The sequence below is a fragment of the Ixodes scapularis genome, unplaced genomic scaffold (assembly GCF_016920785.2).
Source record: "Ixodes scapularis isolate PalLabHiFi unplaced genomic scaffold, ASM1692078v2 ptg000712l_1__unscaffolded, whole genome shotgun sequence".
In the NCBI taxonomy this organism is placed as follows: Eukaryota; Metazoa; Arthropoda; class Arachnida; order Ixodida; family Ixodidae; genus Ixodes; species Ixodes scapularis.
The window spans coordinates 769,254-834,724 of NW_024610026.1; the positions used below are offsets into that span (position 1 = coordinate 769,254).

General features: G+C 45.6%; 1 protein-coding gene and 1 long non-coding RNA gene across 2 annotated transcripts in view; both read right to left on the minus strand.

Moving 5' to 3' along the window:
* LOC115310332 overlaps positions 1-421 on the minus strand; it is a 2,206-nt gene extending 1,785 nt beyond the window's left edge. The window contains exon 1 of the long non-coding RNA XR_003916842.2: positions 400-421. This is a non-coding gene — a long non-coding RNA (uncharacterized LOC115310332). The remainder of the gene's footprint in view (positions 1-399) is intronic.
* Positions 422-30,480: 30,059 nt separating this feature from the next.
* On the minus strand, positions 30,481-45,549 carry LOC120839935 (antimicrobial peptide ISAMP-like). Its single transcript, XM_040210333.1, has 4 exons — positions 45,504-45,549; positions 44,842-44,965; positions 32,735-32,813; positions 30,481-30,600 (listed from the first exon to the last, which is right to left on the minus strand). The coding sequence occupies exons 1-4, from the start codon at positions 45,547-45,549 to the stop codon at positions 30,481-30,483; spliced, it is 369 nt and encodes a 122-aa protein (XP_040066267.1).
* Positions 45,550-65,471: the final 19,922 nt, after the last annotated feature.

A 65,471-nucleotide genomic window follows, 5' to 3' on the forward strand; every position in this document is an offset into this window, starting at 1 on the left:
TAAAGCAATATTTATAGCGCGAGACTCATTTTAGTTTGCGGCTATTTCGTCCGTTTTAAATCACGCGCCACAAAGTTTGTATTCTACGTCACGGAAAGGCTGCTATACGTCAGGGGTAACGTATTCCAGGCACTCCGCACGCGCGTCGAAAGAGCGGGAGTTTTAAATGTGGAAAAGTTGTAACTTCAACTAAATTACGTCATGCGGCGTAAATATTGTTAGAAAAAATTTGTTTTTTCGCGGAATATTTGTTTTGTAACATGCATGTCCTAAATAGGCTGTTTAAAAAAAACTTTTTTTCTTTAATGTGGGGTGTCATTTCACGAGTCAAGAGGAGCCATAGTGTTGCACATATAAAGATGCATGGCAAAACGCATTTCAGTGTGAAGGCATGCTTACTCATCTGAGTCCGAGCCATCAGCGTCATCTATTGGAGCCTCTGCCGAAACTGGATTTTGTGCGGCTGAGTTTGTTTGTTCAGTAGTCTCAGTCTGCACTTCCTTGCTGAGTTGAGCAAATGCTGTCTGGGTACCTGCAACGGTGAACAATCTTCAGGCATTAGAACAAGCTCAAATTTTGCAAGGGTAGCATTCAAAGAGCAATAAATTACACATGCTGTGCGACCTCTTTTGTCATGCGTATGTGGGTAAGGCATTCTCACCAAAATATTTTTTGATCACTCATAAACAGGTTAGACCTTTTCCTTGGTCGATAGTGCCTGCCTAGCCAACAAGTGGCTGAGACGGCTCTCAAGCCTGGTTCACACATTAACGTTTGACTGCATTCGAGAGCAGAATGGCACGCTTGCGGTCAGTTGCAGAAGCGTGTCGCCTAGTAACGGGACAATGCTTGCCCTATCGCACAGCACTGCAAGGAAGTTGCACTCGGTTTAACTTTGAGTGCAGAAACACTCGAGGTGTGTTGCGGTGGGCCAATCAGAGGCCCGCAGCAACGCGGGAACAGTACACCATGTTTGTTTATCCCCATTCGCCGGCGTCGTTGAGTTGTCGCTGAAATGTGCTTCTATGAAGTATTTCTGCGTTTGACAGCAAGGATTACCGCGGGATTATGTTCACTGGTGACAGTGGTTGGAAATATTCACGCCAGAGGTACTTTTCGCTCCTTACTTTATTAGAATATAGACTAACTCATGTTTACAAGCAAACTGGAGCACCCCTAGCAGACGCCACCGGCACTGTGCATGCGCGATGGAAAGTGGACAAGAAGCTCGCCGTTGCCCATAAACAAACTATTAAAATGCGATGTTGTCGGCGTCAATGTGAGTCCTCGTGCTCTTTTTCGTATTGGAATTGTTGATTCTTCGTCTTCCTGGCAATGTCTGACTACTTGAGCGGCCTCAGCGACATCACCAAGGCTCGCTACACCGCAAAACTTTGCATGAATAATGTGACATGTGACGATACATTCCATGTAGACGCTGCAGAATGGACGCTAAAGCCTGATTTGTATGATAATATTCTGCTCGCAATTTTCAGTTGCAACGTCGCTCGGGCTTCAAAAGCGTGAACCGTAGCTGAGATGGTCGCTGTCGATAATGAAAATCGCAAGCATAAGCGGACCAAGTGAATCAGGCATAACAAGTCGGTAATGGCCACTGGTAACAATAATCACCATCTCTTTGTATCTACTGTTTACACCAGGCTTGCTTACCCCAAACAATCTTTAAACTATTTTGAGGCATACACTTACTTCTTATCGCAATTAGCGGGCCAACATTTGGTCTACAAGCCGGTGTCTTCTGAAAGAGCAGACGACAAGCAGAAATGTTTGAAAGAGCAGACGACAGTTTGAACGATCAGGCGTCTGTTTGAACTTGAAGATGCACTGAACGTAGTCCGCAAGGGGTCCGTCCAACTTAACGGTTTTCCTGCGTTCATGTTGGAACAAAACAAATATATCTAATGACCACAAGTATCCGTGAATTTAACACAAAGTGCTTCCCGCCCAAGCAATCGTGGTCTGACAGCGTCGGGATTTTTTTTTTTTTTTTTTTTTTTTCACGGCACGTATTTACATTTTCGGACGAACTGAGCACATGAAAACTGACCTTTAAGCCTTTCTCAACTCCTTTGGAACTGCCCCAGTCACGGCGTTTTGACAAGAAGGCAGGTTTTTCTCCGATTTCTTTCAAAACAACGCAGGAATGCACGTCTCGCATTTCAACTTCCGCCCACAGCCCCAGACCGGAAGTGCGCTTGACGCGCCACTACCGCGCTGCGTCATAATAGAGTTGAGTTTGTGTATTCTCTCGCTGGTGGTAGGGGATGTTCGTGTTGTTGTTGGTACTTTCAAAAGTTTCACCGGCGTATCAAAGGAATATCAAAATGATTTCAATTCCCATCGCTATTGTAGAAAGGGCTAATGCAGACTTTGTGTGGCATGACGTTTAGCTGAGCTGGCACTGTTTAGAGATAGCGACTGCCGGTCGTGCCCCCGCTCTCATCAGGATAATAAATATTTTTGAATGCTATTTGCCTTTTCCGAATTTTTTTTGTTGTTGTCACATTCGTCAAACCCTCATCAGAATTTGAGATGTTCTCAGATCACGGTCGCGAGGTCGTTTCTTCAAACCCTTTCATAAAAATTTCTAGTGGTAGCCGATGAACATGCGTTTTTGTCACCGCCGTCTTCAATGTGACAATGGACAAGATCTGTCTTGTTCCGGAGCACATGAGGACTCGGAAGCAGGTCTTTCTAAGGTTGGGACAGTATGAGTAGCCCGAGTCACGTGGATATCGCTTGCTATTGGTGAGCCGAAAGCGTCAATAACGTTCTACACTACTGTGTGTGCATGCCTTCCACAGACGACTTCTGCAATGTTCTGCATCCGCATTTCTGACACTGACCACACCATACTCGAACGCAAATGTGTGACCCAGGCTTTACTTTCAGCGAAGACAAAAATCAGACTGCAGGACTGTAACTGAGCAGATGAAACAAGCCCTTGCCTGCAGACCGTACACTGCTGCTCGGCACTGTCTCTATGCAGAAAAGATTCAGAGCCATTCTCAGATTCAAATTAGATCTCTGGTTCTATACCTGCTACAATGATACTGCACAGGGCAGATTTTCCACTTTGAAATCTCAACAACCTGTTTCTGCATATGCATGTGGTATCTGCACCTTAGATATGAACAAAGCACAAAGTATATCCTGATTTAAAAAAAAGACGATCACAAGGAAGTGCTTGTTTTTTGTCCACTTGCATCACGAACCAACTAGCCCAAGTATTGATACATCTTCACCTATGCACCTGACTTTGATCTTGGTCTGGTTCTTTCGCGTGCATGTTTGCAGAGGCTCCGTTTGTGCGCCGACACAGACATTTCGTGGAGTCGGTTCAGTCTCCGGTTCAGAAACATCCATGGAAAGCTGCTCACAGCCTGGAACAAGGGCTCCATTTCCATCTGGGCAGGGGTTTGGGTCCGGGACCGAATCGGCGGCACCCGTCGCAGCGCGTTCGGCGATGGCTTCGTCGACAGCCTGCGTTTATAAACAACGTCGCACATCGCATCATTCGTCTGCTATTCGCACACTTCAACAAGCAAAACCCGAAGTCGGCCAATATATAATTACTAAAACTTGTCAAAAGTACTTGTGAACCAGTAATGAGAGCAGAGAAAGCGCTCGCGCGCATATGGATCAGCTCTTTGTGGCCTCAATAGCGAGCAAAACGGCAGGAGTCGGAGGTAGTGTGTGTCATAGAAAACACGTCGTGACTTTTTAACTAAAAGAATTCAACGCTTTTAGAAACCAATATTTGACTTACGTCCTTGCGTCTCCTCTTCGCAAACGCGCCACGGAGAGGGGTTGGTGGTGCAACGACGTAGTTGAAGATGGTCGGTACGGCGTCCGGCTTCAGTCTCGGAGCCCTCTGCGCTAGACCGAATTCTTTTGAAAGCCGCGAGCTGAGCTCGTAGCTATCGTCTGTGAAGTGCACGCTGCACAAGCGAGACGCTTTTGTAGGAACCCAGTGCGCCCGACGCACTGCGGCAATCCATCTTGCTCGCCGCGGCAGGTCTCGCGGGAACACATGAAACGTCACGTCTTTTTTCGCACCCCGATCTTTGTGGCACCCCACCGCACAACAAAAGTCACCACCCATTCATAAAAATGAAATCTATAGCAAAGCCACGCTATAAAGAACGGATCAGGAACAACTCCGCAGTGCTTGATAGCACACGAGGACGGCCGCGATCACTGATGTGACGTCAGAGCGTCTGCTCTTGACAATGTTGCCAACGCAAACGCCGTATATTTGCAGGCAAAATTTGAGCAGTTTGGACTTGAATGAAAATTCAATTACCCATGCAAGGAAGCATAAGAAATTCAGGATATTGTGCGGAAGGTATATCTGGACGTAATGACAATACATTTCAATTGTTTTATTGAAGGCAAAATTTCACCGGACACTCCCTTTAACCTATCGCGCTACGACTTTGTACAGCGCTGCACCTAGATGGTGCATTTTTTTTTTATTTTTGTAAAATTTGCGGAGAGCGAACTTACCTGAGGAAAACGTAAACAAAGAAAAAGGCTTAGCTCCTATGGAAACGAAGTGACGCCACCGGTCTGCAAACAACACGGCGCCGTTTCGCACGGGAGAAAATGATGATGATTTTGGGGGGTTTCATAGCGCAACAGCTACGGAGGCCATACTGCGCCAAACAAAATTTAAGAAACAAGCTGTTGTTGTTAACGAGCTACAGAATAATAATTACCGATGTAGGGTTATATCCTATTAATAAAACCCGCGCTTGTGATAAAAGACAACATACGGTCGAATGGGATGAGGGGGTATTCTCCCAGCAAAAGAGCAGGATGGAATGGGATTTGGAAGTTAAACAATTCAGGAAAGTGAATACGACGTTCCTTGTCCAAAGCTGAACACAGCGGCAAGATATGCATGATGGTAAGCGTATCCCCACAATGTTCATACACCGGTGGGTCCTCTCCACTAAGAAGATATCTGTGCGTTACGTAAGAATGACCGATTCGAAGACGGCACAATAGTACTTCATGGAATCGGTTCCTCTGAGAAGTGCTCTCCCAGAGCCCAAGAACCGGCTTTGGAATATGAAGTTTATTATTGCACTCCGTGTTCCATTCAGACTGCCAATAACGAAGAAGGGATGACTTTGTTATAGGTTTAATGTTTTGGTGTGGCAAACAGGCGTGAGACGGGGGAAGATTACCTGAGGATGTAGCGAGTCTGTCTGCTTCTTCATTACCTTTTATTCCCATATGATTCGGCACCCAACAAAATTTTATATCAAGGCCTCCATGTACCGTTTTATTAAGCTTATTTTGAAGTTGCTGCACCAGCGCATTCTTATTAACTGTAAAGGAGCATATTGCGGCAACCGCACTCCGAGAGTCTACGAATAGGACAGCCTGTTTTATTTTAGCCCGGAGAATATAACCTATGGCCATAGATATTGCATAAACTTCACCTGTAAAATGCCGGAGAAAGCATTTAGGCGTTTCACTTTAATAAAACAATCAGAATGCACGGCGCTGCCAACAAATGACGACGCCTTGGCGCCATCGGTGTAAAAATGAGTGTAACCTTCATACTTCTCAAGCTCAGAAAATTCCTGTTGCATGATAACGGCGGGGACGCTACGTTTATTAAACCTTGCGAGAGCCCAGTCACAAGCAACTGGCACTATGTCCCAGGGGGCAACACAGTCTACATTCTGCAAAAGATTAACTTCGTTCAAACACAGATCAAGTGAGGAACATAACTGCTCTACTCGGAAACTCAAGGGCCTCACAATGCTTGGCCTATTCTCAAAAAGGCGGCAAAATCTAGATGTTTGTAGGGAGTGGTAGGTTGGATGATTACGGTTAGCAAGCACCTTGTAGTAATAAGTTAAGCTTAGATGATGGCGTCTTTTCTCGAGTGACATCTCATTTGATTCAGCATACAGGCTGAGGACGGGCGACGTCCGAAAAGCACCTGTTGCGAGTCGCAGTCCAAGGTGATGGACTGGATCCAACATCTTGAGCGCGGACGGTCGTGCAGAACCGTAAACTGGAGCCCCATAGTCGAGACGGGATCAAACAAGAGGGTTGTACAGCCGTAGAAGGCATTTTCTGTGAGATCCCCAAGTTTTATGGGATAAGACTTTCAGAATATTCACAGTTTTGAGACATTTTTCTTTCAGTGACTTGAGGTGAGCAATATAATTGAGCTTTTTGTCAAAGGTAACACCTAAGAACTTGTGCTCTTTCCTGACAGGGATGCAGGTTCTTTGCCGTTTTAGGGATGGATCCAGTGATAGACCACGGCGTAAAGAAAATGGCACACAAACGCTTTTCCCGGGAGAAAACGTAAAATCATTTTCGTCCGCCCACTTAGCAAGCTTATTTATGGCAAGCTGTAGCTGGCGCTCGCAGCTCGAGAGACTGCACGACGATGTTGAGATTTGGATATCTTCAACATAAAGTGAGTTTGTAATGGACGGTGGCAAAACCTGAGCGAGAGATTTCATTTTGATTACAAAAAGTGTAACACTCAGGATACCTCCCTGGGGAACCCCATTTTCTTGAACGAAAGGATCTGACAAAACAGTTCCTAATCTGACCTGAAACGTCCTGTCTGTCAAAAAATCTTTTATGTACTGCAGCATATGCCCACGAATTCCGTAGCCATAAAGGTCTTGGAGGATGCCGTATCGCCATGCTGTATCATAGGCCTTTCCTAAGTCAAAAAAGACTGATACACAGTTCTGCCTATTCACGAATGCTTCACGTATGGCCGTTTCTAGGCGCACGAAATGATCCAAGGTGGATCGTCCTCGGCGGAACCCTCACTGATTGTTATCCAAAATGCTTTCCTTTTCTAGAATGTACACCAGCCGCCTGCTAATCAATCTTTCATATGTTTTCCCAAGGCAGCTGGTTAAAGCGATCGGACGGTAACTAGAGGGCAGAGATGGATCCTTACCCGTCTTCAGGAGAGGGATAATGTGTGCCCGTTTCCAAGCTGCTGGAAAGCTAGCCCTTTTCCACAATGAATTGAAAAAATTAAAAAGGGATTTGAGAGATTCTGGAGAGAGATTACGCAGCATTTCGTAATGTAGTCCATCGGGTCCAGGAGCAGAGAGTTTTTTTATATCAAGGGCACTCTTTAGCTCGTACTGTGTGAAGGGCTGATTATAAGATGCAGCGTTTGATCCCGTTGTAACTATATTATGCTGCTCTGCACGTCGTTTAAACAACTTGAAGGAATCAGAATAATTAGAGGAGCTGGACACAGAATAAAAGTACTCCCCAAGGACGTTCGCCGTACCTTTCATTGAAGCAGATGGAGGATTGAAAACGGGAATCGTAAACCCCCTGTAGTCCCCTTGGATTTTCTTGAATCTATCCCAGACCTCCTTAGCAGTAACAAAACTGCTCAGAGACGACTCATATTTAATCCAGGTTTTCCGTTTCGATCGCTTACGGGTCCACCGCGCTTTAGCTTTTCGTTTTCTAAACTCAAACAGGTTTCTTGAGGTGGGATACCACCTGAACTTGCCCCATGCCTTATTTTGCTCCGTGAGCGTCATTGCACACTCCTTATTCCACCAAGGTTTGCACTTCCGAGGCAGATTACCGGTAGTTTGGGGGATTGACTGCTGAGCGGCGTTAATTATCTGCTCTGTCACATACAACGTGGCTTCATCCGCAGTCATGGAGGAAAACAAGGATGCATCCAGCGTGGAGCTTAACTTAAAAAGAGACCGATCGGCTTTGTCTAACTTCCACCGAGGCATTCGCTTTAAAAGAGTGGGAAGACAAATGTCGCTCTCTAAAGTAAAAGGGAAGTGGTCACTCCCAAAAGGGTTATTAAGAACCTGCCAAGAAAAACAAGGCAGTAACGAAGGTGATGCAATAGATAAATCAACAGATGTAAATGAACTGTGAGCTGAACTAAGGAATGTAGGCTCCCTCCTATTAAAAAAGACATATTTGAGATGATAGTAAAAACCGCTCAATTACTCTGCCTCGAGAGTCGAGATGAGTACTGCCCACAAAGGATGATGGGCAATAAAATCACCTAAAATTAAAAAGGGTGGAGGAAGTTGTCCCATGAGTCCCTGGAGCTCAGAGAGATGCAGGGAAACATTCGGAATGACAAATAAATAGAGACAACCGTTATAAGGCGGTCTAAAAGAAGACGTACCGCTACGGCTTCCAGTGGGGTGCAGAGTGGTACCTCGGAACAGGCAACCCCACTCTGTACAATCACTGCCACGCCCCCAGAAGTGGAATTAACACGATCTTTACGAAAAACTTAATGACACCTTAAAATCTGTGTATGACGAGCTTGGAGACTAGTTTCTTGTAACGCGAGGGCAATAGGCCGAAGATCATCCACAAAATAGTTAACGTCATCAATATTGGGTAAAAGACCACGACAGTTCCACTGCATAAAATGCAAATTCTTCATTTATCTAATAAGGTGATGTGTAAAATTACAAAGAGAGAGGCAATGAAAAAATTAAGAGTATGAAATTAATGGTTATTTGGGAGAGACCACTGGTTTTTTCCCTTTATACTTCAAAGTCTGCCACTCCATGTCACCCTCGTCGGATGCAGGAGTGGGTGACTCAGCGGTATCATCCATCGCCTCTATTTCTGGAGGCGAGCCTTTACCTGAAGGTTTTGGCTGGCTCGTTGCACGGGGTGGCTTGCCCCGGCCAGGACCAGCCGAAGAGGCACCGGAGGTGCTGGGCAGAGTGTCTTTCAACTCTGACTCCTCCGGCCCCTTGGGTACTGGGGGAGCGGCACGAGGATTGTGCCGCTCTTTCGAAGAGGAGGTCCTTTCTGAGGAGGTCAAGCGGGAGTTTCACTCCCTCTCCCCGGGAGAGGACCGCGATTTGTGGACAGGTGCGGCATTTGCCGGCCTGTCTAGAACCAGCGAAGCAGCTTGTGCACTCCCTCCATGAAGAGGGAAGCACTGCTGCCCAAGCTGGGGGGTTGGGGCCCTGAGGGCTGCTTCCAGAACCTCAGGTGAGACCTGGGTAGCCCTCGATTCCGAGCGTGGCACAAGACCCCTCCGTGCCACGTCGGCGTATGATCCCTTCGACATGAAGGAATACCTTTTCTTTGCTTCGCTATAGCTGATATTTTCTTTGGCTTTAATGGCAATGATTTCCTTCTCTTGCTTCCATATGGGACAGCCACGATAGTAGGTAGGGTGTGGTCCATCACAATTAACGCAGTGGGCCACATTCTCGCAATTGTCAGAGATGTGATCCTGACTGCCACACTTTGCACAAGTCTCCTTCCCTCGACAGCTGCGTGTTCATGAAAAAAAAAAAACGCTGGCAGCGGAAACACCGCTGGGGGTTGGGGACAAAAGGGCGGATGTGGCAGTTCAGGTATCCAGCCTTGATTGTTTGTGGTAGTGTATGCCTCTCAAATGTAAGGATGACGTGTTTTGAAGAGATTTCTTCACCATTTTGTTTTAACATAATCCGTTTTGCGGCGACAACGCCGGCACCTTGGAGTCCCTCGAGGAGTTCTTCCTCACTAGTGTGAAGGAAGTCGTCCTCAGAGAGGACTCCACGGATGGTGTTCAGTGTGCGGTGAGGGCTCACCGACACTTTCACATCAAGTATGGCGTTCAGCTTGAGAAGCGCTTCACTTTGCTTTTTGTTATTTATCTCAACTAGGAGGTCTCCTGAGTGGAGTTCCTTAGCCCAGTAGGAAAACCCTACAAGGTGTTCAAGTACTTTGGCTAGGACAAATGGTGAAAGCTTTGACACAGGTTTCTGTTCATCGAGAGAATTAACAACAAGAAACTTCGTGAAGTTTTCTACCTTTGGTTCTTTTTCAATAATCTTGCGTTCAGGGCAGCGCCTTTTAACGGCTTGCCCCGAACGGGGTTTGTAAGAGAGGGGCGCCATAAGAGGGCAAGGAGTGTTTGGAATCTGTGGCGCGAATAACGAGGGAATAGGTAACACCTCATAACAAATATGGCTTTGCTGGAAGCATTACTCTATTAGCGCTACCCAGAAACTATAACCAAGTGTGTATCTGGACGAGAGTATCTGTCACCACCTAAGGTTAGCCCTTGCCGCCAAAGGAGGTGAAAAAGGAAAGAAGGGAAATGAGAAGAGTGAAAAGAAGAAGAAGACAAGGGTGAAAGAAAGGAGGGGATAGTAGAAGTGGCGACTAGGCTGGATCATCCTGGTCGGGCTAAGCCAGGACTCCCATCTACGGGAAGCGGGGGCCGAAGTAGTGTATTGCCTCGCCCGGGGGCCCCGAGGGGTCCAAACCTACCCCGCGCTCGGCTCAACCAACAGGATGCCCTTTTCCCCGGACACGGGAAAGCCACGCACAGCCAGACGTGGGCGGGCGAACCCGCATGGCTCGGGGTCCGTGGAGACGCTAATCTCCAAACACCTGCTTTCACAGGTGCCCCCTGCGGGGCGCACGGGAGAAAAAAGATGGCGCAACGAACGCCGCCAACGAACGAGCATACGGCGCCGAGAGCAGGCCTTTTTAGCATACGATCTTTTCGACTCAAAAGCGGCGCGCGTACCGCAGGCGGCGACAGTCGCAGAAACAAAAAAGACAGGCGCGGTAACAGCAAGGAACTACAGTTCCTTGTCTGCAAAAGGGCCGGCCCTCGGCGTCGTCTGCTCGTTCGTTGGCGGCAGTTGGCGTCGCGACCGCTGGCGCAATCTCTTGTCTCCCGTGCGAAACGGCGCCGTGTTGTTTGCAGACCGGTGGCGTCGCTGCGTTTCCATACTTCAAAGCGGCGTTCTAGTATGCTTGATTGCAAGCTTTCAGCACAGTTTTAAGCAGCATTTTAACATGTTTTATGCGAGCTTCTTGTACACTTTTAAGCTGACTTGTAGTATGCTTTTATTGAGGCTTTCAGTACATTTTACAGCAGTAATTTAGTATACTTTTAGGCATGCTTTCGGCACGCTTCTAAGGAGGATTTTAATATGCTCTTAAGGAGGCCTCAGGCCTTTAGTATTATAAAGTGTACCCCTGATTAAGTTTGAAAGCAGGCTTCCAAATATAATCCAGGGTACACTTAGTAGAAAGTTTAAAGCATTTCACCAATTTATCCCTCAAAAATTCCAGACCAGGATGTCTATAAAATTATATTGATTTCGCAGTTGCAGTCGAAAGATCGCCAAACACTTCTGTAACGTGACATCATATACCGTCGAAGGTCCGGACGGTTCCTTCCTTCGACGTCAGTGAAACCTTTAAATGTCCGCGAGAAAAGGTTCAGAAAAGGTTGAGGGAACGTTTTAAATGACGTTTGTCACACGTCACATGCTCGTCTCAGTGGGCCGTTGCGTCTTCCCTCGACGTTTCTGATACGTGTGTTTACGACATCCGGGTATAATAACGGGGCTCACAAAACGTCGAGAAACCATTCCACATAACGTTTCCTAGGCTTCGTGGGGAAGGCATTGTGTTGACCCCACCCCCCCTCGCCCCCCCTCCCCCCCCCCCCCAAAAAAAAGAAGAAAATTGTATCCTTCGAGTATCATTGCGAAGGCAAGGTGCTCTCATGCCAGTGCGAAGGAAGTAACGCAAACACAGATTTGGTACGATCTGTTTATTTTAACTATTTTCAGACACGTGATGCACTATGGAGCGCCGCCAAACACGTCCCCGGATGTGCCAGCCTGAAAGATATAAAATAGCAAACATATTCAGGTGAAGAAGTGAACAAGACACCATGTCACTCTGCGTGGAATGTTCCACCGCTTTCCTTGTTCTGCTTCTGATTAAGGCGCTGGCGCGCGTGCATTTGCCATTCCATCGCACATAGCTGGTACTCTTGCTGCGTGCACGGGATAGGTTTCCAAAGTGTTAATTTGTCTGCAATAAAACAACAAAGTTCAGGAATCAACATGGTGGGGGCACAGTGGCAGGGCCGCCAACAGGATGTCACTTAATCCACTTCTTCTGTCTATGCAGCTGTTGCTGCTTCTCGGTATCCCTCCCACGACCGGTCAGCACTACAAGCTCGTCAACGGCAATCTAACCACTTCGTCATGTCTGCAAGATTGGGCCAACACGTGGAATCGGTTTATCTACAAAGAAGCGCCTCCCTTTTCGGAGTTTACCGTCCCTTGCATCGACGCGTCAGGCCTGGCCTTGGCATCATCATCATCATCTACAGTATTTTGGGAGCATATAAAGAAACGACCGTCGGCGGACGTCTTCAGTGGGCACAGTGGCAGGCCGCCAACAGGATGTCACTTAATCCACTTCTTCTGTCTATGCAGCTGTTGCTGCTTCTCGGTATCCCTCCCACGACCGGTCAGCACTACAAGCTCGTCAACGGCAATCTAACCTCTTCGTCATGTCTGCAAGATTGGGCCAACACGTGGAATCGGTTTATCTACAAAGAAGCGCCTCCCTTTTCGGAGTTTACCGTCCCTTGCATCGACGCGTCAGGCCTGGCCTTGGCATCATCATCATCATCTACAGTATTTTGGGAGCATATAAAGAAACGACCGTCGGCGGACGTCTTCAGTGGGCACAGTGGCAGGCCGCCAACAGGATGTCACTTAATCCACTTCTTCTGTCTATGCAGCTGTTGCTGCTTCTCGGTATCCCTCCCACGACCGGTCAGCACTACAAGCTCGTCAACGGCAATCTAACCTCTTCGTCATGTCTGCAAGATTGGGCCAACACGTGGAATCGGTTTATCTACAAAGAAGCGCCTCCCTTTTCGGAGTTTACCGTCCCTTGCATCGACGCGTCAGGCCTGGCCTTGGCATCATCATCATCATCTACAGTATTTTGGGAGCATATAAAGAAACGACCGTCGGCGGACGTCTTCAGTGGGCACAGTGGCAGGCCGCCAACAGGATGTCACTTAATCCACTTCTTCTGTCTATGCAGCTGTTGCCGCTTCTCTGTATCCCTCCCACGACCGGTCAGCACCACAAGCTCGTCAACGGCAATTTAACCTCTTCGTCATGTCTGCAAGATTGGGCCAACACGTGGAATCGGTTTATCTATAAAGAAGCGCCTCCCTTTTCAGAGTTTACCGCCCCTTGCATCGACGCGTCAGGCCTGGCCTTGGCATCATCATCATCATCTACAGCATTTGGGAGCATATAAAGAAACGACCGTCGGCGGACGTCTTCAGTGGGCACAGTGGCAGGGCCGCCAACAGGGTGTCACTTAATCCACTTCTTCTGTCTATGCAGGTTAGTAAATACAACGTCTCTATGTTTCGATCTGATGATAGATTCCTTGTCCTGCTGCTGTGCACAAGCAGTGTGTTTTGTTTTTTGTTTGATTATGCCAAGTTGTTACTATTGCTTGCTGGGGATGTTGAATCTAACCCGGGTCCCCTCACGGAAGCTCAGGAACAGCTTATGTTGCAGAGTCTGGCTATTCTTCGTCAACTACAGGCGGGTCAAACAGAGCTTCTTAATGAGTTAAAGACAATAAAAAATAACCAGAACTCATTAGACGAAAAAATGGGAGAATTAACGAACAGACTTACGGCTGTCGAAGTCAATTTGGCTTCGCTACCACAGTTGCGGATTGATATGGATTACCATTAATATCTCTACGAGCCATATGGCCGCGCAAATTAAGAGTCTATCCTCGTAGTGTGATAACCTCGAAAGTCAATCAAGGAGGTCGAATTTGATTTTTTATAAAATAACTGACTCCCCTGGCGAAACCTGGACCGCCTCGGAGGCTAAAGTTGTCTCCCTTTGCCAGGAAGTTCTAGGAGTTGAAATTAATTCTTCGTGCTTGGAACGTGCGCATAGGCTGGGAGCTTTCAGAGCGAATCGTAACAGGCCTCTCATTGCGAAATTCTCATCATTTAAGCAGAAACAAGATATTTGTCCCTTGAATCGAGGCTAAAGAACACTCCATTCTCACGTAGCGAGGATTTTTCACCTAAAATTCGAAGTGACCGCAATATTCTTCTAGACTTTGCAAAGTCAAAAGATTGCAGATTTCAACTCAAGTATAACCGCTTACATATTGGTGACCAATCCTTTTACGTTGATGCAGTCACTAGGTCCGTAAAAAATACTGCTGCCTAACAATCAAAAAGGCCTCGTCAGAATGTAGTCGCACCTCTTACTAATCTTATCGTTCTAAATGTAAATTGTAGAAGTATTAGAAACAAAACTGACGATCTTGCTGCTCTAATCTTGGTCACTGGTGCTAGCATTGTTATTGGGACGGAATCTTGGCTTGATCAGTCTATATCCGATTCGGAAGTTTTTCCAGCGCATTGTACAGTGTATCGTAAAGACAGGAATGTTTCAGGTGGTGGTGTCTTTTTGCTTATTCATTAAAGTTTAAAAAACTGCAAGATTGATTTCAATGGCTTATCTTGTGAAACGGTTTGGTGACGCGTCTACCTTGAAAATGGCAACTACCTTTCCGTAGGCTGTTTCTATAGGCCGCCAGCAAGTGATAGTAGCCCAGTTTTTTCTTTGTATAATGCTTTGTCAGTGGTCGAAGACGGTTTTGTTGTTATTGGTGGCGACTTTAATTTACCTGAAATCCAATGGATAGATCACCGGCCCTTAACTGCTAGCTCTTCTGGTATACACGCAGCATTTATTAATCTCATTAACGACTACAGTCTTAAACAGTTTGTTAACGAGCCCAGGAGAATTTCTCCCAGCCGCTCGAGTCTTCTAGATCTTCTTTTCAGTAATTACGATTCGGCTATTACAGCTGTAACAGTCATTCCTGGAATTAGTGACCATATAACTGTCGTCGCTAATTTGGCTTGTTCTTTTAAACATGATTCTTCGTTTCGTCCTAAGGAAGTGTACTTATTCGATAGGGGTGATTATACTGGCCTATCGAATAACCTAAGTTCATATTTTCCGGCTTCCGAAGAATTAAGCGTATCGGGTGACGTGCATTTATTCTGGAACATTTTTAAAACGAGATTATCAACCCTTGTTGAAACTTTCGTTCCATCTAGAATTCTTTCGTCCAAGCGACGTCGTGACAAACTATGGTTTAATTCTGAATTGCGCAAATTACCAAATAAAAATAAACGTGCCCTGAAACAATACCGCACATGCCATCTTATTCAGAATTAAACCACGGTTTAATTCTGAATTGCGCAAATTACCAAATAAAAATAAACGTGCCCTGAAACAATACCGCACATGCCATCTTACGGAAAATTAATTGAGATAGGAGCTGCCCTCAAGCATGCGATAACTTCGTCCCGAGCAAATTACTTCGCGACGCTAAATACTAAGCTTAAACAGAACCTGAATGAGTCATGGAAGTTAATTCGATCAAATCGTAAGGATACCATGGGCGTCCCACCTTTCAGTATCAGTGGTGACATTGTCACCGATGACAACTTAAAGGCTGTCACTTTTAATAACTACTTTAGGTCTGTATTTTCGGTTGTCATTACGTGTGATTATGATCATTCCGAAGTAACGGTTAATCCTGTGGTTCGCATGTCTGAAATTTATTTTGACGTGCATGGTATTTTTAAGCTTTTAACCAAAATAAAGCAAGGTTCAGCGTCTGGTCCCGATGATATCCCGAACACTGTTTTAAAGTCATGTGCTGACGTTATCTCCCGTTACTTGACCATTATATTTGCAGTGTCTTTGGAGACTGGTGTATTACCACATGACTGGAAAACTGCAAATGTTGTCCCGATTCACAAGTCTAGCCCCAAAAATCTAGTCGTTAATTACAGGCCAATCTCTCTTACGAGTGAATCTTGTAAAGTCATGGAACACGTGATTTACACCAGTCTCATGAGTCACCTTGCCCAAATTAATTTTTTTACTCCAGCTCAGCATGGCTTCCGTTCTGGTTTATCCTGCACTACTCAGTTAACTGAATTCTATCATGACTTGGCATTGTCATTCGATAGGGCAAAACAGGTCGACTGCATATTTTTAGATTTTAATAAGGCCTTTGATGTGGTTTCACATGCTCTCCTCATGTTTAAACTTCGGAAACTAAACATTGATTCCAAAATTTTTTGTTGCATAGGTGACTACTTAAGCTACAGGAAACAGTCTGTAGTAATTAATGGGATTCGGTCCCCGTCAGTCCAAGTTACATCTGGTGTCCCACAGGGATCGGTACTCGGACCTCTCCTGTTTTTAATTTTCATTAATGATCTGGTCGAAAACGTTTCTTCTAAAATAAGATTATATGCCGATGATTGCGTTTTGTACGCAGATGTTTCATGTAATGCTGACGCCCTTGCTCTTCAAAGTGATTTGGACAGGATTGAAGCTTGGTGTTTTCAATGGCGTATGTCTTTGAATATAACGAAATGTGTCTATATCAGGTTCACAAGAAAAACGAATTTCTTCCCTTCTTCATACACCATTGGTGGATTGCCCCTCATCCTTTTAAATGAAACTAAATATTTAGGAGTTATTTTTTCGTCAAATTTAAGTTGGAATAAACATGTTGACCATATAACCGCCAAGGCTAGTCGATCGCTAGGTTTCATTAAACGTAATTTTAGATTGGCCTCCTCGTCACTGAAAGAAACCTTATATTTTTCACTTGTTAGATCAGTTCTTGATTATGCGTGTACAATCTGGGACCCCTATAGGTTCAAGTTGGAGGAGCAGATTGAAAAAATACAGAACCGTGCTGCAAGGTTTGTTACGGGAAATTATGATTTCAGGACAAGTGTAACTGAACTGAAGTCATCGCTGGACTTGAGGCCACTGAGGCACAGACGTCAGTGCCTTCGTCTAAAACTTCTGCATAACATCTTCCACAATAATACTGGTATATGTAAATCAACGCATCTTCTAGAACCTGCTTATATGTCTTTAAGGGTTGACTATTCAAAAAAGATCCGTCCATATAAGTGCAGAACTGATGTTTTTAAATTCTCTTTTTTGCGACGGTCTGTTGAGGATTGGAATAAGTTTCCTAATGACATTTTAGAAACTTTGATGCCAGAGCTGTTCTTTGAGAAAATTCAATCAATTGTTTAAATTTTCATATGATTTTGTCTTTATAAGTGTAGTAGTGTTTTCTTCTTTTTTTCGTGTATAACGATGTATATTTTGCATGTTATTTTTGTGCCCCCCCTACAGTAATGCTTTCTAGGCGATGTAGGTACTCTGATAAATAAATAAAATAAATAAATAAAGGCTTAACGTTCTCCCGTCGACCCTCCTGTCTTGAAGCAGAGCCAAAAAGCTTCAAGACAGAACAAAGAAATCACAGACGCGCCCAAGCTGTGAGAGGCAAGAGCACAAACACGTAGATTTTGAAACAGTTGCGACTTATAACATCTCATAACGACAGGCAGTTTTCCTCGGCCTGGCAGATATCACCGATCACGTTACAAATGTCGTTTCGTGTACGGGTTGTTTTCGAAGATTTTATCGTCGGGAGGTATCAGCAGCTTAAGCCGTGGTGTGTGGCGTCTTTCCCGGAAGGGACGCAAAGCTTAAAAAGCGGTTATAACGTAGAAGACACGCTTAAGTACAATAAACTACGCTTATGATCATCATGATTGATTCGTGAAAAATGGCACAACATCGAGGTAAATTTCCTCGCTCTAACTGCAGAGCTGTTCGAATGTGAGTCTATAATAGAAATGTTACTACAAACTGCAGCACTTTGTTTTAGCTTTGTTTTGTTGTAGATGTCCCTTCTCAGATGTCTACTCAGGTGAAGGCTACTGTACCCAAAAAGTTTACGTTTTCCTGGTTATCTGTGAACAGAAGACCCCTTTCTTATCACGGCAAAAATTGAACACCGAAACTTAGGAAAGAAAGCAGGTTGACTGACTCCCTTCCTAGACCTGCACTAATGGAAGATAATGCGGCAGGAATGAAAAAAAAAACGTAACCTTGTGAGTGGACACTCTTCGTCACGTGCATCGCCTCGACCTAGTTAAGCCTTACTGGATGCTACAACCCTGACTGTGCCCCCTACGAGAACAAGCGGGGTTGCAAAAATAAACAATTTTAGAGCAGCCGACCCCCTCCCCCCCCCCGCACACACACACACCAAGATGTTCAAGCTCTGTAGAACTGAAAACGTAACATGCAACAGTCGGTACGTTTAAAGGGACCTCACCGAAAGTCGCCGCCACTAGAGGAAGGGAGCCAAAGCTAAAATTTACCTATGCTCCGCACTAACTGTACTCAACTGGCAGCTCGTTTGTAAGCATTGCCCTGAAGAACCGTCACCCAGCTTCTGCTGTCGAGTGTCCACCCATCGTGGAGATCCGCTTGACCTGGACTCAAGGAATAAGAAAACTTCGTCAGGAACAAAACTGCATGGAGTCGAAGGAACCCTGCAATTGCTACGAAGGAAGCTGCCGTAATGTAAGCATAATTCCAGGAGCTGCAAGTTTTTTTTATCGCTTGTGCACTTGCGAGTCCATCAGTCTGCCTTACCAAGTCACTCCGGTGTTCCTCGTCAATCAGTCTCGCTTCGAGCGCGTCCACCTCCTCACGTGAACCGAGAGGGAAGTGGTTCGATGTCCTGTTGGCTACAATGGGTACCGCCTGTTGCTGCCCAATTCGCCGTTGCAAGGCTTCGATGATTTTATGTAGGCAAGGCACCTCAGCCCTTAGCTTGAGGACTTCCCTGAGAATCACGTGAGCAGAGTCTGTAGCAAAAGAAAAGATGTTGAAATAACGTTGATGCAGACGCAAAAAAAAAAAAGAGACGCGAACAAAGGTGGTCGCTCAAGCCTACTGCATATAGCTATTCAAAAGTTCCCAAACCCTCCTCAGAACTGCCGCCGGCTCCTGCAGACGCTTACGCTGTACCGTGCTTCGATCACGCTGTCCACTGGTGGCATCTGAACTTTCAAGCTCTAGGTTTCTACAAACATCTGTTGTTACGATCACCATAAAGCGAAACAAACATATGTTGTGCATGATTAAACGAATATGGTTTCTCTGAGCAAAACTAGAGCACTCGCTCACCGTAGTCACCAGTGTAAGCGACGTGTGGTAGGGGAACTATCATTACCTGATGGAAGGAAACTCCGGGATGTCTGTGCAATCTCGGATGTCATCGTCATCCAATCCGCTGCTGGTGGCATCTTGCTCACTGTCAGTTGTGAGCCTGGTCATTTTGGTGGCCTTGTCACACTTGTAGACAGCCGTCGTATAGTCCGCTGCAGTGGTTAGACCACTCAATGTAATTGATAAACGATCCCGTGCACTTTTTGTTGGTAGAACTTACGGGCAACTAGGAATAATTATTATCGTGCGAGCTGTTCACGATGAAGAGTCTGGCATCGAGGACGAGACGATGGCCCCCTGAAGCGCAGTTCACACGGAAATAATAGAAGTACTGAAAATATACGAGGGGTAGAGACACAATCACAGAAAGAACTTTGTGTCTCTGTCCCTCGTATCATTTAAGTGTTTCTATTCTTTCCGTGTGAACTCTAGTCCATCCAACGCGCTCTGCTACGTGCGCCTGAAGCAGCTTAGACTTTTTTCATGGGGCCACAGACATTTTTTGGTCTTTGCCCCCAAAATAGGCACAACGTCGATAGACTTCAGCTTGTTCTTTCGAGCGTTCACGAACTCCACTACGTTGTACATCCTCTAAAAAATTGGGTATAAAGACATAAAGGAAATCGGTCAATGCTCTCCATATTATTCGAATAAAATACAAGCTGAAGAATGATGTGGTCAAATTATTAGAATGGGCACCAAAGTACCATATGGTCAACTAGCACAATATAAAAATACGAGGAAGTTAAACCTTCGTAGTTTCTTCTACTTTGACATAGAAGACCAACATTATTCGGCGTTAAGACAGGTGCATAAAAATATGAAAGTTAAACCTTCAAACGTGGACAGAAATTTTCCAAATTCGTTTGAACGCGAAGCATTCAAGTTGTTGCTATGGAGCAAACTAACAACTCACGTTCACCGTCGATATTATGAAGCGGGCAGCCGACGTTCCAGGCAAACGTCATCAAGTGGTGACTGGCCGATGGAAGCTTGGCAAGACCAATCTCTCGTCCCTTCCTCCCCAGACCTTGTTTCCTTGGCCTTCAGTCCGAGATATATCCTTCCTTTCATTTTTTGGAGAGAGGGAATCAGGAACGGCCTTGCATTCTTGGTCTTGCAAACGGGGCACTCTCCCGAAGGATGCCCACACACTGTCCTTTCGTGTTGCCACTTCGCACATCCGTTCATGAAGTTCTGGAAGTACTTTTCGCCTCAACCGGAAAACCTGAAAAACTAAAATAGCAGAAAAAAAGCAAAGCGCAGCTACCTCCGGCATTGACATAAAAGTACCGTGTTTTCCGGTACATTGTCCGCTGACTTACTTGTCTGAACCTTGATATTTTACGCTGAGCGGCCTGTTCACGAAATTTTGTTTTAAGATCGTTCATTATTACAAGATTCGTCCGGTCAAAGTGCCATGTTCACGGAATTTTAGGCTGAAATTAAGAATCCAACAAAAGGTGCGTCCTCCTGGATTGCGAGTATCAAAACTCTGCAAATTTTCGTGTGGCTTCTTTTTAAAAACAGCATTTGAGACAGTGGTTTTTCCTGCAAACTATACACAGAGTGCGGACAACCAAATAAACAAAAATTCCAAGCCCAAAACTCACCTTAGCCGTCAATAGTCCAGAAAATGCGGTAGATGTTCAATGAGAACTTTAATGGCCCGTTTCTGGAATACTCGCTCAAATAAAGCACAAAATGAAGGGATACGTACTCTAAGCATGCATCGCAGGTCTTCGGTGTCCGGGAATTTTTTTAGATGAATAAATTGTAGCAGTGCAAATCAGTTCTGCCTAAGCGGAAGCAGCACATACTTCCAGGCAGGCGGCGCTCTCAAGCGGCCACTGCATGGTGTCCGAGAGCCCAGAGATGGCGTAAATGCCTAGCTTTGTTGATGAGCACAGAAATTCATACAAGGTTTTCTTGTTCGCAAATGTTTTGTCCGGTGACCACGTTGCACCTGTCGTTGTCCTTGACTATGTTCTGTACCTGAACCACGCTCCCTGAGATTCTGCAGACGTTGTTATATTTTTGAAGCCGAGGTAAAACCGCTGAATGTAGCTTTTCGAAACTGCGCCGATGGTGGAAGGAAGACTGGTCCATCTGTGTGCTCATTTGTAAGAACGTAGGTTCCGGTGGTTTGAGCTTCACTCATGAAGTCTCCTACTCAGTTGCTGAAGAGGGAGGTTCCCCTAGCTAATGAAGCCTTTCATGTGGTGAACATAAATTTCAAATTGAAAAGCGCTCACGCTGTCAAGGCTTCCGAACGTGTCGGATTCATCAACCAAGTGAAGGAGTTCGTAAAACTTGTATGAGTACTGCTCATCGCCGTAGAGGTCGTCGAAAAATCGGACAAAACGCTTCAAATGAAGTTGAGTGCAATTTTTTTTCCGACGTAAGTCGTCATTTGTTGACGGCTCGTGTAAAACACCACGGAGACTAACACGACCTTTTCCCCTTGAATTTCACATTTCCCACAGCAGGAATAGCTATAGTGTGACTTTTAATACAGAGCAAAAATGCTCTCGAAGGCGCATCACACACGAAAGCCGTAAGCGAGATGCGAAGCTTTTTACCACCTATAATTAAGCCCTTTTTCTGAAGTTCCTCATGTTCAGAAATGAGTTCAGACAAATACACATCGACTGAGTTGGGTTTGGAGTACCGATGATAGCACCTGACGATAAAATGAACGCTGTTAGACACTAAGAAATGCCTGCGCGTCTGCTTAACCGCAAACCACTGGAAGAGCCAATTTCTGCGATCTACGAAATTGGCTCAGCGAATAGTGAGGCGGCACATCTGTTTAGACCTCAAATTTAAGTCTGGGCTGTTTCACTACGCAATGCAAGCATGACGCTTTGCATTGCGTGATGTCACAGCGCAGACTTCATTTTTAGGTCTTAAGCAAAATTCCGCGTCGTCATCCGCTCAGCTGATTTCATAGATCACAGAGATTGGCTCTTTGAGTGTTTTGCGGGTAGGTGGACGCGCAGGCATTTCTTAGACTGTAGAGGTGTCAGCAACACTACACATAACGGGCTATAAACAGCTTTTTTAGCTTGCTGATAGTGGCACACCGTCGACGTTAAACAACAATCTGACGTTTTCTAGTGAACTGACGGAAAAGTATTGTCTCGAAATCTCCTAGAACTTTATTACACACAACATGTTCCGTAGACAAGTACGAACGTGCAAGCGACTTGCAAGATGTAAAGAGGTACTACCAAGCTTTTGTACATATGAGAAGACTGCAAAACAAACAAGAACCGGCGTGATTTTAGGCTATATTGTCTATTCTCCCGGCAGCTGAAAAAATAATTTTCCCCAAAATTCTTCCAGTAGACGCCTCTCATTGGCGCTGGCAATCGGTTTATCAAACGACGTTTCATCGACAGATTATTATACAAACAACTAAAATTAGCTTTTCTTTTTTTGGCAACGCTGACGGTGCGTCTGCGTTTCAGCTAGCGAGCCCGAGAATCAACGTGGCTCGTCGTCGTGAGCATCTGAGTGAGTCGGCAATGGCGTGCTCGGTTCCTTATCAAATACACTCGCCTTCCCGAAGATTTGGCCAAGAGTGTTCGGGAAGATACTAGGGCGAGAACGACTAAACAGGGTCACTCTGCCCTCATTTTTTACAATCGGGGTAAGGGCATCTGATGGAGGTACGTGGGCATTAGTTCTTCCGGCGACGGCAGAGCGGCAAGTCAGCTCGCTCACATTTTCAAGGGTATTCCATCGCGCCGCTGTGCCTCCTAGTCCCACTCTCTGGATCTGCGCCAGCTTTGCGACGCTCCTATTGGTCCAAAGCGCTGACGTCATCAGGCGTCACCTTCTTCCTATCTCCCCGCTTCGATGCACCTATAGTCAGTGACAGGCTAAGAATAGTTTTTGAGGGAAAGGAAGTCTGGAAAGAAGGAAGCAGACGGAATGCCGGATCGAGGAAGAGGTTTCCTCCTCTCCTCGCCAGCTTTTCATTTCCTTCCTTCTCCCGAGCCCTCCTGTCCCTTGAAAACTATTCTTAAACTGGAACTGAGTATAGCAGCTCCAAGGGAAAGCGCGCCGTGCTTAGTCATCCAATATCCAAACACGATATCCACTTTCTCCACACTACGTCATGCCGTAAACGAGCGTTCTAAAGCTCACGCATCCCAAACGCGAATCTTCTAGATGAACGGAAAAACGTCCCCTCTCGATCCATACACGCCGCCTTACTCCCCCGTTAAAAATGGTATCGCCCTGATGCAAACTTATATAAATCAATACAAACCTATACGAATAAACAGCAATCCATAAACTGCGAGGTCGTCTGAACCATAAATAGTATTCAGTTCTATCGAACATACAACGGCTTGAGATGCACGACTTCAGATTGCGGCTGGCGGCGTCCTGGTGGTCGGGATCCGTCGGGGAGCACCTCGTAGTTCTAGCTCCTCCAAGGTGGCGAATATCCATGTAGGACAATATTCCACGGCGTCATCCATTTCCGAAGGCGCCGAAAGTGCTTCCCTCTCAAACAGAAATAGTCTGTTCCGGTCTTGGTGGGTGCTGTCGCGTCGCGGCCGTCGATGTTAACGTCGAGGTTATTCGACACCGTCGCAGAAGCGTCGTCCCTATGCGTCTCGTCGCGAATGATGGGGTTCTCTGACATTTGTGGAGGATGTTCGATTATTCCGTCCATGGCAACACCACCTCCAGTAGTTGACGCCCTCCATTTTCCCCACAAGGAAAAAAAAGCGACTGGCTTACCCGGCGATACCGGCGGCAGGGTGATGAGGGGCGTCGGGGTGAGGACGAACTGCATCCTCGGCGGAAAGACAACCCAGGAGATGTCGAGGGGCGTCAGTACACCTCGATCTCCCTAAATCGCTCCCTAACGCGTGGCCCAGGGTCATTGGGTGCAAACCCCCGCAGCTGGCGGTACGGGCATCGTCAGTAAACGTTGGCGGCATCACCCGCGTGACAGGATAGCGTCACCAGATGCTCTAGACGTCCGTCCTCCTTGGCGCCGACTGTTCTTAGCGGACGTAGTGGGGTCATTCCTTCTGGCGTCGAGCGCACTGGGGTACCAGCGTGTCGCGTCGAGAAGGCGCCAGGTAGTGGCGGGCAATTGGCGGCGGTCGTAGGGTCATGACGGCGTAGGTCAACGTCGGCTACTCCGGCTAGGCCACGTTGACGGGAGCTTCCGGCTGCAAGGACCGCAGGACCACGAAGCGTGTGATCCCGGCGGATGAAAGCGAGGCCGGGCGTTCAGCAGTGGGAAACAGCTGTCGGAGCTCCTCTCGGACGACGTCCCAGATGATCTCGCGGATGTCCGTCGTACTTGAACCAAAGTCGCAGCTTGACTACGACGATACAGCGACGCCAGGTAGTCGCTGGTAGTGCAAGGCTCGTGTCTGAATGGCACAATCGATGTTCGTGGCCTCTGTTACGAATTGTTCGATGATTGAAGTTTGATTGCGCACAAGAAGCCCAAAGATTGTTTACTTAGCGCCGAGAATGAAGATCCTCAATTTTTTCGCTTCATGAGCTCCGGTGTCCGCTCGACTCCTGAGTCGGAGCATATCCTCGATGAAGCTGCCGATGCTCTCGTTGGGACCTTGAACCCTTGTCTGAAGCAGCTCCTCGGATCGATCTCGTCGCTGCTGGGTCACAAATGTTCCACAGAGCCCGTCTTTGCATGCTTGACAGGTAGGAATAGTCACTTCGTGGTTTTCATGCAAGTTACCTGCCGTTCCTTCAAAGGAGAAGCAGATGTATTCATTGTTCTGGCGTTCATCCATTGTGACGGGCAACTCGCTCGTACTGCTGCGACCAGTCGTCGACGTCTTTGTACACTTTGCCGTAAAAGGGCGTCGGCGTCCGATGTTCGACGAGCCGGTATACGACATCGGGTGCAGCAGCAGGGCTCTCGGTCTGCTGTCCCTGGGAAAACACCTTCACGTTCGGCGACTTCTTCCTTGGTTGTCTCACCAAAGGACCACTTTCGGGCAGCTGACGTTGACTACGGCGGCTTGCTCGGGCCCCTTTTCGCTTCATAAAATAAACTTCTCCGGTGTTTGAAATAAATATGGTACGACGGCTACTCTTGGTCGTACGAGGAAGGGACGAATAAAGTTACCCCGCACCTTCAACAGAAATGTCATGGATGAAGGGAAAGACACGATAGATAATGAAGTGAAAATAAATATTTATTCATCGAACCGTTGCTAGGAACAAAAGGAAAGAAAAATGTCGAGAAATCTGCTGCGAACGTAGACAATGGCTGCAGCGCGCGACGGCGCGTCGGCGTTACGGCTGGCTAGCGCCAGAATGAATGTTCATCGTCGTCCGAAGAATCTGAGTCGGTAAAGGCGCAATCGGATCCTCGTCTACTACACTCGCGTTCTCGAATATTCGGCCTGAAATGTTCGGGAGTGAACTAGGGAGAGTTTTACAAGGCAAGGTTATTCTGGCCTCCTTATGCTTTAAATTCGGGTTAGAACATCCGATGGAAATGCGTGAGCATTCGTTTTTCCGGCGGATTTTTTCAAATGCATGACGTTAGTCACCCTGCTATATTTCCTGCGTAGCAAAAATGATGCACATCTCTGTTTGTGTGACCGTGCGCATACATTATGTTTATTTATATGCATACATGGTGCTTCAAATAACGGCCAGGCTCTTTAAATTGACCGCAAAAATCGGTTTCTTAACGTATCGCGCTACAATTTTGTGCAGCATTGCACACAGGTGGTGCATTGTCTTTATAAAAGTTGCAAAGAGCGAACTTACCTAGGGAAGAAGTAAAAAAAAAAAAAGTCTCTAATCCTATGGAAACTCAGTGAAGACACTGGTCTTTAAACAATAGGGCGCCTTTGGCACGAAAGAGAGAAGGAGAAAGCGGTTGCGACGCCAACTGCCGCCAACGCACGAGCCTACGGCGCCGAGAGCCGGCGTCAAATAGCAGACGATATTTTCGACTCGAAAGCGGATCGAGCTTTCCCGATGTCAGTTGTCGATGCATAATTTTATCATCCTTACTAATAAAACATCGAAGAAAGAGTGCGCAGGCAGACGAGCTGGTTGATGTTACACAATTTCGAGAAACCGGAGACGACCGACGAAAAAGTGGACAACACAAAAAAAGTCTCAATTTCGTCCGTAGTCTCGTTCTTTTTTTAATGTGTAATAAAACACTATAAATGGGCACCTAATCAATTAAAAAAAATAGTTTGTGGGGTTATTTTGATTGTTTTATTTTTGGGGTACTTGTGCCGTCTGCTTTGCAGTTCCTTGTTGTTACCGCGAATGTTTTTGGTTCTGCGTCTGTTGCCGCCTGCGGAACGCGCGCCGCTTTTGTTTCTAAATATCATCTGCTAATGGCGCCGGCTCTCGGCGCCGTATGCTCATTCGTGGGCGGCAGTTGGCGTCACGACAGCTTGGACCATCTTTTGTCTCCCGTGCCAAACGGCGGCCTATGGTCTGAATACCGCCGGCTTCGCTTCATTTGCATAGAGTTAAGACTTTTCTTCTTTTTTTTTTTACTTTTTCTCTGACAAGTTCGCTCTTTGTAAATTTTATAGTACGAACGCACTATCTGTGGGCAACGTTACACGAAACCGTAGCGCGATATGTTAAGAAATTGATTTTTGCGGTTGATTTAAAGAGCTAGGCCGCTACCTCAGACACTTTGTACATGATGTTGCTGTACTGCTTGGAGCAAGTCTCATATGAGTTGGGACGCGTCAAGCTGAAAATGATCTGTCTTTTGTCCAAGTTTCTGGTCGCAATTGTGTTTTTGTGCCAAAAAGGAGTCTACCCCCTCTCTCTCACTCTACTTTGCAGCTGCCTGGGTGTGGTGTGCGTCACTTAGGCCTCATTATGCGCGTTTAAATCGTCCTCCTCAGGAAGTGTCTCTTCGCAAGGTCATAAACGTTCGCCTAGCATCTTTCCCCACATGGAAGATTGATTTTGCCAGCAATACTGACATTTAAAAGGCACGGTAGGCTTCATCATTATAAAACTTTTAATTACCTCTCTATTTTTTTAACTAATTCTTTACAAAATCCTTGTACAGGTCAAGCTAGAGTGAAACTAGAAGTCAAGCTTGCAAGTGAAGCAAGATTCAGCTGAACCTGTACGAAGTAATGTCGTAGACGCATGTTTTCTCACAACATTCTAGCAGCCAATGTAGCGGCTTCCGGATGCAGTATATGACTTTTTTATCTCTGAGTTATCGACACGTAAAAAATGCCAAGCATAGATTACGAAACTCAGTACACCAACGGCACGCATCGCGGTAGGCTTAACACACCACTCTTTTTCTTTTACCGAGAGTCTACTACAAGCACAAATACGTTATTTCACATCCCTACACCAACGTATTCCGTCCTCCTCTCACATATCTACAGCATTTGACTGCCAACTTTTCCGCCTACATTGTATCAATCCCAGATCTGTTTTTAAGCGAGGCTAAGATTGCCGCATTTATTTCATTTCCTTACGTACCATAATTTCCGTTTAATCGATGATGTAACTACAATACCTCAGTGATTTTACTCTTTGAGGTTAAGTATAAGTTCATCTGTGTATATTTTTGTTCACCAAAATTACATTTCTTGTTGCCCTATCTGACCCATTTGAGCTAGAACATTCCTACAACGAAGGTTCAAATGTAGAGGTTGAAAGGATAAATAAATATTATCTTCCCCATAGGTGTATGAGCTTGGTTTTGAGTTCTCGGCCTCCAAGAATTTTTTCAGATGTCCTCCAGTGATATTGATATTGTTACGACGAATATAGATATATACAATGATTTAATTTACATTCGGTGAAGACTCAAAATGGCGGTTACAATCATTCAAAGCTCGTTGCCTCTGCCTCTTCTTCTTCTCTTGTCTTTCCACGAAAACCTCCCTTCTTTTTCTTCTTAACATCACTCCCCCTCGGGTGGAAACGGCGTCGCGCCGTTTGAATGGGGGATGTTTGGTTTGAGCCGGAGGACGTGAACTGTTTGTACTTGACGATGGCGGTTATTTTGGGGAGGTTCGACGGGTTCGACTGTATAATTGACATCACTTGTTCGGTTGAGGATCCTGCAAGGACCGCGATATCGAGGTAGTAGCTTCTGAGCAAGGCCGACTTGTCGCTCTGGGGTCCAGATCGGAACCAGGTCACCTGGTGAATAGGCGACGAAAGTGTGGGTGCCGTCATAACGGGCGCATTGCCGTTCCTGAGAATCAAGAGTTCGCAGGCGTGCAAGTTGTCGTGCCTCTTCAGCACGGCCTATGGCGTCCGATGCATAGTCGGAAAGTGAGGCTTCGGGGCGTAGCGGAAGCAGTGAGTCCAACATGAGGAGGGGTTCATGACCGAAAAGAAGATAGAAGGGAGAGTAGCCGGTTGTGTTATGAGGAGAGGAATTATATGCGAAAGTTACGTAAGGGAGTGCAACGTCCCAATTTTTGAGCTCGTGGGTAACGTACAATGCGAGCATGTCGGCAAGGGTCCGATTAAGGCGTTCTACGAGGCCGTTCGTCTGTGGACGGTAGGCTGTCGTTTTTTTGTGAAGAATGGAGCAGAGGTTCAAGATTTCACTTACGACGCGAGATATGAAGGGCCGTCCACGGTCAGACAAAAGTTCACGAGGTGCACCGTGCTTGAGGATGATGTCTTCGAGCAGGAATTGGGCGACGTCAACTGCCGTTCCGGTCAGGAGGGGCCTTGTGATTGCGTAGCGTGTGGTGTGATCGATCGCGATCGCTATCCAGCGATTACCAATTGAGGAAGTGGGGAAGGGACCAAGAAGGTCAACTCCTACGCGGTGAAAGGGCTGTTCAGGAGGATTGAGAGGTTGTAGAAATCCTGGAGGACGGGAGGCGGGTGTTTTTCGGCGCTGGCAGGAGTCACACGAGGTGACGTATCGCTTCACTGTTCTGTACATATTTGTCCAGTAAAATTGTTGCTTCGCTCGGGTGTAGGTTCTGACCACACCCAGGTGACCGGATGATGGTGCGTCATGCAGCTCGGCGAGAATGGACGCTTGTAAGTGCTTGGGTATGACCAGAAGCCAAGAACAACCGTCGGATCGAAAATTTTGTCGATAGAGAACGCCGTTTTGGAGAGAGTAGAGACTTGAAGAAGGTGTGTTGGTGTTACCTCTCAGATCTGAAAGGATAGAGTGCAGCAGTGGATCCAGGTTCTGTTCCTGGGCAATGTCCAGAAGGTTTGAGATAGGAAGAACGGGAATATCGGAGTCTTCATTGAAGTGGCTAGTAGAGTCCACGGGGTAACGGGATAGGCAGTCGGCGTCTTGATGGAGCTTCCCTGATTTATAGGTTATGGTGAAATCGTACTCGGCCATAGGCATTGTTCCAATTGCCAATGGCCGCACCCGCGTATGGATAGCTAACTTTAGTTCCAGTACACAAGTATTGCCAAAAGGTGCTTCCTTAGCAACAAGCTCATCGCTAGACACGGTCACAGTCTCCACTATTGCAGCAGATCTTTCACGCCCTTCTAATTCAACCCGCCCAGCTCCCCTAGACCCTTTCAACATACTCACCATGGTAGACTCCACGTTGGACCCTTCCGAACAACAGCGCCTTCAAGCTCTTCTATGGGAGTTCCATGACATCTTTGATTTTGACAACCGCCCCCTTGGACAAACGACCCTTGCTACACACCGCATCAACACCGGCCACGCAACTCCCGTTCACCACAGACCTTACCGAGTGTCAGCCAGCGAACGTCGAGTCATTCAACAAGAAGTTGACACCATGCTTTCGAAGGACATTGTTCGACCTTCCTCTAGCCCCTGGTCATCGCCCGTTGTATTGATTAAGAAAAAAGATGGATCATGGAGGTTCTGCGTCGACTACCGTCGCTTGAACAAAATCACAAAAAAGGACGCTTACCCCGCACCTCCACCAAAATGTTACGACGAATATAGATATATACAAGATATATACAATGATTTAATTTACATTAGGTGAAGACTCAAAATGGCGGTTACAATCATTTAAAGCTCGTTGCCTCTTCTTCTTCTCTTGTCTTCCCACGAAAAGGTTCCTTCTTTTTCTTAACAATATCAATCACAATAGCTTGAGAAAGTTCAGATATATGTCACATATTTCTTTTGTGAAGGATTAAAAAACCGTAGGCAACAGGGTAAGAGTAAGCAGTAACTTCTCCTCCAGAGATCCGTCACTCTAGGCTACATTTCTCTAAATTTATTTGTAGTAGTTTAGTGATGAATTGTTCATGGGCCAGCTTTGACAGTCGGCAATAGCCGCCCCACATAATATATCAAAATTCGTCCGAGGTACGACCTCTATCTTGCGGTGTCCGGAGGCGTCTCCAGTTGGCCCAAGTGGGCTGTTCATTTTTTTTTTTCAACACGAGATGCCAAGTCCCTTAATTAAGGAATGCCACACGCTCAACAATATATTATCCAACGTTTATTCGTGCACTACAATATAGCGGCACTTTATCTACTGCACTCTTAGCGGCAAGTATTGTCTCCATGAAGGCCGTTATTGCAACGTGAGCATGACCCAAATTTGCATTCATTATTATCCTTGCATACGTGTAACAATATATAAATATTTGTTTTAGACAATGGCTATATAATATATTATATAGAGAATACTTTATTAAATACAAATGTAGCTGAATCGATAAATTTTGGTATATTCAGAATAATTTTCTAGAATTTGTTAACATCAAGAAATCATAGGATTAGAGATGGTTAGTACGTAGAAGCAACTAATCGTCCTAGCCGCGACGTGGTAGGAAATTCCTGTCATGATTAAAAAAAATTATAATTTCGAACTTTTCTTGCTCTCCTATAAAAGTAAAAAAAAAAGTCTCACTTTGTGACATGCGCTTTGTGCGCGCAGAGGGCGCATATAGTTCTGTCCAGTTCATATCGTCACGATGTTTTCTTATTTGTCTGATCATTTTAAGCATTCCGCTATTTTGTGTTGTAATCTACAAGGATTGAGTATGTTGACACAAAATGAAGGGAGTGGATATGTTGGACTCCTATCCAGCTGACTCTCTTGAGGGAAAATCAACAAATATACAAGCACAGCGATTGAGATGCTCGTGTAGAGTCACTTCATCGCTCTCTTAAAGGCCGCCTTTTAGACATTTGGACGTCGTTCTCCTCACAGCATGCTCGAAGAACGACTTTATGGCCGGCGCCGTGGTACATCAAATGCCTAATCAGCAAGCACGAGCCCAACGTTTCAGTTGAGAGTCTTTCTCGTCCGGTCGCAGACATATTGCAGATATACCACACCAAGGTTACAACTTCAGCAAATACCATATAGAAATTTACCAAGAGGCTGACTAGTGAACGCATCGTTGGAAGCTTCCTTCTAGGTGAGAACACAGACAGAGAAATTAAAAAAAAGGATCCTTGAAAAAAAGCACAATTTCACAGCGCTCAAATTGTGGCATGTGACTGGGATCGTAGTTCAACTGAATAAGACTAAGTGCATTTTTGCGCGAATTCAAGTTATACTTCATATAGTGTTTTAATACCAAAATTCTGACACACATAACATTTTCGAACGCCTCGCCATCAAAACAATTTTTGCAGGCGATACAACCGCGTCATTTTATGGTGTTCGACTTCATATTTATATTAACAAACGAGGATTAACTTCACCTTTTAAGGGCGTTTTATTAGAATGCAAGCACTTCAGAGGAATAGCTGCCCCATTAAATGCATCAAGGTAGGAAAAGCAATAATTTTCTCCAGGTATTTCTGCTTGTATTGTTTATGATATATCTTAATACCTCAACGCCAACTATCTAAACAAGACGATTAGTTCACTAAAGGTTCAAACTCACTTTCGTATTATATTTGGCGGTAGGGGCACGCCAAAACATACAAATAAACACAACCGCGTTGTATTTAAGTTTATTATGTTTTTTGTCCCCCTATGTAATGGCTTCAAGTGAGGAAAATAAATAAAACAAAAACTTGTTCTGCCAAGCTAAGTGTAATCATGAGAAATCAACAAAGCACACAATCGCTGCCCTTGAGGCACTCAAGTAGACTCTAACCATCGCTGCCTCACATTCTCAGATGACAAAGTTCAGCGTTTTGTACGCTGTTGTATACACTGTGATATCGATGAAAGTTTCTAATGGCGCCGCAATCCCTTATCCCAATAAGAATTTGAAATTGCTGGGCAAATGTCCCTGTTTACAGACTTACTTATCCAGAAAAAATTTCCCACTAAATTTCGCTTTAAAGTACCGCGAGCTGAAGTTCCATTGCTCAACACAAAGACAGCAATTTAAATCGCTAGAATAAATTTATTATGCTCGTAGCGCGGTACAACCGATTAGACCTGAGTGTATTTTGTTACAACAATCTTACTTGTATTTCTCATTGATTTTACTACGATAATGCAGAGATATTATAGAACATTACGCCATAAAAGAAAAAAAAAATATATATATATATATATATATATATATATATATATATATATATGTGTGTGTATATATCTGGGCAGCATTGTTTTTCTTTAAATATTACTTCCATGAGGAAATCCTTAACATCATTTTTATGAACAGCCTCCCAATAGAATTCAAGTACTCGAAAGAGAGAGCGTCCCTCTGACGTGATAAACATGCACTAAAATAACTTTTTCTTTTCAACTTTCAGAATCTGTAGTTTGAGCACGACAAACTGATCAGAACACCGTCTGGAAACCTAAAATGTTTTGTTTACTCACTTTACTATAACATTTAGGTCTCTTAGCCTTCACCTGCCAAGCAGGTCCTGCTGCGCATTCATACGAGGCAAAGTAGAAGCTGAGAAGTAAACAATGTGCCAAATTAGGGTCATGAAAAGATCACATATTATGACGACGTTGATCACGTTAAAAAAGCAGCGGTTGTGAGAATATCTACAGCTATAAATATACATACCGTAATATACTCCAGAGCGCCACTTCGTTTCAGTGCCCACTATTAACATTAAAAAAAACTTGGGAACTCTGGAAATTTTACGTTAAGCCCCCGATTTGACCGGACAAACGTCCATGTCTAGATTAACCCAGTTTTCAGTAAAAATGGGGTTGGCTCTCCCCCAATTTTTATGGTATCTATTTTAGACACGCGTACAGGGAATGTGGATGTGTTCCTTACCTATGAGGGGGGAGCGCAAGTTGGTCTTTAAATCATTTGCTAAAACTCCGTGGTTGGCTGGCGCCGTGTCTTCTTCTTGGCAGGGGTTTTGGTGACGTCAGAACTTCGAGCTCTTACTAGCTCTGAAGGAAAGAATAGTAGCTAGACCTCAATGCTAGCTGCCTTGAAGTCTAGCCAGCGCCCTTCCAATCTGAGCCCTCCAGAGCTCGGTGTTCTGACGTAACCACAACCTTTGCGCAAGAAAGGATACTGGCGCTCCGCAAATAATGTGACCTCTGAAATCGACTGAAGATATGTACCCACAATTTCTTCGGAAAAAGTCCAGACAAACTATTTCCTAGGAAGGCGATAGAATTATATCTGCAAATGCATTTTCGGAGAAGGTGCATTCGCAGAAACGTACAAGCGCCTTGTCGGTACTCCCGAATGAGAGCTGTTTATGCCTGACGTTTTACCACGACCAGAGTTTTATAACCCTAGTTTCTATATAGCCATCTTGCAAATAACCCAAAACAAGTACAGCAGCGTTGAAGACCCTACTGAAAAAAACTATTTGGCGCCCATATGAAAATAAACGGGCCCATCCCGGTAACCGTTTAACCATACTGGTCACCAGTTTGTCAAAGGGGTCGCCCGTATGGCTCAAAGGGGTCCCCCGTATGAGCTGTCATGGCCGATTCATGAAAGAAGAAGAAAAAGCTGAGAGCTGCGCGAGGGGGAGAAAAAAGGAAAAAGAAGTGAGAGAGATCGTCGAACGGTCGTCGGAGTGCAGCCATCGCGACGAACTGCCGGGCCTGGGCGCTTGGGTGCCATGACCCAAACCAGAACCAGTCAGCGAGTTGCGGGCTGAAGCAAGGCAACAGGAAGGCTGCCGGAGCTCCGTCGGTGAGAGGACACCAAGAAACCCGATCCCGAGATCCCTTCGCCGTGGCCAAAGCATCCATCGGCGTGGTGCCGACCAGGTCCGGGTTAGCCCAGCGATCGCCATTGGGAATTTCGGCGTCCGGAATCCAGGCTCCCGTTACCATCATCGAGAACTTGGTAACCACGATCCAGAACCCGGCAACTACATCCGCAACCCCTTGAGCATCTTCCGCCAACGGAAAAGACCGGAACTCAAGTGAATATTGCCTTGTGTACATATCCCTCGATTCGGTTTATCTTCATGTTCCTTTTTTATTAGACACCCTTTTTCATTTTCTTCTCAATACAAATTGCCTGGATTCAATTGGGTCTCGTATTCTTTTTCTTTACATAAATGATTATTTGAACGAGCCTTGCGTACCTCGTGACAAATATTGGCGTCCGCGACAGGACGAGACCTATTGAACTTGGGCAGCTTGTGTCTTACAAGTATTCCGTGAACTGGTCAGACGTCAGTAGAAAATGGACTACAGAGAGATGCTTGACGTCGGAAAACAACTGGGGTTGCAGGGAGAGGGCCTGAGGAAATGGGTTGAAGAACAGCAAGCCCGAGAACGAAAAGAAAAGGACCTGGAGAGAGAGGAAAGAGCTGTCGAAAGAGTTGCCTTGAGAGAAAGGGCGGAGATTGAGGAACGAACACTTCAGCTTCGCATAAGATTAGCCGAGAGCGGAGCGTCTGCAACCGCGGTAACCGATTCGAATGGAAACGGTGGCGAGAGAGTTAGCTCGAATAGTCTTTGCCCTCGCAAGCTGATTCCCCCATTTGATGACCGGAGGGACGATCTCGATGCGTACCTTAAAAGATTCGAGTGCATTGCCCGCGGGGAGGAGTGGCCACTACTTAAATGGGCAACAGCACTGAGTATGTGTCTTACTGGGGAAGCACTCAAGGTGTATGGGAGACTATCGCCCCAGGATTCTATGAACTATGAAGCGACTAAGAAAGCGCTTCTCGAGAGGTTTAGATTCACAACGGAGGGTTACCGGGAAAAGTTCCGAAAATCTAAGCCCGAGGAGGGAGAGACAGCTAGACAGTACGCAGCTCGGCTGCAGGGGTATTTCGACCGGTGGATGGAGGTCGGCGAGACTCCTGCTACCTATGAAGCCCTTCGGGATAGGGTGCTGGAAGAGCAATTTATTTCGCAATGTCACGCGAGGGTAGCCACCTTCCTGAAGGAAAGGAATTGTCAGACGCTTGCGTCGATGGTGGAGACTGCGGATCGCTTTCTTGAAGCGCAGAAATTGAGAAGCCTTTCCTTTCTTGAGGACGACACGAAGACGAGCGCATTTTCACCAAGTAGAAATCACGGAGATCAGCCACCGCCTATGAGGCCAAAGTGTTTTTTGTGTGGGCGCGTAGGTCATAAGGCTCCACAGTGTCGAAGTGGATTCAGGCATAAAATTCCGTTTTGTACAACATGCCAACGAGAGGGACATGAAACAAAAAGCTGTCCTCGAAAACGGCAAGATAAGCCGAGCGTCATGTGCTTTGTAGAACCCCCTCCTTTGCAGAAGGCGATGCCATATAACTTAGTAGAGGACTTAAACGCCGAGCAGAACGGCTACGAAGGAGAGATGGTGAACGTCGTGCAAGAAACCCGGGCGACTAGGGAGGTGGAAAATATGCCTGTTTTGAGCGGCCGATTGAACGGACAAGTGGTTAGCGTGCTACGTGACACCGGTAGCAACACGGTTATTACCCGACGCAGCTTGATACCAGATTCCCAGCTCACTGGAAAAATGGGGGTGGTGTGCCTTGTGGATGGAACGATTTTAAGCTTGCCGGAAGCCAAGATAAGCCTACGCTCCCCATATTTTACGGGAGACTTGCTCGTAAAATGCATGGAAGCCCCCCTTTACGACGTAATTATCGGAAATGTTGAGGGAGCACGAGGGGCTGACAAACCAAGCTACGAATGGGACACCGAGAGGAACCAAACGCCCGGAGGAGGAAAAGGATCTTCAAAAGAGAGGGAAGATGCGGTTCCGCACGCTGGTGAAATAGCAGCGGCGAATAGAGTGAAAGCAACGAAGGCGACTCCAACTACTAGCAAAGAAACTAGAATTGACATCGACTCTACAGAACTCAAAAGGCGGCAGAAAGAAGATGACACCTTGGAGGCGTGCCGAACCAAAGTTGGGCAAGTGCAAAGCACGAAGGACGGTTCTAAAATCAGCTTTTATTTCTCTAAGGGAGTTTTATGCCGTCGCTATGAACAGAAGGGTGGAAAGAGTTTCAAACAAGTGGTGGTACCAAAGACACTGCGAACCTACGTCCTCGAGATAGCACACGACAGTGCGTTGGCCGGACATCAGGGCATAAAACGAACTACTGACCGAGTGTTAGAAGCGTTTTACTGGCCAGGAATACAGGCCGATGTTAAGAGATTTGTGAAGTCATGTGATGCGTGCCAAAGGGCTGCACCGAAAGGAAGACTAAAGAAAGCGCCACTGGGCCGAATGCCCATTATTGACACCCCTTTCGAGAGGGTGGCCATAGACCTTATAGGTCCCCTCTCATCTACCTCAGAAAATGGAAATCGCTACATCCTGACGATGGTAGATTTCGCCACTAGGTACCCTGATGCCGTAGCGCTACCATCGTGCGATTCTCGCACTGTCGCAGAAGGATTATTAGAGATTTTTTCTCGAGTAGGGCTGCCGAGGCAGATCTTGTCTGATCGAGGTGCTACCTTCACATCTGGACTGATGCAGGAGCTGACACAGTTATTGTCTATCCAGAAATTGCATACTACACCTTATCATCCTATGTGCAACGGATTAGTAGAAAGATATAATGGCACCCTGCGACAAATGCTCTCCAAGATGTGCCAGGAGAAGCCACGATCTTGGGATCGATACTTAGCGCCACTCCTATTCGCATACCGTGAAGTGCCGCAGGCCAGTCTGGGGTTTTCTCCGTTTGATTTAATCTACGGACGTCATGTTCGGGGACCGTTGACCCTGCTGAAGGAGATTTGGACGAGAGACGAGTTGGGAACTAATCTTAAGACGACTTACCACTACGTGTTTGACCTGCGCAGTCGACTTGAGCGAACGCTAGAGCTTGCCCACCAAAGCTTATCCTCGGCAAGAAAGGACCAGAAGAAGTTGTATGACAGAAGGACTGCAAGGAGGGCTCTGAAGGTAGGAGATCGCGCCCTACTCCTGATCCCGACGAAAAAGAACAAGCTTCTAATGCATTGGAAAGGCCCTTTCATCGTCGTGGGTAAAAGGAACGAGGTTGACTACGAGGTAGACCTTGGGCATACCACTAGAACATTCCACATAAATATGCTAAAGCGGTACGAGGAACGTGAGACGACAAGTCAGACAAAGGAGCAAGTGTCCTCAATTTTAGCTGTAGAGGATACGTCGGCTGATCAGCAGCTTCCGTGTCTTGACCTGAGAAGTAAGCAGGGAGTAAGTGAAGTCGCGCTAGCCGACGATCTTAGCCAGAAGCAAAGGAGCGACGTTATGGACATCCTAGCGAAATATTCAAAAATATTTACGGATGTGCCGGGCCAAACAGATATCTTGGAATGTAAGCTGCAGCTGACCGCGCAGGAACCGGTGCATACACCACAGTACCCGATTCCTTTCGCGATGGAGCGCGTGATCGAAGAGGAGGTAGGCGAGATGCTGAAGCTGGGCGTAATAGAAAAGTCAACATCTCCATACTGCTCGCCATTGGTGCTTGTTAAGAAGCAGGACAAAACCTACCGTGTCTGTATCGACTTTCGTCGACTTAACGACATCCTGGTCTCAGATGCCGAACCGATTCCTAGGGTCGATGTTGTCTTTTCAGAAATAGGAAAAAAGACCTATTTCTCGAAATTGGATCTTTCAAAAGGATATTGGCAAATCCCGCTATCAGAAGACTCAAAAGAGAAGACTGCCTTCTGCACCTCTTCGGGCTTATACCAATTTAGGTACATGCCTTTTGGTATAAAAACTGCGTCAGCAATCTTCACACGGTTAATGAGAGAGGTGCTGCGCGGAATAGATGGTGTGCAACACTACATCGATGATGTCCTGATTGCGTCCAGCACCTGGGAAGAACACGCCTCCGTGCTTGAGCTAGTTTTGCGACGAATAGAACGTGCTGGGTTGACCATAAAGCCTAGCAAATGTGAGATCGGGATGAGGTACGTCACATTTCTTGGACATCGAGTAGGGGATGGTGAGCTTGCGCCAGTACCAGAAACCGTAGAAAAAATTGTGGGATCCAGGCGACCCACAACCAAGAAACAAGTTAGGTCATTTTTGGGGCTGGCCGGTTACTACCGTCAGTTCATTCCCAATTACGCACAGAAGGCTCTGCCTCTCGTCGAGTTGACAAAAAAGAAGGAACCCAACAACGTCCGTTGGACCAGCAAACAAGAGCTTGCCTTCCAGGAACTGAAGCGAGAGCTTTCAAAAGGACCAATTCTCAAGGCTCCTGACCTGACAAAGACATTCATCCTTCGTACAGACGCGTCAGATAGCTGCTTGGGCGCTATGTTGATGCAGAAACATTCAACACTCCTACATCCTGTTGCTTGTGCCAGCAGAAAGTTGATGCCAAGGGAAATGAACTATCCTACCATCGAAAGGGAAGCGCTAGCACTGGTCTGGGCCATTCAAAAATTCCACATCTATTTGTATGGCAAAGAATTTATCGTTCAAACGGATCACCAGCCCCTACAGTATCTCCGCAAAATGAAAACGTCAAATAGTAGAATTTTGCGGTGGAGTCTACTTTTGCAAGAGTACGAGTTTATAGTTCAGTACATTAAGGGGTCCGAAAATGTCGGAGGGGATTACTTAAGCCGTATTTGATGTGGAATTGATTGGTTTACCGTGGCTCTTAGTTCTGATTGCAGAAGGATGAGAGGAATGATCTTGTTTTGAACGTTTTGTCGTGGGGAAGAATGGATACACCGACGACCCTTCAACTGGACGCCAGCCCGCGGTTGGTGTGCAGAATCGACTCATGTCTATGTCTTTTTCTTTCTTTTGTTTCGTTAGTGTGTGTCTGGTAAAGGGGGGAAAGAAAAAACTTTGGTGGGGGGCTATTGTCATGGCCGATTCATGAAAGAAGAAGAAAAAGCTGAGAGCTGCGCGAGGGGGAGAAAAAAGGAAAAAGAAGTGAGAGAGATCGTCGAACGGTCGTCGGAGTGCAGCCATCGCGACGAACTGCCGGGCCTGGGCGCTTGGGTGCCATGACCCAAACCAGAACCAGTCAGCGAGTTGCGGGCTGAAGCAAGGCAACAGGAAGGCTGCCGGAGCTCCGTCGGTGAGAGGACACCAAGAAACCCGATCCCGAGATCCCTTCGCCGTGGCCAAAGCATCCATCGGCGTGGTGCCGACCAGGTCCGGGTTAGCCCAGCGATCGCCATTGGGAATTTCGGCGTCCGGAATCCAGGCTCCCGTTACCATCATCGAGAACTTGGTAACCACGATCCAGAACCCGGCAACTACATCCGCAACCCCTTGAGCATCTTCCGCCAACGGAAAAGACCGGAACTCAAGTGAATATTGCCTTGTGTACATATCCCTCGATTCGGTTTATCTTCATGTTCCTTTTTTATTAGACACCCTTTTTCATTTTCTTCTCAATACAAATTGCCTGGATTCAATTGGGTCTCGTATTCTTTTTCTTTACATAAATGATTATTTGAACGAGCCTTGCGTACCTCGTGACATGAGCCATAACGGTCACCTATTTGGCAAACGGGTCGCTCGTCTGGGCAAATGGGCGACTCGTTTGGGCAAAGTTGTCGCACGTTTGCTCAAACCGGCGACCATGTTGCAAACTGCACCGGTTTAATCAAACGGCTCTCCGGAGCCCGTTTGATATTGAACGTACAGATCGGCGGCGTGGGCACGCCTAGCGTTTCAGCCGTGGCAGCCAATGTTTTCCGGAAGGCTGAGAGCGCCGGTTCATCGATTTCAGATCGTCCGCGTAATGCTAGTAATTATATTTATATTTCAATTGCGCTGATTTTCGATTATACTGCAACTAAAACTAACACCTTTTTTTTTTTTTTTTGTTTTACGTAAACGCGCGACGTTGGTGAGCCGATATTTTTGACAGACCTTTAATACTTTGTCCATCTTTGTTGCCTCAATTTACTTATTCAGCTCGAATCTCTCTCGCAGAAGACGCGCCCGCGTGAAAGAATGTACGTCTAGACTCCGTTTCACTTTAATTCAAGACGCAGCGAAGGTAGCACGCGTACACGCGGCTGCAAGAACATCGAGCATTGCGGGAGCACGCCCGCCGTTGCAGCACTCAAACTACGAGCTTGCGCTGAGTTCTTTCTTCGCTCGGGCGCAAGCCGAGCTTCTGGCAGCCCCGCCGCCATTTCCAAAGTTCGAGCGCGCGCGCGCGCGCGCGTTTGTTCTTCGGGACTACAAAAACGCATCTCCCTGGAATGCCTGGGGAGAGGGAGAGGGGCTGTCCCGGTGGTCCCAGCGCCTTGACCTCGCCCCCTCCCTCCTCTCTTGTCACTCCTGTCACGTGACCCACAGCAGCGCGCGAGCTACACGCTGATAAGCATCGAGATCCGGAAGGGCGCGCCTTGCAGCCGCTTTTTTTCTTTGTCTGCTTGTTGTCAGTTGCTGCTCGAAGTTCGCTCGTCCTACCTGCTTCAATCTGTCGCCTAACCCTGCGGTCTTATTGGGATGTCTCTCGACAACGTATTGGATGTGCACCAAAGCTATCAGTGTTCGAAAAGACCCACGTGTATGTCGGCAACGAGCGATTCTTCAAAGAAGTCGCAAATTCTCGCGGTTTGGTTGGGTTCGGCAAATGACAGCTTGTGCGCCGCATCGTGTTGAAACTTTCAAGGAGCCGTTCCCTCTCGTTTGTGTTTGTGTGGTTGTCCTGCTTTGACCGTGTCGACAAATATCACGGATTACCTCTTTCAAGTCCGCTATTGTTATGGTAAGTGCACTGCAACCTACGTGTTGGCAACGATTGACCGTTCTTCTACGCGTACTCTTCTAAATCATCTAAAGAATTATGCAGCGCCTATTCGCGCGGCAGCCAGGAGAATAATTTCCCCGAAAGTCTACCTGTATAGTGTTCACAGATCGCTTGCACGTTTGTACTTGTCTACAGAAGAGGTAATAAACTTCGAGGAGAATTGAAAACAATCTTTTGAGTCGGTTTTCCTGTTCACTTACAAGCACCTACGCGAGTGCATTTGTTCTACGTGTTTTCTCCATGTTATAAATGCGTTTATGAGTTTCGGGACTTCTTAAATATGTTTAAGATAACCAACCTCCCAGACGATACCCATTTAGGGCTAGCGCATAATTTGCCATTTCGAAGTGCACGTTCAAACCTGTGGTCACGTACCATGTCGAACGGGTACTCGTACCATACGGCACCCATATCAAACGGGCACCTGTATCAAACGGGTACCGTTTCGAACGGGTACCGTTTCCAAACGGGTACCCGTATCCCATAATCACGTTTGATCCAAACGGATCGACAGGTTTGATTCAAACGGGCGACCAGTTTGCCACCCGTTTGAATTTCAAATGGTTTTTTTCAGTAGGGGAGGGACGTTCTATCACTATTTTTTTTATAAAACGAATCACGGGTAACAAGTGACATAATATTCTCAAACAAACATAAATTTAATTGTCGGGCAGACTTCCTCAAAGTTGTTACTGCTAGAGAATTGAACAAAAATAAAACAATTATTCGAGATACCGCTCTTTTAACCAAGAGCCTTATTCTTAACATTGTTGAGTTAGTCGCAACTTGTGTTAGACTATAGAAGGGTCGGAACATGGCTTGTGCTTATCTGAAATACCCTTGTCAAGATACTGTATATTAATTGCTTTCGGTAGCTATATGAGGCAAATACGTTTGATCGAGAGTATTGGTTACGGCACTTCAATTACTTTTCTGAGTATCTTCCACCTTATCTTGCAAAATACATTTTTCAGTCTTTGAAAGCTTGCCATCTCACGGGAATATTTTACCGGAATATGTTTACACCATTCTGGAATTGACTCGCGCCATCTATTAGGAAAAGGAGTGCGAGGATGTGGCGATAAAAAAACGCCATGGCTAAAAAAGGAGAGGGAAGAAGCGTCATATAGCGAACTTGGGGCCGGAAAGATAGGCTATCATAGGGACAAAATAGACATTGGGGGCGGCCCATCTGGCTCACCGAAGCTCAGTGGAGCGAACCGGACCTTGCTTCCATGGTCGAGGGAGTGCACCCGCTCGCTTGAGCACGTGCTCACGTATTTTTGTTCTAGCACCTCCTAACACAGCAATTTTCTAAAATGGTACATTTGCAAACCAATGTGCGAAATCGAACCGATTGCAAACCTAAACCGGAAACATCCAAACATAAAACACTACATAAGCCAAGACGATATATGTATTCTCAAAATTTATAACTTGCGAACCCAGAGAAGCTGAAAAGAAAGGACAAAAAAAAAAACACGGTGTTTTTCTATGTTTGATTGATGGCAAGAATTTCAGTTTCTTTCTCTAGTCTGCCACTGTCAGGAGCATTTGCTGTGGGGAACAGTGATAGCCCAGTTTTCATAATGAAAGAGATTGCAACAACCAAGCTACGAACAGCATGAGCTCTCAAAACGCAAACGAACAGTCCTCCCAATAATATACTTTCGTCTGAACTGTTTTCTAGTGCTAAGAGCCAGTAAGAAATACAAAAAAAATTAAGCGTCCGACTAAAGAGCTCATAAGAAACGAAGCATACGTATAATTTTGGCAGCAAAGCTTGTTCCCGCTCTGCAAACCTACGTCCAATGCAGACGACACAATGTCGCTCAGACTCTTGTACGTGGTTAAATGATGAAATATTAAAAAAAAATGTGCTATTCACAGGCGTGAAGCAACGGGAGCTATTTGGAGCGCACCCACTTTACGGAGGACGACGCTTTCGGTAGTTCAGTTTCTAACCCGTCAACAAGTTCGGAATTAAAAGTACTGCACCATCATATGCACGAGTGCTCAGATCTGTAATAAAAGTACCAGCTTCACCATGGCTGGAGCGGGAAGTACCTGAGGCGACGACCTGTCCTTCCGAAGTAGCCACTGAACAAACAGCTATCGTGATGGCGTTCCAAGCGATTCGCTTGTAGGTAGGTCGGCCCGCAGTGTACCGTTTGGCAGACAGCCGGGTCAAAAAAGCCACGGGTGCAGGAGCAGCATGATTGATCAAAGTCCCATTTATTTTTATTGCCGCAAATATGGTTATCTTCGTGAAGGCAACGAACTGGGTCGAAGAGCTTGATAATCTTTCAGCACGTGATAGTACACATTATTGAACACCGCAAGTTCCTAGACCTAGCCTAGCTTTCGATACATCCTGACATTCAATCACAACCTCAGCAGGCTCAAGGTTCTCGGTCCCGTTTTCCTGCTGAACCTAACGTCTCCAGGCTGACTAAGCTCCGTACACCAACTACATTTGTACGATTTATTTCCGTCGGTCATGAAAATGCTGTAGTCATCTCCCTGAATTTCGAGGCATTTTCAGCGTAATCTACGTCAAAATGTGGCGCAAGAAGTGTGGAATTGCCGACCCTAAAAAGGGGAAGGAACACTTTCCGCACGCGTCCTGACTCCCCGTCATTCCGGCACGGAATGAAGGGCAGCAAGGACGCTTTAGTACGTACGTCTTTCTGTACTAATTCTCTCCCTCTATTGTTTGCACACCCAAAGATCCACGTACAGCTTATCTTCGACACAATAAACGCTGATTTCAATGTTCTAAAACCCCACTAAATATCCCGACCTTCTTAAAATAACGTAAACAAATATTTTCCACGGAAGAATATTTAGTAGTCCAATGAGCTAAATTTGATTATAAGTCAAATCGATCGACATTAGGCTAACTGTAGGTCTGGTGTCTTTCCGTCCTTTAGACGGATTGTCATTGAGTGTAATTTTACGTATTTCATCGATTTTTTCGAATGCTTGTGGTTTTATCACATTTCTAAATACCTCAGTACGACGACGGCTTGGGAGGGTCTTATTTTCTGGTGCCCTAACCTCGACACTCGGCGAACAAATCGGCAAGCAATCCGGCGGCAGTGACTGGCCACCGCCTCGCTCGACCTTGGCGGCTGCCAGTCACTGCCGCCATATTTTTCGCCGATTTTTTCACGAAGTGTACAGACGAGGGCCCATGGTTTCTGTAGTCACATGCATGATACTCTTGCATATGGCATAAACACCCAGGGTTTACATTTATTCAAGAGCACATTGCATTCGACTGGGGTTCCCAATTCTTTAAACAATTCGACAATCTCGCCATACTTTTTTTTCAGAATAAGTTTGTTGTTGCAAAGTTAACACCAAGAGCCAATGTAAGTTTTTTGCTCACTCCTTGTTACTCGCTACACAAAACGCGTAATTAATGTTGATATTCTAATAGCACATGCATGTAACCTAGACTATAAATAGTTTGTGTTTAACGAAGTACATACGAGGTATAACTTAAAATAATTAAAGGTGCACAGATAATCAGTCTCAAAATAACAATTGGCGCGCAGGCGAGCTGGCGATAATTAATCATAAGCTAGTTACTGTCTCACTCCTGAGACAGTAGCTAGTTTTGAAGTTTTTTTTTTATTTTTCACACCGATGAATTAGGTGTAACATTATATTTTGGCGGTCAGTCTTTTTCAGACAACTTACACAAAAATGCAGTTATTAGGTAAACCCTGTCCTTCAGTTTATATTTACATCTTCCGGCGTGCTATTACTTTGGCTTGTAACTCTTACCTTTCCAGAACCACAAGAGTAACGATGAAAATGGTTACGGCACGCATTGTTGAAGGGTTATTCGAAAGTATCTTCGCAGATGTGCTAGAAGAAGAAAGTGATTTCGAAGTCCGGACCCCACCTCCTTTTATAGTACATCAACAGCTGCAGGATTTATCAACTATGCATGATGTCATCTTTTGAATACACGCCCTTTTTTATTAAAATTGTTTTTTTGCCCTTTTCGCGGGTTCGGCGATCTGGTACTGAAGGTCAGCGAATGTCGCTGGCGATCAACGTCTTGAACCTTGTGCGACGTCCTGTTGCCTCGTGGAAAAGGTTAGCGAACTTTCAATTAATCTTCGCAGCAGCAAATAACTCATAGCTGACGGGGCTTGGAAATAGCCATGTGGAGAGTTGACTGGAAAAAAAATTAAATGTAATTGAACTATGGCTGAGCAAACAAAAATTGGGGATTACGATGGCCTTTGTATAAAATTATCATTTTATTTTATTACTAGCACACTTTTTTCTGCACCATAGGGCTAGACCACAGTGCCGATGTTGGATCTAGCTTATAAAAATACTGCAGGGTCAATTAATGCATCCGTGTGCAAACGTACGTTCTTGTTTGGACGACTTTCTAACACAAGCTTAATTTCTTTCCCAAGGTGATATCTTACCACACAAGCCAGAACTTGTCTCTATCTGAACGGTATAAACAACCATTATGCTAAACAATAATATAAAGATATAAGTGAAGTAGTAACGAAACGAGGCTTTTACATATCTGTATCCCTCGTTGTTAACGTTTTATAACCATACGCAATAATATGTCAATATTCACAATTTCAGGATAGTACCGATCTGTTGGTTAAGAAATCTCTGTACATCTTGTCTGGACCAGTGGCTCAAAACAAATTAAGAAATTAATACCTTTTTAAAATTCGCCTGCTAATATTAATTGTGTACGACAATAAAAAAGTGCAACACGACTAGCGGAATCGCTGACATTCTAGAAATAACACAATATTATTGATAATAATATTGCAAAGTTAGACACGCAGAAATGTTTAATTTATTCATTCATTTATTTACAGAAATACCTTCAGGGTCTTGAGGAATTACAAAGAGGGTAGCCATGCACTATTGGTTCAGTAAAAAATTTAAACAAAAAAGACGACTTGGTTAAAAAGTTAGTTCGGCATAATGTTTAAAAAGTGACTAGTTAGTGTTTTTGTAAATAAAAAAAAGTGCTAAATAGTTACAATTGATGCCGGAAAGGGGGTTCCGTTCAGATGGCGTTTTGGGGATGAAAGAGTAGATCTAAGCTGAAGTTTCCCAATCAGGTATGCCAACTTTAAGACGGTGATCGATGCGGGGAGAAATGAAAGAGGGGCTAATGAATGGTTTGTCGTTCAGATAATCGTTGGAATAATACATTTTATGAAAGAGACACAAAATATTTGACGGCAAGAGGGAAGAAGAGACTTAAACAGAGTGGTTTTCATTCATGAAACACCTGCGGTGTGATGATGGTTACAGACTATGAAACGTGCGGCGCGATTTTGTAGGGTTTCGATGATCGTTACAACCGTTGTGTGACCGGGATCCCAGATTGCTCCGGCATATTCCAGCTTTGAATGTAGTAAAATCTTGTGCAGAAAAAGGTTTTTTGACATCAGAGGTCGTCATTTTAGGTCGCCCTCACTCACCCTCACCCTCACAGCCATGCTCACCTAAGCCCCTTGCTCACCCTCACCCTCACAGCTACAGTCACCCTCGGCCCCTCACTCAGCCTCACAGTCACGCTTACCTTCAGCCCTTCAGTCACCCTCACTGAACCTTACGCCCCTCACGCACTCACCGCCCTTACGCCACTCACCGCCCTCAGGCCTTTCACGCACTCATGGCCCTCACGCCACTCACCACCCTCAGGCTCCTCACGCACTCATGGCCCTCACGCCACTCACCGCCCTCACGCCACTCACGCACTCATACGCTTCACGCCCCACACGCACTCATGGCCCTCATGTCACTCACCGCCCTCACGCACTCATACCCCTCAAGCCCCTCACGCACTCATGGCCCTAACACCACTCACCGCCCTCACGCTCTCATGGCCCTCACGCCGCTCACCGCCCTCACGCCACTCACCGCCCTCACGGCCCTCACGCACTCATGGCCCTCATGCCACTCAGGCCCGCATTAGAAGGGGGCAATTTCGCCCAGAAACTTGGCGTCGCAACACCAGCAACACGGGCCACCCCCGTTCACACGCAGCAAGCCACTGCTGCGATTTGCCATCATCATCATGAAATTTTATTTTTCTTGCACTATTCAGACAAGCAATTGCGCGCCATAAACGTGTTTTTATGCATGTACATCTCGTTGAGAATACTAATGCATCTTTCTGAAGCAGTTTATTTTCAAAAATGATCAATTTCAAGCCAGAAACAAGTATTTTATTGTCATCATCACCGGCACGAGGTATCACGTGAAAATATCGCGTCCCTGATTGAATGCAGCCACTTCGAACGTCTTCGAATTGCTGCGAGTTGCTCGCTTGTTTCGAGCTGGACCCGATCTCAGCAATTCGTGTCGATCTAGGGAAAGCTAGGGAACAACCCGCCAGCAACACCGAAATTGGTGGGTAAGTTGCTCCGTCTGAAGGGGGCCTCACACACTCACCGCCCTCACGCCCCTCACGCACTCATGGCCCACACAAACCTTACGCACTCACCGCCCTCACGGCCCTCGCACACTCATGGCCCTCACACCCCTCACGCCCCTCAGGCACACACCGAAATTGCTGAGTAAGTTGCTCCGTCTGAAGGGGGCCTCACACACTCACCGCCCTCACGGCCCTCACGCACTCATGGCCCTCACACCCCTCATGCCGCTCAGGGACTCACCGCCCTTACGGCGCTCACGCATTCACGGTCCTCACAGCCCTCACGGCCCTCACGGCCCATACTCACCCTCACTCATGAATCTTCCTTGTTCGGAAACTCACTCGCCCTTAACTCACCCGTGAAGATAGGGTGAGTGAGGGTGAGTGAGGACCCTCATGTGTGAGGTTTGACGAGGTATGATTGACATAGGGTTTATAGAAAAGTTCCTTCTTAAATATCCAGGAATCGCATTAGCCTTATTGATTATATAATAAGAATAAGTTTTCCATGATTGGTTAGACGTGATTTTAATACCAAGATACTTGAATAAGGTTAGAGATGTGAGCTGAGTTTTACAAATCGTGTACGCTGACGGTGACGTGTTGCGACAAGGCCCCCTGGTAGCTCTACATTAGGTGTATTGAGACCCATTTCTATAAGGTACATCATTGCGAAACAGCGCATAAGTCAGCCTGAAGAAGTACAGCATATGATTTGTTAGTAATTTCACGATATATTACGCAGTCATCTGAGATTGCGCGTGTTCTGAGCAACTTAAAGCGTTGCATCACTTAAACTATATGTTACTTTATTCAAACAAAAATACATATTAAATGTTGTACAACAATGCACATTGTTTTTGTGGAAGTTTTATTGTTGATTTAGCCTTTTTTATACAATATTCTGTTGCTGCGGCTTGCATTATGGGGCTTCCGGGAGGGCCCTCAAGTTCCATGAAGGCAGCTTTTTTGCTCTGTTTCTTCTCTGTCTGAATATAAAAGTTAAGATAAGCGTTCCCATGTTTCCAATATTAGATAAACTATCGCGAAAGCACATTACATTCAACGTGAAACATTTGACTAAAATGTCGGTTTTTGATTGTGCGTCCGAATAGCTTTGTTATAGAAGCAATGTTTCTATTTTTTATTCTCCGATATGTACGTGATAGAGTATAATTAATTTGCGGATGTAGCACAAGCAATTTGTAGTTTGAAAATTTAACACCGAAGTGAAACACTATTTAATAATGTTAATCGTTTATTACAACATTGAAGTTAGTACAATCAAAAAACGGCCTGTCGAATTCTTTCAAGCGTTTTGGACATGGCTTTGCAACGCCAGGTACAGCACTAAAAATGAGGCTATTACTTGCGTCACACATTACGTAGTAAATAAAGAATAAATAATATTAAAAAGAAGAAACAAGGAATATATTAATAATAGTCAGTGACCTCAGTTCAAGAATATGTTAATACTATTATTGTTAATAATGGTTTAATGGTTTAATAATAATGAATTAATAATGTTTTTTTTGTGTTTTTTATCGGATGCGACGAAGTATGATTCGGGTCTGGGTCTGCCGAAGCCAGAATTGGCTTGTGTGGCTAAACCACCAGTATTAAAGTTATAAATCAATTAATTACAACATTGTGAACTAATAATAATAATAATAACAGTCATTACTTAAAATGTGAAAAACAACCGCCTTGGCCTTTAGATCAAAATAAATTTAAATTTCGAATTAAGTACTACCTAAAAATCCTAACCTGGCTCATGTTTGGAAATTGTAGGGTCTAATCTCCCAGGTAGCGCCAAAGAGAAACGCCCAGCTTGCCTGAAGCTTGGCAATCCTAGGAGCCTAACTTTGGTCCAATGCAATTTTGCTACGAGGCGATAGTTGAAGTCTGAATATTATGCTTTGTTGCGTTTTAGGTTTCATATGGTTTGGTCCTGTCATTTCTATGGCTATTTAGTCCCAAAGATACCATAAGAAAACCGAGCAATCAGAACTAAAGCATTGGCACTTAAGTGCCAGTGATAGGCTTTACCAAACAATTGCTTGTCAAATTGGGTCAAACATGCTCATACCCTGTGCAGAGAAGGAAACATTTGGCTCAACTGTGGCATCTACAAGCTTTTTGAGGACCTAAGTTGCCAGAACAAAAACGTGTTAATAGAAAGGAATCTCCCCGAAATGGTTGTGTATAAACATTTGTTAAAATACCTCTTAACGTCTTGAATATATCGATGAAAATTATGTTTAAGTACATCCGACACAAACTATCTAGAACAAAATGCCAAGTCTGTCTCTATCTTTAGTTTGACTCATAATAGACGTTATGCGACAATGATTGAACTTTTGGTAACTATCTGTCGCTACCATCTTTGGTAGCTGGAACATCCTCTGCACTTTGTCAATTCTGTAGCTTTGACGGTAACAATCAAGGCGTACTGCTCAGCCTCATCTTTCCACACCCACACATGCGAGCAAAGGATGAGCAGATCTAGGTGCTCCTCGGCCCGCCGGTCGCTGGTTTCTCGCTGTAGCCAACATGGCGGAGGCACACTTTAGCTAGAAATTTAGCTTTGAGTGCCGGCAAAGGCATGGGCGCGGGCGCCTGGTCTACAAGAGCGCTTTCTCTGCAGGAATGCTTGTGGGGGCGAAGGATTCTTCAGAACTTAACTTTCGCGCCCTGGTCTTTGCCAGCCCCAAAAATAACTGCTGAGACGGAACATTCTTTTCGGCGCCAAACAGATGGCCCTGTGCATTTCGCATAGGTTCTATTGCCGAGATCCCGGACGTGGGCCGAAAAGTACACGTGATAACCGAACAATGAGCATTAAAGCCCCATTCCGGCATTTTCTCGGGAATTAAGGCCCGAAGAAGTCACATGACAACCGAAAGTTGGGAAGTGAAGCCCAACTGCGGCATTTGCTAGACGATATATGCAAAGGTATTCAAGGTGACAAAAGACAAACAGAAGTAAAGCCGAATTCGGCCATTTGTTCTGGGAATGAAGTAACGCTCCTCAGATCATGCAATATTTGAGAGAGCTTAATTTTTATTTAAGGTTCATGCGAATATGCAAGGATGAATGGAAACATTGTAAATAATAATTCATAGAAACTAAGAATTTATTTATTTATGCATGTACAGGGAAATCTGCATCGCAATGAGGCATTACTGTTGAAGGCAAATTAAACTGCCGAACATGAAACGGTGCGTATTTAAATATAGTTTTGTAAACACTACATACAACACCCTCAAGAGAAAGGACAGGAGTTTGGTGGATCATAAAATAAACCACTGGTTATTCCTGACGTAATTTGTTACAGATAACAGCAACGTGGACTGAAAAGCATGATAAACCATCTTTAGGCTCTGCTCCATGTTAGGCTATGTCCTTTCAACATATATTATGTGTCGGTGGAATTACTCAAATTATGATGTCTTCTAATCTCCAATAAGCGAGTGGGCAAGGCAAAAACTATTGAACGACGACGACTACCATACCGGACAGCGATCTCGTCCCAGTTTGTACGAGGGTTGTTACATAGGTTTTTCCTGCTCTGCTGCAACTTTTTTAAATGTATCGTGTATATAGAAAAATATTAAATTCACATAAAAATAATAAACTTCTTTCTCAGGAGTACGTCGGTTTTTGATGTAGTGACAACCCGCGTTGATGTCTTTCCGCCATTTTTTCAATGGCCTCTGCGTGTCGTCGTAGAAGTATGAGCCCATCTGTTGACTACACCAACGGCGCATCGCATTTGGGGACCTGTTCGTGGGACTCCAAGCGCGCACCCTTCAGATATGTCTTCATTTTGGGGGAAAAAACAGAAGTCTGATGTCCCGAGGTCCAGCCAGGAACATAGGCGAGGCAGAAATCCTTAGAACTGCAGCTTCTTTTGTGATGGATTACTCTTGTCAAGACCCGCTTTCGTTGATCTACAACGGTACGTGGTGTCGGATGTGCATCGACGCTGGCGGAGCCTTTACAAAAATGGTGAACTCCTGGAAAAAAATTGATGACCAGAAAATCACCTGAAAATTGCACCTCTTAGTTCCATCACATAATGAAAACATGTAACAGGAGGCTACAAATAATAAAAAAAACGTAGCAGGCAACATTTACCCTTACTTATGGCTTGTAACGCCTGTCTCCACTTGCCTCGCCCAGCAACTGTCTAAGAAAATGTTCAACCTTTAGTTGCGTCTCAGTAGTGACGTAGGCCGTAACCTTGGGCCGTCGGCTAAAGAATAGTCTGAGGCGCTTGCTAGGATGCTACATTTTAGACGGAGAGAAACACCCCGATATAAAACTCCAAGAAATGTTTTGACGAAAACTCTTCCAGCACGAGTCGCTCATCGTTCGGCCTCTACTCCATTCGCCACGACATCCTTGATCGACAGATGTTTCGGCCAGACGGTGCTCCTTAGCTTATAGTCCTCCCCGCACCTTCGGACCACAGTGCCCACAGAGGGCCATGACATGCAATGCTCTGGACATTCAGGAATCATTATCACATACATCCGCCTTTAACAACGGTTCTTGTAGAAAAATATGCATTCTACCATAAAGCGATATATGTCTTCCTCTCTATTGAAATATCTCATTTGTATCAGAGATTTCTGAGTCCAATAAACACATATGAATCATACGAGAAATATAGGAACATATAAAAACCATATAGGAAGTTCGTGAGAAGTTTTTGATGAGTTTCTTATATGGTTATTACATGTTGCTATATATCTTAAATAGTTCTTATTTGGTTTGCATGTGTTCTTAGATATCTTGTATGATTCATATATGTTTATTGAACACAGAAATTTCTCATATAAATGGCTTCTTCACTAGGATTAGTATGCACCATAAGAAATACAGTTTTAGGCAGAACATTCATCTAGGCATTTTAGTTTAACCCGTATGCAGCGCCTTCCTGCGAAACATTAATTCAAGACAAAAACCCGACACTTCGGAGAAAACAATTGACGACACGACAGGCAGAGTTCTTCGTTTTTTTTTTTTTTTTATAATCCGGGCTTTTGTGTTAAAATATGTTCAACCACCCCCGGCCAATGTGAGCCCAATATTTTTTTCGCTCAAATAGTATTCCGCAACACACGGTTTTTTTTTATTTGTTATCGTATTGATCGGATCCGTCAATCGCCGAGCGTCGCTATATTTCCAACGTTCGTCCTGGTTAAGATCTGTCTCGAAAGAGCGAGCCTGCTAAACGTTTATGTAACGCATATTGTTTAATTAATAAAACATTATGAAGTTAATCCTCAAGATCGTTTTTCACTAGGTGATATCTTCCACAAAAACGTGCAGAAATTACTGCAAAGCGGATCAGTTGCCCATGTCAGAGATTAAAATTACTCAACTTCGTATCCTTTGATAGATGAGGTGGAATTGTTAGATTGTTTTGCTGAGAGCCACTTAATAACCTACGCTTCAGAGTAACAACATTTACGCATGCTGGGGCTTTAAATCATGGTTGCCACGTATCTGAGGTTTCGCCTGATATCACAAAAAAGGCCTTTCCTTTCACCAGAAATGTTTAAACACTTCACGATAGTGCAAATCAATATTACATGAGCTTTCTAACACCGAAAATAATCCTGAAAAAGTGCTGATACTCCAAGTCCATAGTTGCAGTAACGCTTTTGCTTGTCATTAAGCCAAAGATTCTTGACATTTCGCAACTCTTATTGAACTCAAATAAGTTCAAGGTTTTACACTGTGAATAGGCCTATAAACGACCGATGAGATGCGGGTCAAGTGGAACATGAAACCGCAACATAACCATAACTGATGTCCAAATATATATATTTAAATATTTATTGGACCACATGGGAAAGGGATGGCTAAAGCCGTGGTGTGGGATTAGGGTTTGACGAGGGGGATAATATATATATATATAAGTCAAAGATGCGTACTGTCGGAGTTACAAATTGTAACTTTATTACGACGTTTTGAGCGGGTCCCGCTCTTCATCAGGTGACGAATGTACAGCCCGTGAGCTTTTATATACCCCTAAGAAGAAATTAGAAGGAGTAAAGAGATAGGAAATGGAAATAACGTTGACAAATCAGATAGCAGTTCACACAGAGAGAAAGAAAACCAAAACTTGAAAAATGCCAAAAAACAAAAAAACAACGTTTGGCGGAGAAATTATTCACGCTCGTACAAGAAAAGCGCAAAAAAAGTGAGAAGTTTTGAAGCACAAGAACAAATACACACACAAAAAAAAAGGTGTGTCCGAAAGTTTCTTGATGGGAAGGGATGGCTCCTTTTCAAAGAAGATATAGTTCATATGTGACCTCCGACGCGACCAAATCCCGAGACATTCGTTTGTGCTAGAAGATCGAAGTTTGACGTGGATTAAAACTCAAGCGGTTAATCTGAGGCAGGCATAGACTGTTACGTCCTACCACTTCTTATTCGAGAAAAAATCCACCAATGTTTCAAACCACCTCACACTTCGATCTCCTAGCACAAACGAATGTCTCGGTATTTAGTGTCGTCGGAAGTCATATATGACCTATACCTGCTTTGAAGACCGAGCCAGCCCTTCCAATTCAAAAACTTTCGGACATACCTTTTGTGTGTGTGTGTTTCGTTTTTTTTTTTGCTTCCAAACTTTTCGCTTTTTTTTTTCTTTTTTTTTTTTTGCGCTTTTCTTGAACGAGCGTGTATAATGTCTCCGCCAACTGTTTTTATCTTTTCTGGGGGGGGGGGGGGGATTTCGAGTCAAGAGGTCCAACGCGTCAAGAGGTCCAATATTGAACCTCTTGACGCGTTGGACCTCTTGACTCACCGTGGATTTCTTGACTCGTTGGACCTCTTGACCCATATTGGATCTCTTGACTCGTGCCTCGACGTGTCAAGAGGTCCAATATTGGATAGCTTGACTCGTTGCGTCTCTTGGTGTGAAATATGTACAGGCAAGGGGTGTGAAAAAAGTACAGGCAAAAAATAGAAAAAAAAAACTATGAGGGCACCTAAGCTTTCACAGGCGATGTGAGAATGCGCGAGCACTAGCTTTTCCCGAGTTGTGTTTCCGCAGCGGATAGCGCGCTAGTCGCGCGATCAAGAGGGCCTAGGTTCGAAACCAGGCAGGGGATAGTTTCGTGCTCACGTAACCAGGGAGGTCACGTGACCAGAAGTTAATTTTTTTTTTGGTCACGTGACCAGAGAATTTTTTTGTTTGGTCACGTGACCAGAGAATTTTTTTGTTTGGTCACGTGACCAGAGAGATCACGTGACCAAAGATACCACGTAACTATAGTTTTTTTTATTATTATTATTATGTTGGATTGTGTTGGACAAGTCACGTATTTTGCCGACGGCGTTTTCAGTGACTGACTCGTTGGACCTTTTGACTCGTTGGACCTTTTGACTCGTTGGACCTCTTGACCATAAGCGGGAGAGGGCCGGGGGGGGGGGGGGGCATTTTTAAAATTTTGGCTTTCTTTCCCCTCTGAGTGAACTACTGTCTGATTTGACAACGTTAGTTTTATTTCATCTTGCTAATTACCCCCTCTAATTTCTTTTTAGGTGTATGTAAACATTCACGGGCTGTACACTCGTCACCTGATAAAGAGCGGTCCCAGCTCAAAACGTCGTAATAAACTCTGAATTAGTAACTCCGACAGTGCGCATCTTTGACTTATAAACTTTCCCGGTCCATTCCTTTTGTATTTACCTCACTTCACCTATATATGCCAACAAAATTTATGCAATATTTTAATTAATTATAAACGCTTCGAACGAAATGAAATAACCTTTTATTTTGTTTTAGAGCAATGCAACAACAATCATAACCTTTCGCACGAACTGAACCAAGAAAGAGACAGCGAAAATCTTCTCGGCACCGACATTCAAAGGGTCGCCCTCGCCGCGCTTTCACTTTCGCTGCGTGCCGTGATCGTTCTAGCGGCAGATATGCGTCCGCATCATGCTTTATCCGACACAAGTGGCTGTATTTTTGGGACAAGTGATTTCATCACATGCTGTTTTCTAAATGTATTTCTATCACAAACCAAATTAAGTAATGCATTCTAAATACTTTTCAGCATATTTCAAACGTATTATTATTATTATTAGTATTTTTTTTTGCTAATGGTCGCAAAGTCTGACGTGTAACGAGGTCACAAAAAAGCAGAGGAGACGACGAGGAAAGCCGTGATGTTTGCCTGGTGGTGCCCAAACAAAAAACAGACTGCTGGACTTCAACTTTCACTTTATATGGCGCAGAAGCGTCACCTCACATTTTCAAATACAGTATCCTGTTGGGACACTCCTTCAGGCTCAATGTACGCGTCTACGTTGTGTACAAAATTGTGCTCAGATTTTGCGTCGGTGTATTCTGAATACGGCGGCGTCGGCAAGCCTAACCGAGGGTGGGGCACACATGTAGACACGCAGTTCATCGCACCTGGAGCCAAACGCATTTTTCTTGAAAACGCCTGGAATATCGTGGTCTTAATGGGCATCAGCTCGCAAACCTCTTGCGCGCCTACAGCTGGAACTGGGGGCGAAGTCCCGACATCGAGCGCTACTGCTGCGTTTGCTTACACATTCGTGCCTTCTCCCGCGCCGGTGACGAGATTCGACACTTACTAAACTCCGGTCTCGTGTGGGATTCTTTGTTCCTGGATCTGGGGATGGCTGAACGTTGAAGGTGCTTATGTTAAACAGAGCAGAGGAAACAAAATCTTCAAAAACAAACAAAACGGAAGGCTGGAAGTCGCGATCCGTGGGACTCCCCGTGATCAAGCACAGGCAACGGCCGAACAATCGGCCCTCATGTGAAACGCCGATTATTGAGGATCGCTGTTTATCGTGCCCGATCGGACAGTTCTCCGCAAGCTCTTGAGGAAACCGCACACAGAAACACGGCCGTGAATATAATGTATAATGAAAGGAAGAGTTGAGCTGGCAGATGCATCGATGTTCGGCCGAGCTGATGTTCCATCCTACGGCTGTCTGATGTTAGGCCTCACTGTAGTTGGCTTTCCCAGTCCCGGTGTCAACCTTCCACTCACATGACACTTCTCCGCCGCTGGCCTCTGTCGGTCTGGTGGCAGGCCATCGGCCGACCAAATGATCAGTCCATGTCTGTCTCTCAGGCCGCTCTAGTCTCGAGTGTCGCTGGTCTATTCGAATCCGCCCGCTATACTCTGTTTCACCTTGTGTTGTACCGCAGGAAAGGCTACAAGCGCGAGCTCCTTGTTCTAGGGCACATCTCGGCGGCACCAGCTCTCGTGCACCAAGGGCAGCTGCCAACGCTATAAGCTCGCGCTTCTAGCCTTCGCTGCGGTACAACATTAGGTGAAACGGAGTATAGTGATCTTCAGAGCCTTATCTTTTTTCACTTCTCTCGTCTTGTGCCGTTTTTCTCTTCTTCATTTACAAGCTTCATAAACGGTAATAAAGAATTACACAATTTCCCTCGCTATCTTGTTTTTGTTCTGCGCTAGAGTCCTAATATCTTGGAACATTTGTGACCACACAGACTTTCCACACTGCACCGCGAAATGCCGAAAAACTCTTCATCCCGCTTATATTCTTAAGTAACAGCTGCACGCAGACTTGTACGCAATCCGTTACAAGTAACGAAATTACTTGTAATCCCTTACATTTATCAGTAATTTTGTAAGAGAATAATTACATAGTTTTACAGTAATTTTAAAGTAATTTCCTTACATTTTTTACGTAACGGATTCGTTGTAATCCGTTACATTTTTTTCATGACCAACCCTCCCCCTCTCCCCCTGTGAAAAAAACGTTTTTATTTTGGTAAAGTCGAGCGCAGCGCAATGGGAGGCCTGGCACTCCTCGATTCCCCAAAGCTTTTTTTTTTTTTTTTCTTCTTGCAACACCAAGCCTCTGAATTTTATTATTTAGACCCTAACAACAGCCAGAAGATCCAAATGGCATTTCTACAAAGAAAAAAAAATGGGGGAGGGGGGGGGGGAGAGAGGGGCTATAATCGTTTTTTTTTTTTTGTTTTTTTTTTTGCAAAAAAGAAATTGGGTTATGGGGATAGTTATACAGCGTGTAGTTAGTCAGCCATTACAGTTGCGACGAGTCACACGCTGTAGATGAGCAATTTATACCCTTGTTACACGGGCGCTCTTAACTGCGGTTACACTAAGCCACAGTTAGCGCACAATATTTGCGGACAACATTCTGCGGCTATGCAGTCAATGCTATGTGAGAACGTGCGCTTGAGCATCCTGAGCAACCATCAAAACAGTGCACACGCGCTCTTCACGTCTTCTGAAATAGCTGTCCGAGAGTATAGTGCGGTAACTGTGGTGCCGCGTAACAGCAGTTAACGCTGAGTTAACCGCGGTTAAGGTTGCCCGTGTAACAGGGGTATTAGCCAGTGCGGTACAACCGCTATACTCCGTTTCACCTTATGTTGTACCCCAGAGAAGGCTAGAAGCGCGAGCTCATAGCGTTGGGAGCTGCTCTTAACGCACGAGAGCTTGTGCCGCCGAGATGTGCCCTAGAGCAAGCAGCTCGCGCTTGTAGCCTTTCCTGCGGTGCATCATAAGGTGAAACAGGGAATAGACGCTTTGCAGCAGCTGTGCGTGGGTGCCGCCATAAGCGACCTTCAGTTTTTGTTACCTCTCATTGCAATTACTTCACTTGATCATTACCACAGCGGGGCAGGTTATTGCCCTTTTAGGTTCTGCTGTGTCTTTCTCCGCAGCACTGACCTTTGTGAAGGCTCGTCGACGCCCGCTTTAGTTGCTTGGCATCTAAGGAAGACAACTGAAGGTCATCAATGGCGGCAGTAATTTGGCGCGTGTGTAAAGCGTCTATAGCCTGGGGTCTTTAACGTGCACCACGCAGTAGTGATACACACCGCACGCCAGTACGATGCTCATCCAGGTAGAAACGGGCAGGGGTGGGGCTTGAACCCAGGATCCCTGGGTTCTGCAGCGCGAGCTTTCGCTCCATGCGCGTCGAGCTGGGTGTGCGCTTTAGCCCACTCGGCCACCGATCCCCCCGTTTCTTTTTTTTTAGCCCCTTTTGTTTTTTTCCTCTGCGGTCGAAGACGGAGAGTGGAGGACACCAAGTGATTGTGTGCCTCTTCGAGGAGCCCGAGGCGATAAGCGCACCGACAAGAATTAACAGTTCACACTGAAAGAATAAAAACACAGAAAATACACGAGGGACAGACACACACAGTTCTTTCAACGAGCAACTACATTTAAATGATGCCCATTACACTATGATGAACCACCTTGGATACGGAGAAAATTATGTGAAGAGGAAAGTACTAGATTGTACTAGAAAAAGATAAAGAAAACGGTAAAGATGGCGGAATTTTAACTTCCTGAAAAGGAAGAAGAAGAAAAAGAAACGGGAGATGTTTTCTATGACAATTCCGGCGCTAGGAAATCCATCTCTGCTGTCCATAACGACAGTGAGGGCTCGGAAACATTGTCTGTGGCAGTTTTGGTCTTAAAGGCTTCGATGATCTCTCGCCCATACTTGTCTTTGTGTGAGCCTAGCACAGGGGCCCTAAACTCATGAAACACAAAGTTCGGGCCGAAAGTTTGCGGAACGCGCCGATTGGATGTTGGCGACAAAAGCGCCAAGTCATCTTCGTGATTGTCCAATCGATGCGCTCCCTCAACTTCGGCCCCAACTTCGTGTTTCACGAGTTTAGGGCCCCAGTAGTGTTTGCATAGCTAGGAGAGCAATCTCGGCAGGTGCGGGCGTGGACAACAATCGGATGGTAGGAGTCGGATGACGCATGGTTTGTTTCGAGAAAGTGTTCTCTAAGGCGAACGTTCAGGCATCGCCCCGTCTGGCCAATGTATTGACTGCCACAACTGAGCGGAATAGAATAAATTGGCTTCTGTTGGCATTTGACGTATTTGTTGACGTGTTTGATGGTGCATTCTGGTGGGCGACTTTCGTTATTTACCCTTTGGCACATTTGTTTTAGCTTCATCCGACATGTGAATACTACCTTCGTGTCGAAGCGGGCAGCGAGAGCCTTCAGGCGGTGGGAAGTATTATGCACATATGGAATACAAGCCGATCGTGTGTGGCTGCGTCCATTGTTGTTAGGTGATCGGCGGTTGGGCCCTGTAATGAGATGCTGAAGGGTAGTACGGAGGAGGTCTGCTCGATACCCGGCTCGGAGAAGCCGGTCATGCTGACGTTGGATGCTTGTTTATGAGAGATGGGGACAGGATTTTGAACGAGAAGAGGCAAACAGGGTTCGAATAATTCCAAGCTTTACATATTTAGAGTGGTTGCTGCAGAAAGGGAGGACCGGTTTTTCGGAATGTTGCTGGAAACGCCAGCATATGCCTTGGGGATGAAGATGAAGCCTTAAATCCAGATACTGGAGTCCCTCTTCTGTTGGTTCTTCACTCATAAACCTAAGACCCGACGAGCAGGAATCGAATGCTTCACAAATGACCCGTAAGGAGATGGAGGTCGGATGAATAACAAGATAGTCATCTGCATATCGAAACACTCGGCATTCGGGGGCGAAAACATCCAGTCGGGACTTAATTGATCGGTCTACGTACATGAGAAACACTTCACTGAGTATTGGGGCTAGGCAGAAGCCTATACAAACGCCCTTCTTTTGTCTTAATGTGTTGCCGTTGTATTCAACGAGAGTTGACTGAAGGTATAAGGCAAGGAGATATGTGAAATCCTTAACTGTGATCCCTGAGGTATCTTGAAACTTACAGAGACCATGTTCATGGATCGCATCAGACACGGAATTCAAGAGAATCCGGGGGTCTGGGCTGTAGTAAAGCTCTTCTATGTCTAAAGAAAACATAGAGGGTGCCTGGGTGGTGGAGTGTACGGAGGTAAGAATTAACAATGGAATTCTCGGTTGTAGTGACTACGACCATTTTCATAATTTCACAACACAAGACAACGCTCCCCTACCCCAAAATCTACTAAAAGAGATGTGATAACATGTGAAGGTGTCATTGCCACAAGCATCCTCGTTCGTTGTTGCACGCTTATCAACTTCTCTTTGAAAACAGGATGTATTTTTTTTTTCGGTTCTTTCACGTTATTTTACCCTGTTTTAAAAGCTAATTACTTTTTTTGTTGTCCAACGATTAGCCCACCTTATTTGTGATTTCCAGCCACGTTATCTGTTTCTGAGTCACCCTTTTTGTGAGTCAGCTTTTTGAGAGCACTTCGAAAATGGTAGTAGTCTTCCTTTCTTCTTGAGGCATCTTAACTCTAGCACATATTTTTACAAATAATACGTAATGGTGGCTGACATAGACTTTATATTCTCAGCTCGAGGAGAAAGTGAAATTCGTGAATGGGTCCATGGCGCGGCTTACTAGGTACTTTGCCTTTCGCTGCCCGTAGCATCAGCGGACGTCTATCTGGAGAACACCGCAGTAAACTGCCGTCGGTTCGTGCTCCGTGCGTTTTTGAACGGCAACAAAAGAGGAACACACGACAAACGTGCTTTTTTTTTTTACATCCACTTGTTTTAACCGCCGTTCAGATTATTTGTTGTTATGAGTGTCCTGATGTTTCTTTTTTTTCGATTACTTATATTTATATATAGGAAACATCTTCTTATTCACCAACGTCTAAACCGAGGCTCGACCTGTTCAGAAGCAAAGGAAGTAGAATATCGAGTCAAACCTTATTCATTCTTTAATTATCACTTTAATGTTACAACTAAGTTTTGCTATTGTCTGGCAATATATGCCGGTATAGCAGGATGGACATAAATCAATTCTTATTCTAGTTTTGGCTAATTGTAGGACAATTTCTACAGCTTCGCGATTTCGACAATGGAGAATTTTAGTAGATCGGTCCGCTGACTTCGATAACGATAGCCGATACACCGTCGCCGTCTCTGCGTATGCATCATATCGTTATCGGGGGTATTGGAGGTATTGGAACGACCTGCTAAAACTCTCGAATATCAGACAACGACTGTGACGACGAAGCTTTCCTTTATGTTCGAGGTAAATAGTACTTCCATTGCTTTGCTGAAAAAGCTCTATGCACATCATAAAACATTCGTGAGGCACAGTATGGCACTACGATCCAGTGCCTCAGTTCAAATGTTGTTCAGCGTCGCAGTCGACATGTTGAGTAAGAAATAACGCAAAATGACTGACGAGACTTTCGAGAGCGAGCTGTTGCACAAACTACTCAAGGTCAACCGATGAAACAGGTGGCGACAATAAGAACTTCAATCACGCTCTTCCCTTTGTTTCTTACTTGAGGACAATATTGCTCAAAGTAACGTCACGAAAGTAACACAGTACTTTTTGGGGTAACGGTCACCTACTTTTATAGGAGGGTAATCGTAATTGTAATTAATTACAATTTAGTATTGAGTAATTGTAAATGTGATTTGTTAGTATTTTTCAGTAACGTGTACAAGTCTGGTTACACGCCCCGAAATCGCAGATTTTTAGCGGTATATTCTATTGGTCAAGAACACCCCGCGACACCCTCATAAGCCAGTATTTTTCCCTCTTATACTAGCCGGCGCTCAGCAGTCTATCCCTGTTTTGAGCACACGAGGCTTCATGACTCCAAACAAAACATAACAAGCATAAACATTTATATGGCGGAGAAGCGTCGCCTCGCACGTTCTGAAACACAGCTTTGTGTCTGGCCACCCCTTCAGGCTCAATGTGCTCCTCTAAGTCGTGTACTCAATGTACTCCTCTAAGCTGTCCTCCATGCTTCCTCTAAGAGGAAGCATGGAGGACAGCTTGCGTGCACGAGCTCCAAGGCAAACCAAAACCATGCAGCACGAGTTGTTTTCCAACCACCTTCTAGCCTCGCACCCAAGTTTCCGGCGTTGCGCGATAGGTGGCGCGCACTTTTTTGCAAATCGTCAATTAAGCACAGGCAACGACAGACCGATCGGCCCTCATGTGAGACGCCAAGTATTGTAGATCGCTGTTTATTGTGCCCGATCGGAGAGTGCTCCGCAAGCTCTTGAGGAAACCGCACGCAGAAACACGGCCGCGCATAAAATGTATCATGGAAGGAAGAGTTCAGCTGGCAGATGCATCGATGTTCGGCCGAGGTGATGTTCCATCCTGCGACTGTTTGATATTCGGCCTCGCTGTAGTTGGCTTTCACAGTCCCGTTGTCAGCCTTCCACTCACATGACGCTCCTCCGCCGCTGGCCTCTGTCGGTCTGGTGGCAGGCCATCGGCCGACCAAATGCTCAGTCCACGTCTGTCTCTCAGGCCGCTCTAGTCTCGAGTGTCGCTGGTCTATTCAAATCCTCCTGCTCGTGATCTTCAGAGCCTCTCCTTTCATTCATTTCTCGCGTCCATGTGCCGTCTTTCTCTTCTTCATCTACAAGCTTCATAAACGGCAAGAAATATTTACTCAATTTCCCTCGCTATCTTGTTTTTGTTCAGCGCTAGAGACCTAATATCTTGGAACATTCGTGAGCACACAGACCTTCCACATTGCACTGCGAAATGCCGAAAAACTCTTCATTCCGCTTATATTCTCATGTAACAGTTACACGCCCCGAAATCGCAGATTTTTAGCGGTATACCCCACTGGTCAAGAACACCCCGCGACACTCTCATAAGCCAGTATTTTTTCTTCTTATATTAGCCGACGCTCAGCAGTCTGTACCTGTTTTGAGCACACGAGGCTTCTTTCCAGGCAGAACATAAACGTGAAGAAAACGTCGAAAGAACGTCGAAGACGTCTGTAACGTGACGTCGTACAACGTCAAACGTCCGGACGTTACCTTCCTTCGACGTCTATAAAACTTTTAAATGTCCGCGAGATAAGGTGCACAGAAAGTTGAGAAAACGTTCTCAATGACGTTTGTCACACGTCATATGCACTTCTCAGTGGGCCGTCGCGTCCTCCTTCGACGTTTATCATACCTGTGTTTACGACATCCAGACTACCCACGACGTGCACAGAACGTCGAGAAACCATTCCAAATTACCTTCCCTAGGCGTCGTGGGGAAGACGTTGTGTCAACGCCCCCCCCCCCCCCCCCCACACACACACACACAAAAGTGCTTTTTCAGTATTATTGCATACGCAAGCTACTCTCATGTAAGTTCGAAGGAAGTAACTAAAACACAGGTTTTGTACGAACTGTTTTTTTGAGCATTTTCAGACACGAGATGCAATACGGAGCACCGCCAAAAGACGTCCCTGGATGTGCCAGCCTGAAATATATAAAAGAACCAACAAATTCACGTAAATGAACAAGGGACGATGTCACACAGCACGGAGTGTTCCACCGCTTACCCTGTTCTGCTTCCGATTAATGCCCGCTAATGCGCGTGCTTGACCCACGTACGCCATCGCACATAGACTCTCGCTGCGTGCACGAGAATGGTTTTAGAAGTGTGATCCCATCCGCTGGGCGTTCTTGACTGGGATCGTCGGAGGCGTCTGGAGGGTCTTCATCGGAGACTGGACTTGACGCGACATTGTCTGCACTGCCACTTGTTTTCTGGGGGGCGTCATTCATATCCTCACAGGCACCTTGATCCGAGCAGTAATACAATTCAACGCGTGAAGCGTTGTGGCCTTGAAAAAGGTCCGCGAGCCGTGAGTGAACACGACGGCGTTTTTGGCGATCACCGACTTCTTCATAGGGGCGACTTGAGCGACTTAGTCTGGACAGAGAAATCGAATCGCAGCATTTTCACTGTATACGGACTCGAAAAAAATCACTGCAACAAGAAGCCTGCCTCGTGAACCCCGTAGACGTGACGGCCGGTGTTAGTGACGGAGTGACTTTTGGAAAAAGCTGGACCGGGTTATACCAAAAGCTGTTCTTTCTGGGCTTGGCAACGACTGAGAAAATACGCGCACCCGGAACTAATGCTTGTCGATAGTGTGTGCTGGCGTGCGATTTTCGTTTGGGTACGTCATCAGTGCCAACGAAAGCAATATCTGTTTCGAAAGTCGCGTAACAAGACTGCGCACCGGTCTACCGAATACGCTAAGGAGGTGCTGGAAGTTAACGTTGTGGATGAACTCTGACTTTCTGGTCGAAGGCAAGTGAGCATGGGTAACAAAACACGAAGAGAAATTGCCGAACCTTAAAACAACGTCAGATGGTCACGGAGCAGTGTGGATGCTCCTAGGAAATGATGCATGCCTGAAATCACCTGGAGAGGGGATCGTGTGGCGAGGGTCTACTACGGTTGATCGAATGCCAGTTCATCGAAGCACGTTTTAGAGGACGGTCACGTTTTATCGAAGCGCGGTTTAGAGAAAGCAGATCTCGAGCCTCAGTTTAGAGAAACGCCGTTTATCGAAAAGGGGACGCTTTTTATAAAAAAGGCTCTTCTACTTCTCGCGTGCATCACTAGTGCGCGTGTTAACCCAGGGCCCCCGCTGCGCTCCCGCCGCGTCGCCGGCGGCAGCCTGCGGCGGCTTGTTACAAAAAAATTCGACTCACCTAACTTACCCGTATACGCCGCTTCGCAGTGGCCGAATTCGCTAAAAGGAGGCTCATTGCCATTTTCTATAAACTGGGTTCTCTATCAAGGGATCCGATAAACTGGAGTCGGTAAAACGGCGTTCGCTAAAACGAGCTTCTCTAAACCGCATGCCTCCGGTGTGAGGTGACGAACCTGTGGCGCGTGAAAGGACCCAAGGAAGACGACTACGCGCGTGCAAAGAACAAGATTGGCACAGTTCGATCCGTTCCAGACGCCATGGGCTTCACTTCGCAAATTGAAACCGTAACAATATTTTAAACAAACCAACAGTATAACAAGCACATGTAAAAGGAATGATATTCCCAACATGCCTTCATATCATTTTTTTTCTTCAGTGTACATTGAGTTTTGTATTTGGCCTCCCTAGCGTAATCCCATGTGTAATTAATAGTATCTTGAAATAAATAAACTAATTTATAAATAAATAAATTCCTCAAGCTCTTAAGCAGTGTCACCTTGACTACAGCTGTAATTAA

Coding starts and splice junctions, on each gene's coding strand:
- LOC120839935 (XM_040210333.1), bottom strand. CDS start 45,549: ATGGTTGTTTATACCGTTCAGATAGAGACAAGTTCTGGCTTGTGTG. Junction 32,814..44,841: donor ACTCTTGTGGTTCTGGAAAG/GTAAGAGTTACA, acceptor TTTACTTCTCAG/CTTCTACTTTGCCTCGTATG. Junction 30,601..32,734: donor GACCTAAATGTTATAGTAAA/GTGAGTAAACAA, acceptor TATATTATATAG/CCATTGTCTAAAACAAATAT.